At 41.8% G+C, this 66,075-nt stretch overlaps 5 protein-coding genes, 1 long non-coding RNA gene and 22 other non-coding genes across 34 annotated transcripts; 25 read left to right on the forward strand and 3 right to left on the reverse strand.

Moving 5' to 3' along the window:
• Positions 1-1,071: 1,071 nt before the first annotated feature.
• On the forward strand, positions 1,072-11,964 carry mtmr7a (myotubularin related protein 7a). 2 transcript variants are annotated; one of them, XM_037262404.1, is made up of 14 exons: positions 1,072-1,288; positions 1,537-1,659; positions 1,776-1,938; positions 2,765-2,922; positions 3,009-3,137; positions 4,181-4,336; positions 4,594-4,726; positions 7,066-7,175; positions 7,487-7,612; positions 9,522-9,571; positions 9,646-9,846; positions 9,940-10,071; positions 10,319-10,445; positions 10,522-11,964. In XM_037262404.1, the coding sequence occupies exons 1-14, from the start codon at positions 1,265-1,267 to the stop codon at positions 10,846-10,848; spliced, it is 1,959 nt and encodes a 652-aa protein (XP_037118299.1). In that variant the 5' UTR covers positions 1,072-1,264; the 3' UTR covers positions 10,849-11,964. The 2 variants fall into 2 exon arrangements, with proteins under 2 accessions (XP_037118299.1, XP_037118301.1); XM_037262406.1 differs by having other exon boundaries at positions 1,073-1,288; positions 4,202-4,336.
• A 1,432-nt stretch (positions 11,965-13,396) lies between these two features.
• Positions 13,397-22,909, forward strand: cnot7 (CCR4-NOT transcription complex, subunit 7). 5 transcript variants are annotated; one of them, XM_037261563.1, is made up of 8 exons: positions 13,397-13,584; positions 14,061-14,184; positions 14,282-14,475; positions 14,688-14,849; positions 15,749-15,893; positions 15,995-16,105; positions 16,226-17,623; positions 19,772-20,023. In XM_037261563.1, the coding sequence occupies exons 2-7, from the start codon at positions 14,068-14,070 to the stop codon at positions 16,355-16,357; spliced, it is 861 nt and encodes a 286-aa protein (XP_037117458.1). In that variant the 5' UTR covers positions 13,397-13,584; positions 14,061-14,067; the 3' UTR covers positions 16,358-17,623; positions 19,772-20,023. The 5 variants fall into 5 exon arrangements, with proteins under 5 accessions (XP_037117458.1, XP_037117459.1, XP_037117460.1 ...); XM_037261564.1 differs by having other exon boundaries at positions 13,397-13,515; XM_037261565.1 differs by lacking the exons at positions 16,226-17,623; positions 19,772-20,023 and adding an exon at positions 22,805-22,909.
• Positions 19,801-31,913, reverse strand: zdhhc2 (zinc finger DHHC-type palmitoyltransferase 2). 2 transcript variants are annotated; one of them, XM_037261561.1, is made up of 14 exons: positions 31,549-31,913; positions 30,509-30,535; positions 30,073-30,167; positions 28,969-29,089; positions 24,703-24,772; positions 24,553-24,585; positions 23,280-23,400; positions 23,139-23,177; positions 22,848-22,980; positions 22,519-22,645; positions 21,695-21,787; positions 21,054-21,166; positions 20,903-20,967; positions 19,801-20,836 (listed from the first exon to the last, which is right to left on the reverse strand). In XM_037261561.1, the coding sequence occupies exons 1-13, from the start codon at positions 31,673-31,675 to the stop codon at positions 20,927-20,929; spliced, it is 1,140 nt and encodes a 379-aa protein (XP_037117456.1). In that variant the 5' UTR covers positions 31,676-31,913; the 3' UTR covers positions 19,801-20,836; positions 20,903-20,926. The 2 variants fall into 2 exon arrangements, with proteins under 2 accessions (XP_037117456.1, XP_037117457.1); XM_037261562.1 differs by lacking the exon at positions 23,139-23,177 and having other exon boundaries at positions 31,549-31,909.
• Positions 31,914-34,687: 2,774 nt separating this feature from the next.
• eif4ebp3l (eukaryotic translation initiation factor 4E binding protein 3, like) lies at positions 34,688-39,069 on the forward strand. Its single transcript, XM_037261568.1, has 3 exons — positions 34,688-35,092; positions 36,858-37,034; positions 38,488-39,069. Exons 1-3 carry the CDS (start codon positions 34,966-34,968, stop codon positions 38,514-38,516), a joined length of 333 nt encoding a protein of 110 aa, XP_037117463.1. The 5' UTR covers positions 34,688-34,965; the 3' UTR covers positions 38,517-39,069.
• A 786-nt stretch (positions 39,070-39,855) lies between these two features.
• Positions 39,856-40,270, reverse strand: LOC119128794. Its single transcript, XR_005099080.1, has 2 exons — positions 40,183-40,270; positions 39,856-40,148 (listed from the first exon to the last, which is right to left on the reverse strand). It is a non-coding gene; the product is annotated as an uncharacterized LOC119128794 (long non-coding RNA).
• Positions 40,271-45,999: 5,729 nt separating this feature from the next.
• On the forward strand, positions 46,000-53,326 carry LOC119129122 (cysteine-rich and transmembrane domain-containing protein 1-like). The gene is made up of 3 exons (XM_037262182.1): positions 46,000-46,156; positions 50,416-50,718; positions 52,426-53,326. The coding sequence occupies exons 2-3, from the start codon at positions 50,424-50,426 to the stop codon at positions 52,530-52,532; spliced, it is 402 nt and encodes a 133-aa protein (XP_037118077.1). The 5' UTR covers positions 46,000-46,156; positions 50,416-50,423; the 3' UTR covers positions 52,533-53,326.
• A 2,045-nt stretch (positions 53,327-55,371) lies between these two features.
• trnad-guc lies at positions 55,372-55,443 on the reverse strand. Its single transcript has one exon. It is a non-coding gene; the product is annotated as a tRNA-Asp (tRNA).
• Positions 55,444-55,812: 369 nt separating this feature from the next.
• Positions 55,813-55,885, forward strand: trnav-uac. The gene has a single exon. It is a non-coding gene; the product is annotated as a tRNA-Val (tRNA).
• Positions 55,886-56,318: 433 nt separating this feature from the next.
• On the forward strand, positions 56,319-56,396 carry trnav-cac. The gene has a single exon. It is a non-coding gene; the product is annotated as a tRNA-Val (tRNA).
• A 100-nt stretch (positions 56,397-56,496) lies between these two features.
• On the forward strand, positions 56,497-56,569 carry trnav-uac. Its single transcript has one exon. It is a non-coding gene; the product is annotated as a tRNA-Val (tRNA).
• A 2,048-nt stretch (positions 56,570-58,617) lies between these two features.
• Positions 58,618-58,690, forward strand: trnav-aac. Its single transcript has one exon. It is a non-coding gene; the product is annotated as a tRNA-Val (tRNA).
• A 102-nt stretch (positions 58,691-58,792) lies between these two features.
• trnav-aac lies at positions 58,793-58,865 on the forward strand. The gene has a single exon. It is a non-coding gene; the product is annotated as a tRNA-Val (tRNA).
• A 100-nt stretch (positions 58,866-58,965) lies between these two features.
• Positions 58,966-59,038, forward strand: trnav-cac. Its single transcript has one exon. It is a non-coding gene; the product is annotated as a tRNA-Val (tRNA).
• A 102-nt stretch (positions 59,039-59,140) lies between these two features.
• Positions 59,141-59,213, forward strand: trnav-aac. Its single transcript has one exon. It is a non-coding gene; the product is annotated as a tRNA-Val (tRNA).
• A 102-nt stretch (positions 59,214-59,315) lies between these two features.
• On the forward strand, positions 59,316-59,388 carry trnav-aac. Its single transcript has one exon. It is a non-coding gene; the product is annotated as a tRNA-Val (tRNA).
• Positions 59,389-59,665: 277 nt separating this feature from the next.
• Positions 59,666-59,738, forward strand: trnav-cac. The gene has a single exon. It is a non-coding gene; the product is annotated as a tRNA-Val (tRNA).
• A 275-nt stretch (positions 59,739-60,013) lies between these two features.
• On the forward strand, positions 60,014-60,086 carry trnav-cac. The gene has a single exon. It is a non-coding gene; the product is annotated as a tRNA-Val (tRNA).
• A 2,835-nt stretch (positions 60,087-62,921) lies between these two features.
• trnav-aac lies at positions 62,922-62,994 on the forward strand. The gene has a single exon. It is a non-coding gene; the product is annotated as a tRNA-Val (tRNA).
• Positions 62,995-63,271: 277 nt separating this feature from the next.
• On the forward strand, positions 63,272-63,344 carry trnav-uac. The gene has a single exon. It is a non-coding gene; the product is annotated as a tRNA-Val (tRNA).
• Positions 63,345-64,127: 783 nt separating this feature from the next.
• Positions 64,128-64,200, forward strand: trnav-uac. Its single transcript has one exon. It is a non-coding gene; the product is annotated as a tRNA-Val (tRNA).
• Positions 64,201-64,302: 102 nt separating this feature from the next.
• trnav-aac lies at positions 64,303-64,375 on the forward strand. Its single transcript has one exon. It is a non-coding gene; the product is annotated as a tRNA-Val (tRNA).
• Positions 64,376-64,639: 264 nt separating this feature from the next.
• On the forward strand, positions 64,640-64,712 carry trnav-cac. The gene has a single exon. It is a non-coding gene; the product is annotated as a tRNA-Val (tRNA).
• Positions 64,713-64,974: 262 nt separating this feature from the next.
• On the forward strand, positions 64,975-65,047 carry trnav-cac. Its single transcript has one exon. It is a non-coding gene; the product is annotated as a tRNA-Val (tRNA).
• Positions 65,048-65,149: 102 nt separating this feature from the next.
• On the forward strand, positions 65,150-65,222 carry trnav-aac. The gene has a single exon. It is a non-coding gene; the product is annotated as a tRNA-Val (tRNA).
• Positions 65,223-65,324: 102 nt separating this feature from the next.
• trnav-aac lies at positions 65,325-65,397 on the forward strand. Its single transcript has one exon. It is a non-coding gene; the product is annotated as a tRNA-Val (tRNA).
• Positions 65,398-65,499: 102 nt separating this feature from the next.
• Positions 65,500-65,572, forward strand: trnav-aac. The gene has a single exon. It is a non-coding gene; the product is annotated as a tRNA-Val (tRNA).
• Positions 65,573-65,674: 102 nt separating this feature from the next.
• On the forward strand, positions 65,675-65,747 carry trnav-aac. The gene has a single exon. It is a non-coding gene; the product is annotated as a tRNA-Val (tRNA).
• A 102-nt stretch (positions 65,748-65,849) lies between these two features.
• Positions 65,850-65,922, forward strand: trnav-cac. Its single transcript has one exon. It is a non-coding gene; the product is annotated as a tRNA-Val (tRNA).
• Positions 65,923-66,075: the final 153 nt, after the last annotated feature.

Raw genomic sequence — 66,075 nt, forward strand, 5'->3', positions numbered from 1 at the left:
ACAGTATGCGCAGATCGGATGCGCAAGACACGTCAGCTATATAAAGAGCGAGAGTTCAGTTCTCTACCTATTAGTTTCAATTCACAGTTTAATTAGCAGTTTCAATCAGCAAATGACAAAATGCGTATTACAGGTAATGTTTTATTTCACAACACTTTGCCTTGTTCCTTTCTTCTCTGCTGTTCACTTCAAACACGCTCCATACGAACACAATGCTCTCGTATCAGACGCTTGCTCGATCACCTGCTCGTTTGCTGTCACAATGTACCCTACACAAATCCGAAACATTTCTTCGCTATCGAGTTTGCTAGCGCATGCGCAGTGATACTGACCGGCAGAATAACATCCGGTTGTTCCCAAAGATGATCTTTTTTCTGAAATAATTTTACGTTTACGGACTTAAGTAAGAGTCAAAATTTGGGTGCGTATTATACATGGGTACAGGCTTTTTTCCATCATCGACATGCCATTTGTAGGGTGCGTATTATGCACGGGGGCGCGTTTTGCATGGAAAAACACGGTAGCTTTAATTAGTACATGTTTTAGAGGACTCAAATAGAAAATAAATGTATTTAAAAGTAAACATCAACCATCTTTGTTCAGAGACTAAAATGTGCACCCCCACCAGGGACAACAATAGTAAGACGCCACACAATTTTTATATTTTAGGTTAAATAAATAAATAAATAAATAAATAAATAAATAAATAAATAAATAAATAACTCTGAACGCATGGAGGAAGGAGGATAGAAGTAAAAGTAGATATGCTCAACACTGGGACAGACAAAGGGACAGACTGTAAATGGTTAGTGAAAAAACTTTTTTTTTTCACTATTTTGGATTGTCGATGGGTATTTAGCAAAACCCATTGGCAAGCCTGTTATCATCAGCTCAATATGGCACCAGAAAAATCATGTCTGTGCCATTAATCCAAGCAACAGAAGATTAAACTTGATACAATTCGTTCTATTTTTAAATTGTAGGTCACATTAAGGGCGTAAATGTTTTTGAAATGATTTGCTTGATGTGGTTTGTTACGTCACAAAAGAAACTTGCCGTCATGATGTCAAAGGGGCTTTAGGACCTAGCGGGGCACCGCTACTGAGAGCTTCCAGAGCACATCATAATGGCTATATGTGAACTGTATATGCCTGTGTTTATCTGATTGCAACTGGCGACACGTCCAAAGTCGAACGTCTTTCACAATTGTGTCGCGATTGCTTCAGTGGTGATATTGTGACGGTGGCTCGTTTCATTCCTGTCAATGGAGCACATCCGACTTCCTAAGGTAACCGCAAATCTGATGGAGTCATCATTTCCATCTCACTGACACAGCCGTAAAGCCGTCACTCGGTTCTTAAGGTTTATGCTCAGCAATATACAGTCTCCAGTGAAAGGTGGTAAGAAGCGAGAGCCACGTAGACTGATCGCTGGGGGGCGTTTCAGTGTAACGTGAGTCAATCCACGCTATCAAAGGGGATTGAGAATGACGTCATTCACGATGAATGTTTTAGATTCTGCTCCTGTCTCCACCAGGTGGAGAAGGTCAGGCTGCTAGACAGAGTGTTCACCAAAAAGAGCAGGGTGGGCACCCTCTACCTGACGGCCACCCACACCATCTTTGTGGAGAGGGAAGGGCGAATGTGCAATGAAACCTGGGTAAGTAAATGATGGATGAATGGAATTTTTCAAAGACAAGTCGTGAACATGATTTTTCTGTCCTCTTTACAGTGCAAAACCGAATCTTCATGGGTATTTTTTGTTTGTTTTATTAGGTGCTTCATAGTTTGGTTTTCAGAGTAGAGAAACAAGCGACCACACCGTCTGGATGCCCTCTGCTTATACACTGCAAAAACTTCCAGGTTCTTCATTTTGTCATACCCGAAGAGCGAGAGTGCCATGATGTACACGTGTCACTGCAGCGTCTCTCCCAACCAGGTGAATTGCTTGCTTCAAGCCTGTGCATGTTATTACAAAAGCATGGCATCGCTAATGTAGCCTAAAAAAAATCTTGGTTGGCAAATACGTCCATATTCGTAAATATACGTTCAAACGTACACAATTTTAAGAGTGGCGTCCCTTGGGGACCAGACTTGGTGACCCCTGGCCTGGATTATGTCAATATATTAAAAATAACAAGTGAAATTGTATATTTGCAATTTGTATGCTTTCATTGTGGCTGCATTGCATGATTTTTGTTAGTGCTCCGATCCATCGGCCACTGATTATGATTGACAGATTTCATATAAAACTTAAATTTCGCAAAACCTACCTTCAGCTCTCAAAGTATTAATTCTAAAATATGTCCCAAAGACAACTTCATTCCTCCTTCTCCAGTTTGTGTGCTCACTGTGCTGCATGTCTGTAGCCGCTCCCTTCATCTTAGCATGAACACACAAAATGCTACCACACTTTTGAGTAATAATTTGCGGGTTTATCAGATGAGAAAAACAAACAATTGAGCTCACAATCAGGAAGCGGTTCCCATCGTTCACTTCAAAGAGCCAGCTCAAAAAACTGGGTTTTTCACAACCGGGTGATTGACTGACTGGTGTCTAATCTAGGGAGCGGGGCATGGTGGGAATTTCCCAAACGTCCACGGTCAATTTCCGGGCCGGTCGTCTCACCATCGGCACTCCCTGTTGATAGTTTTTTTGTAAAAAAAAAAAAAAAGAAGCCTTTTCCAGTCTTTGAATCACTGATTTAAGCGTGTAAGATTGTATTTCTCAAGCTGACTTCTCTCAACCTTTATTGTATTTGGTAGAGCGTTATGATGAGCTGTATTGCTTTTCATATAAACCAAATGTTGATGAGAAGGAGAGACGACAGGAGTGGGACTTTTTGGACCTCCGAGCTGAGTACAGCAGAATGGGAATCCCAAACTCCCTTTGGAAACTCTCCTTGGTAAACCGGCACTACAAGGTCAGGGCCCAGAGATCTGTGAATAAGCAATTAATGTTCACACAAATGTGGACCGTGCAATAACGTGGTTACGTTTATTTTTGTAGGTGAGTGACACTTACCCTGCTGAACTCTTCGTACCCGTGTCAACAACTCCGTCAGTCATTGCAGCAAGCTCCAAGTTCAGAAGCAGAGGAAGATTTCCTACTCTTTCATACTATTACAAAGAAAATCATGTAAGTGGATGGCATGGCACGTTTCTTTTTTGCTTTTTGTGTGGTTCCTCATAAAATGGCTTAACTGTCAGAAAACGAATCAAACTTGTTGATACTACTAGTGCAGTGGTTCTTAACCTTGGTTCGATCGAACGCTAGGAGTTCGGTGAGTTGGTCTCAGGGGTTTGGCAGAGCCTCCCCTCCGAACATACCTGATTTATCGTGTAAATTTGTGATGACGCATATCTGAACTGGTCTCGTAAAGGCAACAGCAGAAGTTACACTGATTTGCAGGTATGTTATTTGTTGTGAGTTCATGCATTGTGTTGGTTTTTGTTCTTTGAACAAGGTGATGTAAAAAACATCGATGTCTTGAATTTGAAAAAAATAGTTTTATTTTTCACTAAAGAGGGGTTCGGTGAATGCGCATACGAAACTAGTGAGGTTCGGTACCTCCGACACGGTTAAGAACCACTGTACTAGTGGCTTTACACCATGTACTCTGTCAGTGCAAAAAGCACTTTGTATTGAAACAGCTTCGGTCTGTTTGACTTCAAACAATGTGATGGCTTTTGTATGATTGAGCATTCTTCACATTTATGTCCTCTGGTCAAGTCTGATATCGTGCAAGCCTCCAAGAAAAAAAGGGTTTTGTGTGAAGGATTGCCCAGCATTCTGAGTAAATATGGATAATGTTCTTCACTGGTCCCGCATGACTCTTGAGCTAAAGCATCTTGGCCACATTCAGGCTCATAAGCCTTCATAAATCATTCTATTAGTCCTTAACGCGGCAGTTGAGAGTGCTTTATGAGCGTAAGGTCAACTTCCCAGGGTTGAGGGCCCAGTGTGTGAAGCCTTAAACATACAAAAGACTTAAGTTTGGTTAATCGGTCTGAAGGGAGAACTGTATCATAATAATTCTTGGCTTTGTCTCCTGTGGCTAATAAATGGAGATATGAGAAGATTATTTCTCCTAATTCAAATGCCTTGTATTTGTCCCCGCAAATATCCATGTAAAGTAATAATTGACGGGATGAGTAGTGTGAAAGCATCCACAAATGAAGCTTCCTCTCGCCTCCTCCCAGGCCACCATCTGCCGGAGCAGCCAACCTCTTTCAGGCTTCAATGCGCGTTCCTTCGAGGATGAGCAGATGCTGGAGGCCATACTGAGGTCCAATCCCTGCAGCGACTTCATGTATGTGGTGGATACCAGGCCCAAGGTGAGCCCCATGGATGGAAGGAATGCGCTGCAATAATACAAGCCGTTCAGTATTGTGATGTGTGTTCAGGTGGGCTTTATTTTCAAACAGAATTTGCAGCTGGATATGCCTCAAAGAGAAACACTCGTGGGAATCTCGGCTCTTATCTAGAAACGCTATGATCAGTGTTATGTAACTTGAATTGGTCTACTCTAAAACACCCAAACAAACAAACAAACAGACCGATCTTTCTAACAACCAGCCAAATATCTTTCCAGTTAAATGCGATGGCAAATCGAGCAGCGGGAAAAGGCTATGAAAATGAGGACAACTACTCCCACATTAAATTCCAGTTCGTCGCCATTGAGAACATCCATGTGATGAGGAACAGCCAACAAAAAATGCTAGAAGGTACAATAATCACTAACTCTCACAGAGGCTTTATTGCTGGAATGTTTTGTTGGCAGTGCACTCATCACTGTTTCGGAAATGTTTTCATCACTTGAATGTTTATGGAAAAAAATGTCTGATATTTGGCATCATCTTTGGAAGGCTTGTTATTTTCACATGACTATATAGCACAGTTTGCAAGACCAAGTTGTAACTTTGGCTTTCAGATGCACTCGGCCACTCGGCACTGCGCTGCAATCAGGCCTCAATTGAGCCCACAGGAGAATTTCTGGGTATTGTGCCGGGGTGATCCCAGGAAGACTTTGAATCCATCTGGGTTTTATTTCTGAGTTATTTTGGTTTCCTGGAGTGCACAATCTGCGACCTACCCCCAAAGCAAAACCGAGGGCGTGAGAATGATGCGGTCCCTCGTTTGAATCGTTGTAGCTGCTGTCCACTTATTATAACTCTTTGCCTCCTGGCAGCTCAGAAGAGTCTGAAAATATTGAGGCAAAGCCCCCGCCCCTCCAGAGATTGCTAGCGTGGCCGACGGCATGCTTGAATCCAATTTTAAAGACCCCCCTGATGCATCAGCTTAAATGTTTCATTTAGGTGGTAGCCTCGCTCTCGTACAATAAGTTTTCAAAGTAACCGTGATGAAATTGTTCACCTCACCTTTCCTTGCCCCAAAAAGATAGACAAATCTGTACAATTTGCTGGTGCTAGTGAAAATGGTTGTCCGTTTGGGTCTCTGAAGTGCCTCCCCAGTCATCAAGTATGAACACAACCAAGGAAATGTTGCCTGCTATCTATTTTGAAAAATGTGAGCAGGCCGTTACAACTTCTACTAATTATTGATGTGACCGCCGGGCTGCATGGAAACACTTAAAGCAGAGTTTCTTAAGCTAACAGCATTCTCAGCCTTAGCTTCCGAATCCAGACACACATTTGATTGCGTGTTGTTGGCATGGGAGTGGGGAGGTGTTTTTAGTTTCAACCCTCCCACAAGATTTAAAATATTTATTTATGCAATCGAGAGAGACCTCGTGAAAACTTTTTAGTTTAACCCCTCCCACAAGATTTTAAATATTTAAACTTTTTAAGACACTTTTAAAGTATCCTCAAGTTCTTTTTCTCGCTCACGGGTTTTCAAATAAAAAAAATTATTTGCTTCAGGCCCCAGTTGAAGTTTCCTGTAAAACTGACACAAAGTTGGTTAAACAGTTTATATTATGAACCCCAAAATGTTTACCTAAATGTTTTAAGTATATCAAAAGTCTGCTCATTTGATGTAAGTGTAAGGCGCTAGACCAAGGGTCTCAAACTCAATTTACCTGGGGGTCATTGGAGGTAGATAGAGTCTGGGATGAGGCTGAGCCGCACTGGGTTTTTTATAGGTTCCGATAAAAACTTTTACACCCCTCTTCTCAAAATTAAACCACAACTTTAACATTGTTTTGAACAAGGCTTCTGCCTACTTCTTGCTGCTAGAGACCAGGCAACGCTTCCTCTCGCATAGCTGAGCCACATTTGGCGTGAGGGTGGAAGCAGTTGAGAGCTTGAAGATGCTTATCAGTAAGTCTGGACCTGCACTTGGACTTAAGTTAGAAAAGAGCTTCTCGCACAAGTACTGTGTACTCCCAAAAAGACACATTCAAATCAGCACTGTACACAACTATAAGTATCAAAATCGCGGGCCACATTAACCTTTCATATTAAGGCAAGGGCCACAAACTATTGTTAAAGTTAAAGTCCCAATGATCATCACACACACATCTGGGTGTGGTGAAATTTGTCCTCTGCATCTAACCCATCCCCGTGTGATTTTAATCCATCCCCTGGGGGAGAGGGGAGCAGTGAGCAGCAGCGGTGCCGCGCTCGGGAATCAGTTGGCGATCTAACCCCCCAATTCCAACCCTTAATGCTGAGTGCCAAGCAGGGAGGCAATGGGTCCCATTTTTATAGTCTTTGGTATGACCCGGCCGGGGTTTGAACCCACAACCTTCCAGTCTCAGGGCGGACACTCTACCACTAGGCCACTGAGCTGGTCCATTGTCCCGCGGGCCGCGACTTTGAGACCCCTGCACAACGACTCCTTTTAATATACACGGAGCAGTAACATATACGTCCAGACAGCGTACCAAATGAATATCAAAACAGAAAAATGTAGTACTTTATTACACTAAAATATCATTCAATTCCTTTTTTTCTACAAATTATATATTTTGCAGTAAAGCTCAGCACTGCCTATATTATCTAGTTAAAGGAAATGTGTCTTGAACAAATAGATGTATGTCCTTTCATAAAGTCCAGTATTCTTGATGTTTCCTACCACTAAGACAGCTGTGTTGTGAATACAGTGTGTGAGCTGCGTTCCCCTTCTATGTGCAACTTCCTGGAGGGCCTGGAGAGCTCAGGCTGGCTGAAGCACATCAAAGCTGTTTTGGATGCAGGCATCTTCATCGCCAAGGTCAGTCTTCAAATGAATCCCTGCTGTCTTCTTCACTTCTCCTCAAAATATTAGTTTGTGAGTGTGTAATGTACTTTTGATTAATAATACAATTTTCACAATAATGCTCTACAAACATAATAATATATTTTATCCTCTTTAAAACATAAAACCAACCAAATTGCTGTCAGGTCCATAAATATTGGGACGCTGACACAATTGTCATCTTTCTGGCTCTAATCATCACCACAATGAATTTCAAATGAAACAGACTTTCATCTTTTACTGACCGGTGTCAGAATTACAACAGTTTCTGTGTATGCACGTTGCAGGCCGTCGCAGAAGAGGGTGCCAGTGTTCTGGTTCACTGTTCAGATGGTTGGGACCGTACTGCTCAAGTGTGCTCTGTGGCCAGCGTGCTGTTGGATCCATACTACCGCACCATCAAAGGACTCATGGTACAGAGTGACTCCTCCCTCCCCAACGTGTCCAAACGTTGGGTAAAAATGTGAACCTGTTGTTGTTTATTTTATACTGTAGCTTTATTTAAAAACAGCATGTGGTAGTGATTAGTGAAAAGATCTGCTTCTGTGATGGGCATCAGAATTACCATATTCAGAACCAGAGCAAAGTTTAGTTGTTAGTAGCACATATGTTGATTTAGTCATATATAATAATTGAGAATTTTAGGTAGTGCCTGCATTTTAGTTTGATGCCTACATAAACTATGACTGCCGAAAGGGGGCGCCACACCTTTCTCTATCCAATCGATATTCAGAAAAAAGGTGGCAAACCTCGTTTATTAAATTTGTTTCTGAAGGCGCTACATTGAATAAATATTTGCGAGGCCATGTTACCTTATCAGAGATTGAAACTTTGAGTCGAACACACACAAAGTTGTGTATATGACAATTTATTTGCTATTACTACTAAAACGGGGATAACCAAATCACGCAATATACAGTATCGTTACAACTGACACATTAATTAAACAACCTAGTTAAACAAAAAGGATAGAAGGTGTCAGGAAGTGTCTATGTATGTGCATGTGTGTGTGTGTGTGTGTTTTGGGTAGATGTAAGACATGACTCAAAGCAAAGCTCTGTCTAATATGTAACCCCAATTTGTAATGCAAACCATATGACACTGAGATGATTCACAGTGTACTTGCGTCAGGAGCAAGGTGGCAGTCTGGTCCACGAGACAGGTGAAAGCCAACGTCACAGCTGAGGAAGAAAAATTGCAATGGAGGGTAGCAAAAACTTTGTATGGAACAAAAATGAGTAGGAAAGGAAAGAAAATTGCCACAAGGTTCGGGGGCCAGTCCTCTGATCAAACATTAGGAAGCGGCCTTACACTGAATGTATTTTGCAATCTGCAAAACGCCTAAATGGTTGCACAGCAGCGCCACAGTGATTCGTTTCAGTCCACTGGACTCATATCACGGCCTCAACCAACGTGATTGAGCGAATGGCACCAAACGTTATTTGGTGTTGTGAGAGGGAAAAATAGCTGCACTTTGTACTGGCACAAAAACTATGGCAAAAAAAATGAGCTCAGAAGAGTAAAAATAAAAACAGGTTGCACAGACGAGTTGTAAAACAAAAGGGAAATCGAAGGTCTGGCTCATAACACAGAATTCTACACAAAGTTGTCAATGTTATTGAGTATTTAACAGTCAATTTCGTCATTATTCTGGGTGCAAGAGATATAGGGCGCCGCAGTTCCATGCTTGGTGAGGGATCCTTTCCAAAAAGGGGTTTGTTGACCCGATCCCGATTCTTGGCATTTTGACTTTTTGCCAATGTTCGTGTCAAAATTCTTCATCTGACATTGCTTTTGAAAATTTTACATTGCAATGATAAAAAACGAGCATCAGTCTAGATAAATTAAAGGCTTGCAAATAGAGGTTGAAAAGGCGAATGAAAGGATAGAGTCATGAGAATGCTGCAATAAACAATTGGTTTTCAGACCCAGTTTAAATGAACAGTTTGAGCTGACCTCAAGTATTCGTGGTGTTTGTTCCACACGTGAGGAGCATCGTAACTTAACGCTGCTTCACTATGCTTGGTATAATAGACCTGTCCCAGACGACCAAAGTTTCACAATGGAACTCACAAGAAAACTCCACAATCTGGAAACCAGGGCCACCCTTAGACCTTTTTGTCACAAATTTCCAGGCTACGCAGGGTGGATGTGTCAGAAGTATAGATGGGAAACTGGCAGCACCCTGACAACGTTCAAGAAAGGCGCTTAAAAAATTGATTACGCTATAACACAGACAAGGGTCTGCAAAAGACCTCCGGGGTCATAGTTTGTGGACACCCCTGCTTGAGTCGTCCTAATATGACTTGTCTTTGCAATTAGGTCCTCATCGAGAAAGACTGGGTGTCATTCGGTCACAAGTTTTCTCACAGGTTTGATGATTACTTTCACAGCATGATTCTTTTTATGTTGTAGTGTGGTCTAACACTGCTCAATTTCTATTCAGATGCAACCACTTATTCGGAGACCCGAAAGAAGTGTCTCCTGTTATTGATCAGTTCTTGGAGTGCGTGTGGCAAGTCATGGAGCAGTTTCCCTGCGCCTTCGAGTTCAATGAGCGGTTTCTAATCACCATTCACAGCCACATCTACTCCTGCCAGTATGGCAACTTTATTGGCAACAACCAGAGGGAAAGGATAGAACTCCGGTAAGATTTTTTTTTCTTCTTTTTTACCTGTTTTTAAAAAAATAATACATTTCTCCATGTATTCTTTATTCAATTTAATTTCACATCATTTAGACTTTGTGAGAGGACTCACTCGTTGTGGCATCATCTGTGGTCAAACCGGGCAGACTACACCAACCTCTTGTACAGACCTGACTACCAGACAAAGGGAGTCCTTCAGCCATCTACCGCCCCCTGTTGGTTCAAGTATGTCACACCATTTAGTCAACGTTTCACATAGGAAATAGAAATGATCCATCTCAATCTGAAAACTGTCTTAAAACATAAACGTACACCGGCAAGGTTTGGAACATTTTTGACTATCATACCAGTGTTATGTTTTATGCCACTTTTAAGAACTTGCTGTGAGTAAACGTTATTTCATCCCTTTGGTCAGCTCTAAATAAATGCCAAGTGATGATGATGATAATCATTGTTATTATTATTATCTTAGATTTTGGAGGGGGTTGTACAACCGATTTGACCGAGGGATGCATCCTCGTCAATCTGTAGAGGATTACCTGCGGGCCATTCGAGAGGAAAATGAACAGTTAGAGGAGCTGCTCGTCACGCACAAACAGGTAAAATATTTAAAACAGTCAACATAGTCGTTGTCTTGTAAGTTTTAATACTAAAGAGGTCTTATATGATTAATAGAAAATTTCTAAACTGGAGGAGAAGCAGATGAGCAATCGTAGCCCGAAAGCAGCCACCTTTGATAAAAGCCCCACAGCCTGGGTTTTTGGTAATGATCTCGGCCTGGCAAACACCCCTCAAGACTACACGTCAGGCCTCCTGACCAGCAGCCCCTGTCAGCTGAAGACACCACACAGCGCCCTCCTGACCCTCTCACCCCAAGACTTAAACAAAACATACGACTGCAGCAACGGCAGTGATGTGGAGTCTGGGATAGCGGACCTGAGCTGCCGTTCACCTTTTAGTGAGGAGAGTACCAGAGATCAAGATTCTGACGATGATGCCTAAACAAATGTAGCATGTCGTGGAAGTTCTACAAGCAGTAGCCACAGGACCAATTTGTTTTGCATTTGATGTGGTGGAGGCTCCTTGTTGCCACATAAACTAGTTCAACGCCATTTGCTGTAGTTCACATTTAACTTAGACACAATGAAGAGTTAAATTGCCTCTTGTCTTGGGGCAAATTAAACCATTGTGTAGACAGTTTCAAGTAGTCAAGTGCATCATCTGCCTCACGGGCCAGTTTGTCGGGCCCATTATCCACTCCAAAAAACATTATTACCCCCGAGTGATCTACTTGAACAGTGCAAGTACTGCTCTTTGATAACGGTCTTCCATAGTTTGATGTATCAAAGATTTAGCAGCTAAACACACACAAAAATACACAAACTAACCAAATAAGATAGTCCTAGTCCGTCGCAACAAATGGGAAGCTTGACATCATCAATGGAAGAACATATTGAATTAGGGAGTTTTGTCTGAACAAATAAACATTTGAATAACAGTCCAATGAGAGCAAGATTCCCAAATGATGCAAGGTATACATACTGGTTGTCAGGTGGAAATTTTTGTCTCAACCAGAGCACTTGGTCTTAAGAAATTGACATTCAATGTGGGAGCCGGTAAAAGAAGGCACTGTCCTAAGACAAATGATTATGAATGAATACGGCTACAGTAAGATAATCATGCTGCAGCTACTGTAAACATCAACAAATTTCATTTTTATGACCTGACCACAGTGATGATCGATGGAGCCGTTGGACCATTGACAGCATGTCCCAGAGTTAGTGGGACAGTCCCGAGGTCATACTTGTGTCTGTAAATTAGGTGTTTTACTGTACTGTACAATCCTGCCAGTGAAAAATACAGCTTGCAAATGTATTTTTGTACTTTATTTTTAATTTTGCTGTGCATGCATGTCATCTATTATAAAAAGTGAAAATGTATTTGAACGAGCTGAAATATTTTTGATTATGGATTTATGTATTCATGTGGAATGTGAGCCCATGTTGGTTGTACTGTATTATTACATTCAGAAGTTTTGTTATTTGTTTTTTATGTGAAATTAAATAAGGTATTGCTTTTCCCTGCACTTTCCCAATAAAGTCCCTTTTATTAAATTTACTACGTAATTCTAAATAACAAACTGTGCCATCTACCCTTAAATTGTTTCAAAATGGAAAGACCCTACTGATTTAAAGACTTAATTGGGTGCTGTGACCCAAATACAGAACATTTGAGCGTGACTACTTGAATACACTGTATAACTTCAAATAGAATGCCAATTATAAATTTAGAGAGTTAGTGGTGGAGTAGTTGGAATAGATCAGGGAAATGATGTGAAATGTTTCCTTAAAATACATTATAGATTACAGTACTCACTTATTTAATTGTCAGATTTACAAAATGTAATTTCTGTTTGGGTTAAGCATTCAGTCAAAACATTATTAGCAGTAGACACTTTTATTTTTACAATAATATATGGTAATATGGTTAAAAATGAATGAATGGTAAGCAATTTACTGTCAATAATGGCTAGTGCAGCGGTCTCCAACCTGTGGCTTGGGAGCCACGTGTGGTTCTCTGATTCGTCTGCTGTGGCTCTCTGACTTTGGAAAACGGAGTATTTTATTTCAATGTAAATTACAGTAGTTGGTTGGTTTTCTAAATGCAATTCGACATATGAAGATTATGGTGCTATGTTTTTTAGCTACTGTACATTTGAACCATAAATCCAAGAAAAGAGCTGTTTCCGAAGAAAACAAACGTAAACGATGAACAAACACTGTCTACACAGCCTCACAGGTGATCGCTTGCAATCATGTGTTACGTTGGAGACAACTTACAGCCCTGACGTGCTGAGGTTCAGGAGCAAAAATCACATTAGGTAAACAAAACATTTTTGGGTAGCTGCAGGTGGATAATTTAAGTTTAGCTATAATTTTATGAATAAGAGCAGGATTAAAATTTTATTTATATGCAGTGTTAGCCTCACTTCAGATGTCAAAAGGGTTTTGTGGCTCCCAGTGTTATTTTGTTCCTGTGGGAGAAAATGTCAAATGTTGTTGACCTGTGGTCACGAGTTCTAAAACTATCAAACCAGCAATGGAACACTGATTTTCTAGGAATGGTGCTGAAGCAATAATTTGAAAATGTAAACAATGGCAGGGACTTTGAGAAATTAAGTGTTATGTATTTATATGTATCTGCATCTACCTAATTATTGTGAGAAGTGATTAACATGATCAGCATCTTAACGTAAATGACTATAACGTACAGTAGAAACACTACTAAAAGAAATTTGAGCGAATTTATTAAATCAAAAGTGTGTGTCAAACTGGTAGCCCTTCACATTAATCTGCATGTACCCAAGAAGGGTTTTAATTTTAGTTTTTATGTATGACTAACTTATTTAACTATTTAATGTGTTTGATGGATGAAATACCCATTATCATACATTTCGGTGAAATTACTCTATTTTATTATTTCTTTTCACGACACTGCGGAACAGGGTATTCTTAGTGAGCAGCATACGCACGTGGCGTGATGGTTTACGTCATGACGTCACGTTGGAGGTTAGCTATGATGGCAGCCGCAGGTTGACATCAATTCAATGCTGACTTGTAAGCTATTAAAACAAAAGTTAGAGAGGAAATCCACTGCACAGTAACCAAGGTGAATTTAAAGAGGTTGAGCTAGCACACGCTTGAAACACACACACACAAGCGTGCGTTTTGGGGAAGGGTAAGTTAACGAAGCTTCAGTGAGTCCAAGTGGCACCCGAGTGTGTGCGTGTGTCCTGCTCTAACTTCACTTCTCACGTCAACGCACGCTCTTGCCGATTCCGTGGGACAAGTGTGAACAAGAAATCCTCGTGGAAATGAAATGCACACTGGGAACCAATCTGCCTTGCACGCGTTAGCAGTGTGCTAGCTGCCCGGTAGCCCAAAGTACTGCTTGCGAGCTAATGTTAACAGTCAGCTAACAAAGCGACAGTGGCACCCCACAATGTTTGCTTAACTTGTTAATTGAATTCAGAAAGTCAGCAGGAGTACCCGACGCCCACTGTCAATAGTCAGAGCATTATTTGTTTTTACAGTCATTGCGTATGTTGATACCCATGCCATCATTTGGCTTGGCACCTGCTCTATGTACAACCACTACAAGTCGCTTTTTTATTTTTTTTAACAACTGTTTATTTGTCTGTTTGCATGTTGCAGTGGCACTATGCCCGCAGCTACTGTGGATCACAGCCAAAGAATATGTGAGGTATGGGCCAACAACCTGGAGGAAGAGCTGAAGAGAATTAGACATGTCATTCGAAAATACAACTATATCGCCATGGTGAGTGAGTGACATGTTGAGGTACTATATATCTTGAAACGACTGTACTTTTAGGCATGGCGGTTTCCCATTTTGGTACCAAGTTTGTACTCCACAGGACACCGAGTTTCCGGGCGTAGTAGCCAGACCGATAGGAGAATTCCGAAGCAATGCTGATTATCAGTACCAGTTAATGCGCTGCAATGTGGATTTGCTCAAGATAATCCAGCTGGGCCTCACCTTTATGAACGAACAAGGCGAATATCCTCCGGGGACATCGACGTGGCAGTTCAATTTTAAGTTTAACCTCACGTAAGATGACTCAACTGTCTCTCTAACACTTGTCATGGCATTTCAATACAGTGAAATGCTTGATTGCTTTACACGTGAATTGTATCTTCCATTAGCAAACGGGCAATTAGCTGCACACAGGTAGAACTGTGTGATGTAATGGGATGTCAGCATTCTAAAATTAGAAATCGAATCATCCCTGAAATCTACATGCTTCCCCGTCTCCTATTTAGAGAGGATATGTACGCGCAGGACTCTATCGAGCTCCTGACAACTGCAGGCATTCAGTTTAAGAAGCTCGAGGACGACGGCATCGAGTCGTTGTATTTTGCTGAGCTGATGATGACTTCAGGAGTAGTACTGTGTGACGGAATTAAGTGGCTGTCATTTCACAGGTATCCTCTCACATCTTTTATCCGTTTTCTGTTATTTTGAGTGGGGCAGGCTCTCACAACATTTATTTTTTTGTATTTTTTTAATATATATTATTAACCTTAAAAAAAAATTAGTATTGTGCAGAATAATGGTCCCCGGGATCCGTGTAGAAGGAGTTCTGCGATTAACACCTTTGAAAATGCATTTTGCCACTTGCTTTCGTCTGAAAATGAAATCACATGTACTCAGGCTCAGAAAATAACCAATCACGGCTCAACTTGCGAACGTCACATGAGCCGTGGTTGGTTATTAACTGTTTACTGCTGAAAATGGCTAGATTATAATAATTATGTGACCAGCTATATAGTGTCTTGATATGTATTTTTATACATATCTAGATCTATAAATAACATAAATACATGAATTCTAACTCCAGAATATTTTATCAATTGAATTATACCTTCCCTAAATCAATAGGCAATGCCATCACATCCATTTGAAGAAAATTTAACAACTTGCAATAACCCAACGATAAGGAATAATACAATATTCCTTGTCTTTATTCATAAAACTTTCTTCGCAGTATACAGAAATGATAAAGTCGAGGTTTCTACAAATAAATCAAACTCATTGCAAGATCCACAGATCCTTTGCACTATGAACATTTTTCCTATCACAAAAAAATATATGTATACCTTTTTTTTTTTTTCATGCAACAAAATACGCAAACTCAACATACTCTTAGCTAATTAAATACATGTCTGTGCGATATGCGTATTGCATAGGGCTGGTATTGCAATATCCATATTTCTTTCGATATGTTGTGCAGCCCTCTTCTCGACCATATTCAATTGGTCCAGATGCTTGTGTTGAAGCGACAGCGATTCTGTGCCCTTAATGACGTGCGACTGTGTTACAGTGGCTACGACTTTGGATACCTAATCAAGGTTCTCTCCAACGCCAAACTGCCTGAGGAAGAGATTGATTTTTTTGAGCTTGTTCGCTTGTACTTCCCAGTCATTTATGATGTCAAATACCTCATGAAGAGCTGCAAAATTCTTAAGGTATGAAACATTGTTGAACTCTGTCATCATTAGGATTATTTGGTTTTGTTGCGGGATGTGGCTGGTGGCATGATTGTCAGGTGTCGTATGTATGTATTCAGGGTGGACTGCAGGAAGTAGCTGAGCAGCTGGAGCTCGAGAGGATCGGACCACAGCATCAAGCGGGCTCTGACTCTTTACTTACTGGCATGGCTTTCTTCAAGATGAGAGAGGTAGGTCCCTTAACACACCAACAAGGACCCTTGGACTTTTGTCAAGTCAAATGTTCAATACAGCTCTTGCGTTGTGAAGATTGAGCGAACGTGTAGGTTTCATGTATGTCTTTCCAACAGATGTTCTTTGAGGATCATATTGACGATGCAAAGTACTGTGGCCACTTGTATGGGCTCGGCTCTGGATCAGCCTACGTCCAGAACGGAACAGGGAACGCTTACGAAGAAGAAGCTAACAAGCAGCAGTCTTGACAGCGCACTCGCACCATCCTGCCCAGAGGCCAAGCTTGGACAAGCGGATGATTAGAATGGAGATAAGGGAGGAATTGTTTCCTCCAGCCAGCTGTTTGTCATCGATTCTGCTTGTCGTACACAACCGAAATGATTGCTAACGGTGGAAAGTACCCCAGTTTGCCTCGCACGTGACGCTGCTGCGCCGGTGTGAGATTAATCAAGTACTCCTGCAAAGCAGCGCAGGCATCTGGTTGGTTCCGTACAATTGAACATGCTTGAAAAAAAAATGGGATTTTAGTTTTACTAAAATATTCTGTAGAATTGTTTTTGCACTTTAAAGCTCTAACTTGATTTTATATGGAAAATACGTATGTATCTGACGTCTCTGCTCTTCCTTGCTTTCTCTCCGATCACGTCTGACATTGTGAACACGCAGCGCTCACATAATGTTCGAACGTTTTGCCACACACAGGCTTAAGATTGACTGCATCCTTTTAAACTTTTAAGTTATTGTGCTAGTTATCTAACAAAATGCACAGGTCTACGCTCCACCAATTTACCGTATTGCCTCAAAATGGAAAAGGGAGCTCTTTGTGGGTGTGTATGCACACAGATGGTATAGTTTTGCAATTGTATACTTCCTTTGTTTGCTTTATTGCCATCTAAACTCCCAAATGTGAGAAGTCTGTTATACATCTTAATACATTTCGATATTTATGTATCTGAGAAATGTTTAAGCCTCTATTGGATTTTGTATGCACACAAATGCTGTCCTTTACTGATCGCAATCGTACTGTATGCCCACATGGTGTCACACTGATCTCCAAACCGAAACGTAGGAAAACTCACCTGTAGTTGCTACTTGCAGAGGTTATCTTGCTAGAATACTCTGTTGTGAGTCCATTTTCTTTCGTTTTATTTTAATGAGGGTTACTGTTGTAGTTTTAGTGTTGTAATAAAAGTAAAAAACAAAACACCTTTACTCCGTCTTGTTGCATTAACATGCATCCCTTTTGGTTTTGGTGGAGTTCATGTGTCGTGTTAGCCTTTGAATGTTCTGTTTGTGTTGCTTTCTTGCTCTAACATGCTGCATAGGGGAACTGGATGGTCCAAAAGTTTTTTCAACAAAAGCTGTGTTGAATAGTAAATAAAAATTTGTACATGTTTTCTGGCATGCACTGCATATAAAATGTCTTCACTCCCCTGGTCAATAGTGTTGGCTCGTGAGTGAACGATTCGTTCAAAAGAACTAATCGTTTTTCAGTGAACGAATGACTTCCTAAAGTGATTCGGGGTTAACCCTAACCCTTCGCCTACCCTACTTTGAAACCCTTACCCTAGCTTTAAACCCTACTTTGAAACCCTAACTCTCTTCGCCCCACCCCTTACACTACTGGATTTCACCCCGCCCCCTAGGTAGTGGGCGTGATCCATTGGTTAGCTCTGCCAACTTGGGGGCGGGGCCACCTTATGTATTTCCACATAAATACTTGCATTTGTTTACAATTTTAAAAGCACAGTTGGACGTACGCTCACCCCTGGGATCGAACCAAGTTCTTTCCGAGCAAGAGCCCGTGCTACTAACCAGTCGGCTATTCCGACCGGGCAGTCTCCGGCCGTCTGCACTCTTTTGTACTGGTGATGTGCATTCCAGTTTGAACTGAATCTTTAGAATCGGTTCACTCAAAAGATTTGTTCAAAAGAATCGTTCACCGAATCGTTTGCTACACTTTCTTATTTATTTATTCTTTTTTTTTTTTTACCTCGTGTAGTGTACCTATTGAAGTGTCCATGAGGTGTACCTAATCACAGGCCACCTCATTAGGGAAAAAGCTTAAGTGAAAGTGAAAGGTGCCACACCCGCCCTCACCCCCACCTCCTGATTGGCTGTTTGATCTGTGACGTCATTCGGACACTCCATTAGGTACACCACCATTTTCAGGTGTACCTACTCACTTCAGGCCACTTCATTAGGGAAAAATCATAGTCAAAGCTTAAGTGAAAGTGATAAGTGCCACACCCGCCCTCACCCCCACTTTCTGATTGGCTGTTTGATCTGTGACGTCATTCGGACACTCTATTAGGTACACCGCCATTTTCAGGTGTACTTAATCACAGGCCACTTCATTAGGGAAAATTCATGGTCAAAGCTTAACTGAAACTGAAAAGTGCCACACCCGCCCTCACCCCCACTTTCTGATTGGCTGTTTGATCTGTGACGTCATTCGAACGCTCTATTAGTTAAACCGCCATTTTCAGGTTCGTTCGCGAAGATTCACGAGTGAGTGACAGACAGCGTTGCTGCTATGCCAGCCGACACACGTTATGCCGACATTGTTTTAATTTTGTATTTATTGGATTGTAGTTGATGGTGTTATTATACCTAATGTGTTTGAATAAAAAGTTGGAAAAAAATCCGTTATGCCGACATTTGTTATTTTGGGGGACACCAACTCAAACAACAACGTAAAACACATTGTCATATAAAGCAGTTAACCAAATGTCTGATTTTTAATTGGTGAATATAAAAACAAGGAATAAAACACCAGACAAGTTTTAACATAAATGTTTATTTAAAAAAAAAAATATATTAAAAGTAAATTTCAAAGCAGCAATCCAATGTATAACTGCAGTAGATATATTGGATAACAATATTTAGGCGTATATATGCATACACGTTATTTAAAAACTACTATAAGTGTTATAAAATCAAGATTACCCAAAGAGAAGCATCATCTCCCCGTTGTTGCATAACGGCGCATCCCTTCATGCAATAAAGTTAGCCGTTAGCTTGGAGAAAACATGCATAAAAGAAGCGGTGTTTCAGTGAGTGGTTCTTTCTTTCCTTGGCAAATCGTAAATCTACATTCTGGTTTACATAGTTTATGCCAGGAGACGCAACACTTTCACTGACATTAACTCGTTCGCGAACGGGAAAGTCAGGATTCGTTCCCTCACTGATCCGTTCTCGCGATGAACTGGAAATGCAAATCACTCACTCGCCGGCTCGTTCACTCACAGATCCGTTCAGTTGGTGAACGGGAAATGCAATTCACGACTCGTTCGTGAACGGGAAGTTACGTCATTTTCTTCTTCGTTTTGTTCTACGGCGAGGTGGCACCAGCTTCAATGCGCATTACCAACACCTACTGGTTGAAGTCATATGAACTGAAAAAAGAACAAATCACTTTAGGAAGTGATTCGTTCACTCTCGTTCACTGAAAGAAATCGTTCTTTTGGACGAATCGTTCACTCACGAGCCAACACTACAGTTCAGTGTCATGTTGATTATTTTTTCTGCTTTGCAGTGTACTTGACACAAAATATATAATACAGAGGGTTGTTTATAGATTATTTTGTAAATAAAGGCTCAAAGCTTCTCTAATGAAAATATCACTTTTCACATTTGAATGTCTGAAAATTTGCCCTTAGGTGAGCCACGGAATGGAAACGATGACAAAAAAGCACTGCTTTTTTTAATTGTTGCAAAGATCACAAAAACAGATCATGACCAAACTGTATTTAGACTCACACAGAGAGAATAGAAAAATATACCATGACTGTCACAGTAAGGCATAAAGAAATGCAAGCTTAAATTCTTCTAATTTTAGAGAATAATTTTGAGAGTGAAAGTAATTTCAATAAATTATGTCATAAAAAAATATTTTAGTGCTGTAAACAATTCAGAATGTAAAACTCATGCTCACAGCGATGTTTGGCTTCTAGGTGAAATTTCAGCAAGAGACAAAATGCACTTGTACCCTTTCAACTGAACTTGATTTTTTTCATGCATGCCCAACTACTCAATGCTTCAGAAATTTTTGCACAACTTGCTGTTCTCAACTTGCTGAATTATTTCTTGAATGAGAATTTTAGCTTAAATCATAAGAAATTAATAAAACAGCTAAATACTTCACTCTGTGCAGTGAATCAAAGTTTCACTTTTACAATTGGATATATTTTGCAAAGAAGCCACAATGCTGTACAGTTGTTCTCAATACAATCTGAATAGCCCTTATTTATACTCTAGACATGTTGTTTCCGAGCATATTGTGGTACACTTAACCACAAAAAGATACATTTGTTTTGATATCCTGAGATGAGAGCATTCAAAGGATCTCGTGTCTGCTGCCACCACCACCAAATGAACAGAATTACCTACTTTTGATGCGCAACCATTTGGCAAACCTATTAAGACATACCTTAGGATTCACCACACTATGAAAAACAACACAAGATAAACAACTACATAGCTCTCCCACAGCTCTCTGTGCTTTCTCATGTATATCACAAGGACATACTACGATCATACTATGATCATAGAGATCATTGGAATGCGAATTGAGAATTATCACATGAAAATCCACAACCTTTCAGACAATAACAGGTTCATGCTGCCGACATTCGAGGCATCCTTTCCGTGTTTAAATGTCAGGGAAGTACAGTAGTGATGTCGCCGTCGTTGACACATCTAACTGAAAAGGGCGCAGTACTGACCTATTAAAAAAGAAAAAAATACATCAGTGACATTCATAGATCATGTCTTCATGTATGTAAACTTACATTTCTCAAAAGGAGATCTGGGCTCTATGCTTCATTTTCCACGGTCATCAGTGGATTATTAGTTCCTAAACAACGGTGAGAAACAATCGTCATAATATTGTCAGAAAAATATGATCAACTAAAAAGCACTGTACAGGATCGTACTATATACCATTCTTGTCATCTGCAGCAATGTCACTTTCAGTCCAAGAGGTGGTACTGCTAAGCAGTCGACTTTGACTCTCCCCCATTGGCTTGAAGGGGAAGTGGCGACCTTCTGTTTTACTGGAGGTATAAATACATACAATTTAAAAGCAGCAAAATAAGTCACTTCAAAAAATACATTCACTTGATTTTCTCTTTAAATGCAGAACTTAACAGTAATTATAAATGAGTGATGTTCCCTCACATCAAACACTGAATCTATTATTCTAAATCTCTGATTAGTCGCTGAAGTTTCAAGATCATGATATAAAGATAATAATAATGTGCAAAAAGTATTTTACTTGGGTCTAAAATATAAAAGGTCAGAATTGCAGTTTTTCTTTCATGCTATTTACATCTCGATGTGTTAAACTGGGAGTTGCTACCGTATCTCAGCTATTGACTATGTTTGGGAGGACATTAGGTTTGTTTTTCATTGTTTCAAAAAAGTTCGAATGCAGAACGTTACAACGCTGATGGGGAATTCGATACACTTGGTGGATGCAGATGTGACGTGTTCCTTTAGTCTGCTCACTTTATGGGCAACTTCGCAAATCACTGGCTTGCAGACAAGTTTATGTTGTTATTTGTCAATATTTTTGAATGTACCTCTTCGGTGGTGGGTTGCAGCTTGTGGGCGAAGAAGATTGCTCAGGGTCAATATTCACCAGGCATGTTGGGAACGAACAACCATCTCCTAAACTGTAGAAGGGGAAACACAAAGAAAACACATTCTTTGCAGACAGTATTGGAAAGTCTCAGGTCAAGAGATTTTGTCTAATATATTTGAAGGTGGAGCACTGTGGTTAGTATGTCTGGCTCGTGAGCTAAAAATTCTATGTTTGAATCTTTGTGGTATTTGCATGTGATGAATGGGCATTCCAGTTTTCTTCCACATTTCTAGCCCAAAGTCAGCAACCTGGGATAGGCTCCAACTCATCTGACCAAGATATGAAAAGAAAGAAAGAAAGAAAGAAAGAAAGAAAGAAAGAAAGAAAGAAAGAAAGAAAGAAAGAAAGAAAGAAAGAAAGAAAGAAAGAAAGAAAGAAAGAAAGAAAGAAAGAAAGAAAGAAAGAAAGAAGGAAGGAAGGAAGGAAGGAAGGAAGGAAGGAAGGAAGGAAGGAAGGAAGGAAGGAAGGAAGGAAGGAAGGAAGGAAGGAAGGAAGGAAGGAAGGAAGGAAGGAAGGGTTCATCCCAGAGGTGCCTGATGGAGTTGAGATCATGGCTCTCCAAGTCATCCTTAAACTCATTAATAAAGCAAGCCTTTATGGATCATTCTTTTTGCAGCGAAGCTCGAAGAGAAGGAGGCCTTTTCCAAATTGTTCCCACAAAGTTGAAATGAAATTGCTTATATGTCTTGGTAAGATAAAGATTCAGGGGAACTCAGGTGCCTAGAGCTATACTGTGTGTCAGCTGGGCCCAAAGAGCCTTACCTGGAGAAAATTGGAAAAGGCCAGTATTTGGCTTCATCGCCAAACACTTGCCGGAAGTTCTTACTGGAGCCCAGACTGAATCCGTTCTTGTCGATGCCATGACGAAACACTGGCGCACGAACAGCCTCTGATAGGAGAGCACAGAGATGGTTGTAATGGAGTTCAGTATAACATGGAGTTAAATATAGCAGAGGGGAAAACATAGTGGGAGCCCTGAGGTCCCAGACTTGGGTCACAGTCTTTTATCTGGCTTTAACACGACACAGACTCTTTTTTTTTTTTCTAGATTCAGGATTCAGACAGACAGACACAATACAGAAAATACCTACCAAGAGTGGATCTATTCTTGAAGACAAGCCAGCAGTGGTAGATGAAAAGCGAAGCGAGGCTGACTGAGAACATGGAGGCAGAGAAGAAGAGGAACAGAATGTGGAACTTGGCCTGTGTGTCTGGAAAGCCATTCTGTGGGGGGAAGCAACACAAATACTACATGACAACAGAGCCGATGCTGCATCTGGTCAAGCACGGACTATCTTGGAAGAAGTCATCTACTCTAGTAAGAAGGTGTGAGAGCTAAATAACTTACTACTCAGTTTATGCCAAATGGCTAAAATGATTACCAGGTATTCTTTCAGACGAAAATGGGCTTTACCCCCAGCCTTGTGGAAAAATGCACAGTACATGTTTGTCATCTACCAACAACTAAGTTTTTCCAAATTCCATTTCAGCGAACTGGACATATTTCATGAAGATGCACGTACCATCCAAAACTTAATGAAGTATTGAAGGTCTGTCGCGGTTATAAAAAGGCAGTAAAGTAGAGAATATGCCAAAAACAGCATGAATGACTTGTAGTTGGAGAATCCCACACAATTGTTCACCCTGAGAGAATGAAATAAAACAAGAGTGAGAAAAATAACATTATTATTCTTGCAAATGTGGACAAAATGTGGAATAGTATTCAAATACAGTGGAACCCCGGAAGTCGACTTATTCGGTTTTCGACACAAAATGGCGGGAAATCTTAGCCTCGGTTCTCGGGAAAAGCTTCAAGAACCGACGTTAGTTGCCGTTGTTGGCGTTCCCCTACCTTTTTAGCACCAAGGACCGGATTATTGTCAGACAATATTTTCACAAACTGGCTTTACGGTGTGGCAGATAAATACCGTAATTTTCGGACTATAAGTCGCTCCGGAGTATAAGTCGCACCAGCCATAAAATGCCCAAAAATGTGAAAAAAAACATATATAAGTCGCTCCGGAGTATAAGTCGCATTTTGGGGGCAATTTATTCGACAAAATCCAACACCAAGAACAGACATGAACGAGCAACAACAGGCTAAACGATACGGTATGCTAACGTGACAAACACAAACGAGGAGCTGAGAACGGGCCTGACGTAACATTCAGTTATTTAAAAAAAACTATTCCATAAACAACAATATTATCAAACCATTTGTGTCACTCCAAATCATTAAATCCATCGATCAAATTTCTCGTCCTTTATGTCATCCTGGTGACAGAGGACATGTCCAGAGGATATGGCGCTTGAAAGTGTTCATTACTTTATTTGATTTTTTCTCTCTATTTTTCATGTTTTGAATATGTTCAAGATAAAGATATCAAAGCATGTGAAGTGATCAACTATACTAAAAATAACATGTGAAGTGGTCAACTATACTTGTAAGTAAGTGATGTGTTAATGATCAAGTAAAACTTTGTGAAAAAAAACATATAAGTCGCTCCTGAGTATAAGTCGCCCCCCCACCCAAACTATGAAAAAAACCGCGACTTATAGTCCGAAAATTACGGTACAACAATATAAAATGATACGACCGGCATAAGAACAGTGGTATTGCGGTGCAGAAGGATAGGAGATGCAGGAGGTGTGTCGCAAAAGACTTTACTGAACATACTCGTAAAATGTAAAAATACTTGTTTTCTGAAACCAAACCAGTAACTAGATCGTATTTTGTTCAGGCATTTTCTGTCATTTTGAAATAATGTCCTGACTATGCCACATCAAGGTACATACCAGGGACAGTGGTGATCCATCTTTAGAATACATCTGAAACACAGCACAGTCAAATGTCAGTGTTATTGGACCCTATCCTGTCAGTCGGAACATCATCAGTTCGTCTTTTTTTTTCAGCACATGAGCAGAGATGGAGAGAGAAAGACATACTTATCACAAACTGAACAATGGTGACATCGATCAGGCTTCAGCAGCTGGCAGCGGTCACAGAAACGGATTGCTGAGGAAACAGACAATTTACTCAAACCACCATCAGCAGTGCCTTGCAAGCACTTGAGCAGATGATTAATTAAATGAAGGCATATAGCGGGTAAATTTGTCTCAATATTGCTGCTTCTTGGCAGATGGATTTTCTTAGTCTGCGACTCTGCGTCTGTCTGACTTCCTGTTCCGCTCCACTCTGTGCGCAGGGCTACAGCGCTGAAGGCCCCAAGTTTACGATTCAGTCAAACGGCTGGCATCAGTGGCATGATTGTTTTTCTTTCAGTGGCCAATATAGGGCAAATAAGATTGAGCCTATGAACTCTGCCAAGCGACAAGTGTCAAAGCAAGCAAGTGATCAGGAAACATTATTCTGAGCAATTCTGTGAATTAACTACACCCGCTAGATCAGGGGTGGGCAAACTACGGCCCGCGGGCCACATCCGGCCCACGGGACCGTTTAATCCGGCCCGCCAACCCTGAATTAATTGTATTATTAAACTTTTTTTTTTTTGTCATTTTGCCTGCAATGACTGCGTTTCCCCAGTAGATGGGGAACCGCTCGCCTGCGCATTTACTACCGGAAGCCGTGTCAGAAAGCTCGGTGCACACTCACAAGTGCGTGTACGTACGTACTCAGTAGTACGGACATGGCGCACTCGCGCTCTCTTTGTATCAGTCCCGAATTTAGAGCGTGGGCTGTGACGACAGCATTCTTGTAATTCGCTCGCTGAGCTTTCAGATACAGTTTTACGCTAAAGCCACCCACAAACCTTCCCCTGGAATCCTTCCATTAAAATGAGTGGCCCAAAGAAAAGAAGTGAGTGCCGAATGTTAAAAGAGTGGCCAATTTGGCTCGACGTACGCGACGTGACGTTCAGCCACATCAACCCGTCACAGATCGAGGTAAACGGATCTCTCCTAAGAATTGCCACAACTAATTTTACTCCAGACTATGATGCACTAGCAAAAAAGGGAGACCAACAACACTGTTCCCACTGAAAATGAAGGGGAGGCTCCCAAGTTTGTTGTAAAAAATGCATTTTGAATATGATTTGTACACATAGCAGGGATTGAAACTAGCGACCATTCTCATTTTCAAACAATGCAGGATGCTCAAGGACATTGATGCACCACCTTTTTGCGACTAATCTTAACCTGTAAAGTTCTTAAGGCTTACTTTAAGGAAGTGTTTCCCGTTTCCTCACCTCTGTTACCAGGTGTTTGTGAGTTAAAACTGCTCTGATTTTCAGATACCCCTCACCGTGTTGCCGTTTTGATTACTTTATTTGGATGTATGCTTTCACCGATTCTTCAAGATGATATATTTGGTCAGAATGTTTGCTGTTTGATGTGATCTCATAAGATAAACATTTTTCATTAATCTGACCTGCAGGCACTGAAGTGATGGAGACTGTTATTCATAATAATAGTGTCGTATTTTATGAGAATCACTGATAGCAGTTTTTTAGTGATTTTTTTTTTTAAATGCTGTTAATAAATGCATTTGTTTTCAAAAAACTTGTTTGGAATATCCATGCTTTACTACCTACTAAAGGCCAAAATCTTTTATGCAATGACCTTTACAGGTCGCTTATATTACCGTATTTTCCGCCCTAAAAGGCGCACCTAAAAACCTAAAATTTTCTCAAAAGCCGACAGTGCGCCTTATAGGCCAGTGCGCCTTATATATGGATCAACTGATGAATTTGTTGATCCATACTGGTTGTACACAGTGCTCTGCCAAAATGTTTCAGTACGTTTTAGTACGACTAGTAAATTACAAGGTCGCATCGCTTCCCAGCATTACGGCAACTGTAGTCAGGGGGCGTCACCGAATAGCTGTTGTACCCGCGAGGCTATTTCATGTCAAAATAGGCTGCTCTGTTAATGTTTCGAGTAAATCTACGGATCGATATGGAAGGGAAACATAGGTAAGTAGTACTAATGCGTTAGATCGAACTTTAGTCAGTTCCGATCATTTTATAGGAGATCGTTTGAGAAACGCGATTGTTTACACTTCGCTGAGGCTCATGGGAGATTGCGAGCTGAGGCTCGTGAGACTTTGCGGATGGCTAATGCTATTGCGATAGCTGCTATACGTACCAGGCTATTTCATGTCAAAATAGGCTGCTCTGTTAATGTTTCGAGTAAATCTACGGATCGATATGGAAGGGAAACATAGGTAAGTAGTACCAATGCGTTAGATCGAACTTTAGTCAGTTCTGATCATTTTATAGGAGATCGTTTGAGAAACGCGATTGTTTACAGAGGGCTCGTTGGTTATTGGCTAGTGGATGCATACCGCAACCCTAGTCAACCTCAGTTTGATGCAGTATAGCTTCTATTTTATGCGCCTTATAATCCGGTGCGCCTTATATATGGACAAAGTTTTAAAATGGGCCGTTCATTGAAGGTGCGCCTTATAACCCGGTGCGCCTTTTAGGGCGGAAAATACGGTACTTCACACAAACACTACGTCCATCTGCTCCTGGTTCGGCCCTCCGGTCCAAATTTAGAACCCAGTTCGGCCCGCGAGTCAAAAAGTTTGCCCACCCCTGCGCTAGATACTTGAATACTAGATAGAAACTGGTTTGTGTTATCTTAGCAATAAATTGCATTGTAGTTGGAGGAAGAATTGGAATTAACAGTGTTATGTGATTTTTTTTCATATTCCACAAACACAATATTAATCAAAATGATGTGTTTAGACCAGGGGTGGGCAAACGTTTTGACTTGCGGGCCGAACTGGGTTCTAAATTTGGACCGGAGGGCCGAACCAGGAGCAGATGGATGTAGTGTTTGTGTGAAGTAATATAAACGACCTGTAAAGGTCATTGCATAAAAGGTTTTGGCCTTTAGTAGGTAGTAAAGCATGGATATTCAAAAAAAGTTTTTTGAAAACAAATGCATTTATTAACAGCATTAAAAAAAAAAGAAAAATCACTAAAAAACTGCTATCAGTGATTCTCATAAAATACGACACTGTTATTATGAATAACAGTCTCCATCACTTCAGTGCCTGCAGGTCAGGTTAATGAAAGATGTTTATTTTATGAGATCACATCAAACGGCAAACATTCTGACCAAATATATCATCTTGAAGAATCGGTGAAAGCATACATCCAAATAAAGTAATCAAAACGGCAACACGGTGAGGGGTATCTGAAAATCAGAGCAGAGTTTTAACTCACAAACACCTGGTAACAGAGGTGAGGAAACGGGAAACACTTCCTTAAAGTAAGCCTTAAGAACTTTACAGGTTAAGATTAGTCGCAAACAGGTGGTGCATCAATGTCCTTGAGCATCCTGCATTGTTTGAAAATGAGAATGGTCACTAGTTTCAATCCCTGCTATTTGTACAAATCATATTCATAATGCATTTTCTTACAACAAACTTGAGAGCCTCCCCTTCATTTTCAGTGGGAACAGTGTTGTTGGTCTCCCTTTTTTGCTAGTGCGTCATAGTCTGGAGTAAAATTTGTTTGGGGCAATTCTTAGGAGAGATCCGAGGTGTTGGTCCGTTTACCTCGATCTGTGACGGGTTGACGTTGATGTGGCTGAACGTCATGTCGCGTACGTCGAGCCAAATTGGCCACTCTTTTTTAAACACTTGCCACTCAGTGTCCACCTTGCTTTTCCTTGGGCGACTCATTTTAATGGAAGGATTCCAGGGGAAGGTTTGTGGGTGGCTTTAGCGTAAAACTGTATCTGAAAGCTCAGCGCGCGAATTACAAGAATGCTGTCGTTACAGCCCACGCTCTAAATTTGGCACTGATACAAATAGAGCGCGAGTGCGCCATGTCCGTACTACTGAGTACGTACACGCACTTGTGAGTGTGCACCGAGCTTTCTGACACGGCTTCCGGTAGTAAATGCGCAGGCGAGCGGTTCCCCATCTACTGGGGAAACGCAGTCATTGCAAGCAAAATGACCAAAATCTTTTTTTAATAATACAATTTATTCAGGGTTGGCGGGCCGGATTTAACGGTCCCGTGGGCCGGATGTGGCCCGCGGGCCGTAGTTTGCCCATACCTGGTTTAGACTAACAACATATTTTGGGCTTGACTTCCCCTTTAAATGGCTCATCTAATTATATCTCTGAAATTAAATGATAAATAAATGCTAATCAGTATTTTCTTCAGTTTGTCGTGTTTAAAAAAAAATACTTCGGCTCAGATGACAATATGAACAGCCAACTGCACTTTGACCTACCTCCAGAGTTAGTACGTGTGTAGATAGGCAGCTCCTTAGCTATTCTCCTCAGGATCTCCTGCTGTGACTCACCCCGGTCTTCACGGTGCAGCAGCTCCTTGTCCGAGTAGGACAGGCAGAACTTTGTAGAACAGGACACAAAGGAAATACAAATCAAAGTTGTCTTGACAATGCTTGCTGATTCCTCCCCATATATTTGTCAATGCTATTAGAAGCATTTTGTTACCTAGCAGGACTGAATGAAACAACATGTAGCTGAAACCCAAAAGATTTTTTTTCATCAAATTATTGAGTACTCCATTTTTTTTGGTGCCCCTCTAGGCAAATGCGTGGAGAGTTGAAATATTTCTAAAGAAACTATTAATGTTGATCCAAACAACTCTCAGACTTCAACTTTAACTGGTTCTCAAACCTTTTGCACCAAGCAGCAGATCAATAATTACATGTTTAAGCATAACGCTTGAACAAAAAACGATCAATCACTAAATTGGAAATAAAGTCATCTCATGAAGGAATTAAGTGCCCAAGTCCCAATTAAGTGCAATTTGCCTTTTTTCTTCAAATGCCCCCTGCAGTGTCTACATCACAGGTGTCAAACCCAAGGCCCGGGGGCCAGATATGGCCCACCACATCATTTTATGTGGCCCGCGAAGACAAATTGTGCATCAAATTCATGTGTCAATGCTAGAATTGCAAACTGTCTTCACTTTTAATATTATCTTTTTATTTTAAATATATGACCAGTTTTTACTCGTCTGATTTGAAAACGAGTTATTTGTCAGTTTGTTTTGTAGCTTTTACTGTATATAATATGAGGGGCTCATACATTTATTTGGGTTGACAGTCATAATGGCCCTCCGAAAGAACCTATGACTCCAATGCGGCCCACGAAAAAAATGAGTTTGACACCCCTGGTCTTATTGCATGCATGCAGAGCTGCATTGAATTGGTTAAGCTAAGAGCATACCCTTTGGCACTTCTGCAGTGTGTATCTTAGGCCAAAATGCAGCAGTTAATCACACAGTGAGCCCGCCATCTACCTCTGGACTTCCCACAATGCCTCAACTCACAGGGTCAATAAAGATGTGTCGTCGTCGCACTCACCTCCCTCAGAGGGTTCATGGGCTTGGTGAAGATAGTTTGCCAGTAAGCCCAAATAAACATGATGAAGATGACATGGTACACTGTTAAATAGAGCACTGAAAAGCAGGGAGAAATACATGTGATGGTTATCTGTCAATATAATGGTTGCATGTAATGCAAATATTACAGGAGTATAATTGTATATCTAGCAACTGATTATGTTTGGAAGGCTTCTTTTCTTATAAAGAATCATCTTAATGTGCCTAGCAAAGCTGTAGAAAACCTCCACCAAGGTGGCATAGCATTAACCAAGTTAGTGTGGTGTGGAAAAGTATGTCAGGGCCCAGATGAGAGACTGGAAGAATTGTTTTGATAAGAGCTGCACAGACTCCCAGACTCAACATCTGATCTTATTGGTTCAATAATTCTTCTTGATTTTATTTTATGAAACACTTACCTTTCTCCCACGTGTCTTCAATGGAAACTGTAAAATGAAAGAAGCAAATCTATGTTAAGTTATATGCATGTTATCCAAAGTTATCAACTCATATTAAACAAAAGGTCACTGCTTTCACTGACAATGTGTGCTCATACTCTTATTATCATAAAGTTGACATTTTCATCAATCGCTACATCTTGCAAATAGATTGTCTGAGTGTTGAACGGCAGATGTTGGTTGCTTTAAAAAAAATTGGGTCAACCACAGATTGCTTGAGGTGAATTATATAAACCCGACAATGGGATTAACTGAGCTGCTGAGCGAATGTCATCTGACGCTAGTTCCACACAACTGTGTCTGTGTCTGTTTGCGGAGCACATGCTAACCGCTGTCCCATCTTCTTGTTCTCAATTCGTCACAGTTTCGCCACTTGTTCCGCTGGATGAAAAAGACACTTTTTATTGGACCGCTATACCCCGTGTATAAATAATGTCACCCTGAACTTGAAACAAGTCATCTTCAAACTCAAATTCATTCCAGGACACCCGCTCACTTAGTCCGGGTTCAGGGTCTGAGAGGATTTGCTAAGACTTAGTCCCTCAGTTTTACAGTTCTCAAAGGCAGATTTGCAACTGTGTGTCTGCACACTAACAGTTCATGCACATAGGAGGAAGAGTGCAAACAAGACAGGCCTCACTGCATTTTTGTCAACACAGAACTGTTCTATACTTGTTGGATTTCATTTGATTAAGATGGGCGTTAACATGACAGTAAGTCTTTAAACAAGGGAAGTAGTGAGGTTTTTGAAGACACTGTATTTTGATAACAAAAAACATGCCTGTACAGTAAACAACTACAGAATGTCAAGATGTTTACATTTCCAAATGGTGACTAAACTGTCAAGACCAAGTGAGTTGAGACACTTGTCATGTTGGACACATTTAAAAAAATAAAAAACTCCTTCAATGATCAAATTCAGGCACACGCACTCTCACAGATTCACACACGAACCCAGATGTACAAATGTACACCCAGCGCCCAGACATGTGTTTTCTTACCCAAACAAAGCTGCACGACGAAGGCGTAGTACGACCAAGCCACTATGAGTGCGATGAAAAAGACCGGGATCCAGTAGAAAACTCTCTTGCAGCCCCGTTTGACATTACGTGAACCTGACGGTGCCATAGTCTAGGAGCGGATCATATCCAATGTGGGAATTCACGTGAGTGCGTGTGTGCGTGTTTACTCGCCTATGAGCAAGAGTGTCCGTCTCGGTGTCTCCCGGAGAACTGTCAATGCATCGTCTCTCTTCAGATACGATCAACCTCACTCATCTCAATCCCAAAATCCCCACACCATGTAATGCTGCAGCATGCTCAGCCTCAGACACACTACACACTACAAGACATCAGTAGCTCCGCCCCCACCAGCCATCTCCCCCACCCCCTCCCTTGCGGGTTGCCATGACGGCTGCAGGATGCTGCAAGCCTGGCAACTTTATTTTCACTTGAACCAGATGGGTTCAGTGAGTTCATGCATGAATGCTGAAACGTGACACAGGAGGCAGCCAAGGTGAGACACGCACATACGTATCATGTGACTTTGTAATTTTATAAAGGGGGTACGTTGTACTAAATATTACTACAAAGGCAACGGGGTTTTTGGGTGGACGTGTGTGGCTTGTAAGGCATATTTACAAGAAAATCGCCACCATGAGGTTGAAATATGTAGTGCATGGCTTGTTTGGCCATTCATTCACCACAGTGACATATTGTGCAGCTGTTTTCTAAAATCTTTATTGGGCCAAGGCACATATTTTACATCACACTACCCACACAAAAAAAGGCACAAAAAGTCTATACTGTATAGCGTATACTGAAATAATGACGCTCTCATTTCAATCAAATAAAAAACTTGCTCAATGTGAAATCTAGGCCTGTTTTGTTCCCCTCTTTATGCCGGGGAATGTGCATGTGGAAGTAAATAACCCATCGTCCATAAATCAAGCACTGCAGCCATAAAAAACATACAAATGAACAGTTTTATTTTCTCCACTTTCAACATAGGCCAACACAAAGTTTTTTTTAGTCACGCATGCACAAGGCCACCGTGTGGCATTATGGGAAAATGTTATGTTTGTAGCATTTATAGCTAAAAGTACGTTCGAACGTAGCCTGTCAAAATATTTTGACTCCAAATTGGCAGCTCCATGTTTCCATACCTACTAGGTGTGTCAGAGAGAATTGTATAATTTAGGACAAGGTTGGAATTTTAAGACCTGCCTCCTTGACTGTGCAGCTGCCAATGGAGCATTAAAATTGAGTGGTAAATACATTTTAATGTACTCGCGAGTGCCTTCAAACATATACGCAAATAGGTTCAAACGTACTCGTAAACATGTTAAAGTATTCTTCCAAATACGTTCGAACGTATCTGCAACAAACGTAGATTTCTTTTCCCAAGATGCCATGTTGTGACTTGCGCATTGAGGAGTAAAAATCCTATTTTGTTTTAGGCATATGGCCTACATTATACCAAGGCACATTCATGCACTATAGCACAGTGGTTGGGAATCATTATCTGGTAGACTGTAATTGGTTTATATTATTTTAACTACTGTATTGTCTTTTATCATTTGTGTACATCATGTTATTCCAGTTGTGGGTTTTGTGTTGTATAAATACAGTTGCGTTTTAGCAAAATTATTCCTTAAATTCTAATTAAGGAAGGCATTTCATTTGGTTAACTTTTACGTAATAAAAAGTTACTCCACCTGGGGATTAATGCGTACCAGCAAAACCATCACCAAGGATAAAACCGTAAACTCCAACCAGTCCACCATCCCATCGCAGTATTTAACCGTGGCCAATCCGAATCCGTCACGTATTGTAAAATAACCCAAGTGCAGCCATAGCAATGTAGTTGCACTTCATCCTATACATCTGTAATTTCCTTGGGAAACCTATGATTAAGTCCTAGATTTATGGATCCATGACGCGCTACTCCACCTTCTCTCGAAATATCTTAATGTGACTTTGCTGTTGAATCATCATCATCGGTTTAAAGTCCGCTTTCCAGGAGCCGCTGGGTTGGACTGGATTCTCAATATGGCTTTCTTCCACCGGGGACGGTCCATGGCCATCTCGTGGTTGAGAGTGCCTATACTGAGAAAATTTTTGGAGCAAAACCTTTTACAGCCGGATGCCCTTCCTGACACCAACCCAAGGGGAAATTGATTTTCTGTAGGGGTTGACTCCCTTAGCCCATTCCTCTCCCGAGGAGCCCACTGGGCAGTGGTACTATTTAACCCATAGTTGGGGGCTGGTTCGTGGCCACCAGGGCGTGTCCACACACCGGTGGGCCTGCGTGCCGCACGTCTAGGGGCCAAACCTCCTCCGAGTCCCTTGTCGTTTAGCCTGGGTCCGTGTTGTACCCAGTTACCATGTGTCGCCGCGTGGAGGCACTACATAGGGCTTGCTGTTAGAGAGGCTATGTACTGGCAGGGAGAGACTTACGCACTTGGCTCTCCCGTTCGCATACTGCTAGCCAGCGGTGAGGGTTGACAGTGAGAAGTGACATGCACTGGGCACTCCACCAACACTCCACCAACACACTAGACGCATCATAACAACCCGACTTGGTCTTATGAAGTCAGACACACCGCAGAATATGAAGACGAAACAAGATATACTGCACACGCATTGCTGAGCCCCATCCACGATGAAAGTTCCTGTCAAAAAAATAACATCGGCTTTAACGGTAACTCTGTTTAAACGTTATTGACGGTGGGCGGTGGAATTCAGCGCCCATCACATCAATTGCACATGTCACACATTAACCGAGTCTGTCAGCGGTTCTGTACATACAAACCAGAGGTGTGTATTCGTTTGAGATGCCAGTGATAAACTCTTTTTCATGACAAAAACATCACATGTAATCAACAGTAATATATCTTATGTACTCTTTTGCATTCCATACCGTACTTATCATCCTGTAAACTGTAACGATGTTGAGTATTCGAAACTTTTGCCATTATTTTTTAACACACTAGTATCTGCATTAACAAATGTGACAATAATGCGTACGAGTCGACGAAACCTGGCAAATCTAGAGGGTGCGCTTGTTTCCAATCATGTCTTTGCCGCTTTCTTTTTGCGCAGGCGCCCGCCCCAGCGGGCTGTCTCTGTAGCCAAAACGATCGTGTTCTTCTTTGCGTGCTGCACGTGCCTCTGCACAAAAACATCACGAGCGACTGCTTGAAATCCAGCACATGGTCGAAGTTGGCAGCTGTATCCTCTTTCAGCAGACACGACACGACCTCTGAGCTCGGTTGCGAACCTATAACGCGGATGCGCTTTCCAGCGTGAACGTCTCAAAGACCTTGGGAAGACTGACAGTGAGCATTGTGAATTTTGACGGCCTTTCAAACGAACGCCATAAAACTCCGCTGACTGCTCCAAGCAAAATAAGTGAGCATGTCGACTAATCAAGTGAAGAGCTGCCCCATTCCCACTAGGGTTCTCACCCTGAAAGACTGGTCTCAACTTCCCGACTGCTACAGCCAGACGCCCGGGGGGACTCTCTTCTCCACTACGCCCGGTGGTAAGAAATGTTGAAAGGCAGACTTCTGTAAGATTACAATGTTGGAAATTACGTGACTTCTCTAAAATACATTAACGCAATGGAATGTGCGCTTAATAGACACACGCAGACGCAGCGGTTCTCGCGAGATCTTTCAAGTGCGTTAAGGCTTCTCAAATGATGAAATTTAAAGCCCACGTGCGTCTAACTTTTTTTTTTTATTATTCTGTTATGATTAGCTACTAGGAAGGATGTGTGAAATATCTCACAACGTCCGGGTCGAGTTAGCATAGCGTCTAATGTTGTTTCAAATCTGCATACGAGTAGCTATAAATAAAATGTTCATAGTAACGAGAAAAACAAACTACACTAGTACGGTGTTGAGCACTGACTTTGAACTTTAACGCCTTAATGGCCAAATAGTGTGCTCGGTATCCAGTGCTCTAATGTGTTTTCAAGGCTTTCTCTTCATATTATAAATGTTCCAGATTAATACTTAAAAAAAAAAAGTCCTAACTTTGGATACGTGATTTAATTTGTAAAGAAAAGCACGCTCAGAGTGCAGTTATTGCATAACATGTTTTTACCCCCAAGTGGACAGACTCATCAGATGAACACAATAGGTCAAATTCCAAAAAAAAAGTAGCAGATCACTACTAGTCTGTCATGGAAAACGCAACACGGCAGTTTATGGCTCGGTGTGTTGGAAGTTGGCCCAAGTCCAGTTCTTGACAGACTGTAAACATCAATGATTTTTTTTGAGAGAGACATTGAGAAGTACATACTTGGTGAGGTTATTTTCTCCTCAGAAGAAATGCTACAACTGAGACTGCTACATGTGGCTTTAATCTCGAAGAGAGTTTAAAGAGTTTAAAAGGGAATGTCATGTACTCTCTCTCATTTCCTAGAAGTCATTGCATGAACAGAACACCCTTAACCCCTCCCCTCTGCACTCCCATACTCATACGTGCAAACGCGCACTTGTGCTTGTCCTTCAATAACAATGTTGTTGTTTTTCATTTGTTTTCTCATTCCAGTAGAGAATTTGGAGCTTTTTTTTCTCTCTTTTCAGTAGAGAATTTGGATCCATTTGAGCCTACCGAATCCACGGCCTAAAGTGAATTTTTTTGGTCATTGCTGCAGAAACAATGAGAAGCAGTTTAGCAGTACAGTGGTACCTCTACTTACAAACTTAATTTGTTTGGCGATCGGGTTTGTAAATTGAAGCAACACTTTCTATAGGAATCGATGTAAAGGCAAATAATGTGTGCCAGACTAGCCCAAAAGTCACACTTTTGGCCCTATTGCTCTGTGTAAAACACACAGAAAACCAAAACAACAGTTTTATTGTTGCTTTTTAAAACCTTTCTAACAAAAAATAAATGTCACTTTATTCTTGACCTCCTAACTTTGCTTAGGGAGGGGGGAACCTGTTCTAATTTTCTTGCTGAAAAACAAATACCCCCGAGAAGACACAAAAAGTCAGACTAATAAATTATTGTGTGCTTCCACGTACCCGTCATTACTTTTTTAAATGAATATATCAAAATCTGCCATTTGACCGGTAGACTTTTTATATCCACTGTATACAAATCACTGTTCCCATTTAGACGTATGGAAAATGCCAAGTCTTAAATTAACCCAGCAGGCACGTTTCTGCAATGTGGGGTGAGGGTGCAGGAGTAAGGGGAGTATGCTGGAGGCACCTGATCTCCATTGTAAGCAGACATGCGTTTGCTAACCCTACAAATTTTTCATCTCAAAATGAATCAATCTCTCAACACAGGCACCCGCATCATCTATGACAGGAAGTTTCTCTTGGATTGCCGAAACTCCCCTCTTGCACGCACACCACCATGCTGTCTCCCCCAGATCCCGGGGGTGACGTGCCCTGCTACTCACCCTTTAAGCAAACTGCAGGATGTCAAAGAAGAGGCTGAAGAGGAAGAAAAGGACGTTGCAGGTAATTCCTGTGCTTCAAATATATTTTTGCAATTGCAAAAATTTTGGCGGAGAATAATATTGTGAAATGGCAATCACCCTTCTAGTCTAATCTGTTCTGATTTTGTGGTGATAAGATAAAATGATGTTATGAAGTGCCGCACTCTACTCTTCCAACTAATATAGTTTTGTAAGAAGTGTGTTAATCATGTGGAAATTGAGTTCAAGTAGTGAGTTGTGGTTACAATTCTGCGAAAAGAGTTCTGGGCACTCCGTGTATGTTACAAAATGACAGTGAGTGTGCATAGAGTTTTGCTAACGTGAGCGTTTTAGCAATTTCACATTAATTAGATATGTGAAAATGAATCCAGAACCAGACGATGATCAAATTAATAGCAACTATTTTATTAATTGAGGAATCTTTAAGAGCCATTTTTAACTGAAAATTTCCAAATTCTCTAATGTTAGCCTCTCATTTTTTGTAGCCATTCTTGATTACAGACTGATTAGCTTTTGTCTTTAGCCAAAAGAAGATAGTTGAAAACTTTGGAAAGCAACAACTGCACCAGTAACACAATCAGTTTTAGAAAAGTTGTAAGTGCAACATTCATCTCTGTCATGTGATATTGTTTAATTGTTGTTTATTATTTTTTTTTTTTTTAATCGCTCACCATTATCAAATAAACAGCAAATGGATGGGGGTGTAAATCACAATACAATTTTATTCAAAGAATTATCAAATAATCAATTCTAAAACGATAGTGATAGTGACAGCCCTACTATGAATTACTTTAGAAATTGTACTGAAAGAATTAGTTTAACCAGTCAGAAAAAAAAATCAAAACGTCAGGAGTTTCTTCGCTTTGGTTTATCTGCATGATTCACAACCTGCTTTTTGTACAAATTGTGACTATGTAGAGCAGTATATGAACTCTGAATGAAATAATTTGTTTTTTTTCTTTTTCTTTCTCTAAGAGTGTGAAAGTCAGTAAGGATTTACTGTCATTGCAGGTCAGCTGGAAAAATTCACCCTGGCCAATTTTTCTGTCCTTCTACAAACTATAAATAATAAGACACACCCTCTCCACCCCCCCAAAAAAATAAAACAATGATGTGTGTATGTTTGTGGCACAGTGATCTTGAAGTCAAAAGTAAAAATTCAAATTTGCTGTCTCTTTTGAAAGTTAAGCTTATAGTTGATGGTCACCCGAGTGGGTGCTAAGGTAGCAGGTAGCAAGCGAGAGCTACGACATGTCTGCAGCCTTGCTAACTTGGCACAATTTTACAAGCAATATTTACTGACATATCTAGCAACTATTGAGAGACAAGACAAGCTAACAACAGTGGTCCTAATGTTAGGAACATTATTTCCTGAAGAATTAAGAGAACAGGGCCAATTTCTTTCCTGTTTAATACTGTACACAAACCTGCAGTTTGATAAAGTCTCTTTTCTCTCTGTCGCTCCTTTTGAGCAGATGACAACCAGTTTGAGATGGACATCTGAGCTCCAGTTTTACCTCCTGTGGAGAGTCATCTATCAAAACACCTCCATGGTCAGTACTGACCGAAAAGCGTTTGCCTATAAGCTTATTACCTTTGTTTTCTTTTCCTTTTTATAAGAAATGCTCTTCTGTGGAACTAAAAACAATGGAAGCTACAAAAATAGGGTGGTGTTTCTTCTGTTGTTTTTCGTGTTTTTTTTAAACCCTATCATGTGTTGGGTTACTTGCTCACTTGAGCGATTGCAGGATTTAAAAGGAAAAACAAATATTTTTTAAAATCTTTTGTATATATTACAATGTACTATGCATTTTGTTTTTTTAAGTTGGCAAATTCAAGATTACAATATAATTCACATTTCATTGGATGTAAAGCCAGCCTTTTCACTGCAGACTTTTTTTTTGTAGTAAATTTCCCCTACCACATTATGTGAGGCACTATTTGCCACCAAGTGTCTACTTTTGTTTAGGAGGTCAGGGCCTACTGAAAATCTCCTATTTTCGCGGGAGGGAGGGATTAAATTTGAATAATTCCAAATAAAGGCTGTGAAAAATGTCTGTGTTTTTTTGTGTACTTTTGATACATCCAATGTATATCATGTTTTAGTTGTAGTAGATGTGGTTATACTAAGTTTACAACTTTATTGTTTGTCAATTTGTAGTACATTTCCATAATGATTCAAACACATTGTGTGCTGTAAGAATGTCTCACTGTTAGCATTTTGCTTGGATGATTAAGATGAAAATGAACTTGTGCAATGGCAAATCATGCAGCTGTATAATCCTTATGTACATGCTGAGCAAGGTCAAGTTTCACATAACTGTCATATGTATGCAGCTTGTTTTCTTCACTGGTGATGTCAGCCCCTCAACCCTGATCTAAACAGATACGGTCAACAGACTAAAGGGGCCAAAAGCTGTGTTGCTCATGAGACACTTCATTAGGTACACCTGCATAATGCAACAAGAGTTTCAGCGGTGGCGCTAATTTGTTGTTTGGCCATTTATGAGCTATGGGAGGTGGGGAGAAATAATTACTGTTTCTTCAAGCTTATATAAAGTAGAAAGACAACTGTGTTGATGTTCCAGGCCTCCCAAACGGTATCAGCTGGTTGACATGTAAACAAACCACTGTGCCTGAAAGTGTAGATTAGAGAGCCACATCCTGCTCAGATATTCTGGTTTCATGATAGTTCATCCATTACTCAAAACTGTTGTGCACTGTGGTGTTTTAACCCACAAAAGTAAACTTTACCTGACAGCAAATACTGGAACTTGTTTTAAATGCTGCATGACAAGATTGGATTCATTACATTCAGCCTGTGGTTTGTGCACACTTAGATGTTTTTTTGTAAAGCATGCCTGTTGACCTACTTGTGCTGTTTGGACAAGAACTGGGCTGCACGTGAGTACAACATCAGGTGCCCACTAACTTAGAGCCTATGGCGGAAAAAATAACTCAATTCCTCATCGTTCGTGTGGAAAATAACACTGACATGCTCATGTATTTTGGGTTTGGGGGAGTGTTTGGTCATTACATCACTGTAAACGTCACTGGAGACATAATCTAACCTTTCCTCTTGAGTTTAAGAATTAAATTTCTCCATTGCCCTTTTCCACAGTCGAAATATCCCCCTCTTTCCATGCCCCCCCCCTCCCCCTTTCGCTCACGCTCCAATTTCGGTGTGGGCAAGCTGCTTAGACTGGGGCTGGTCGACAAGGCTCTATTTTAGTCAAACTGCTGCTGTTCAAGGTGGTGGAGGAGCATTGCTCGGGTGACAATGTAAACAAGACACTCAAATTCACGGCCTGCTTGCTCAGTCACATCTATCTCTGAGTGGACTCGGAGCGGCGCACTTTCCACTAGTGTACAACAGTATTACAAACAGTAACCCTTTGCACATAAGAATACAGTACAATGGAAGAGGTGTCGTGTGTGTGTGTGTGTGTATATATAGAGAGAGAGAGAGAGAGAGAGAGAGAGAGAGAGAGAGAGAGAGAGAGAGAGAGAGAGAGAGAGAGAGAGAGAGAGAGAGAGAGAGAGAGAGAGAGAGAGAGAGAGAGAGAGAGAGAGACGTAAACAAAACGTTTTTTTTTTTTAAATAATTTTGCTTTTTAGCCGTTTGTCAGGGAACAGCAATAGCGGCAAAAGTTGTCCATTAGATAAGCTAAATTTACTTTGCCAAGGTTAATCCTGAACTTTTTTTTTTTTTTTTTTCTGCGTAGTATATACTGTATGTATAGAATGCACGTCAGTTGTTTAGGTAGCGGTACATGTACAAAATGATGAAACTACAGTATGCTTGTGTATAAATATTTTTTCTTCATTTTCCTTCTTACGTAGTCGCAACTTGATTCTGTAAAGCAGCGATTGTCAACCAGTGGTCTATGGCTGTCTAGCGGTCTGTGGCGGTATTGCAGGTGGTCTGCAAAATTGGAAATAGAAAATAATTGTAACCAGGGCCGGTTCTAGGAATGCACATAAGAGGGGGCAGTCAGAAATGTGAAGGGGGCATGTTTTTTTTTTTTTTTTTTTTTTTTTTGTTACACATTTTTATCACAGTTTGTGTTTTCATCACGGCAGTTGTTAGCTATGTGCCCAGATCTCAACCTGGAGAAGTGGATTGCACTCTGTCAGGCCTCTACACTAAGACCTGTCCAGCTTAGGTGTCCCACCTGAAGACTAAAGCTTCTGCTGGTATAGCTCTTAGGGTCACTGAGGCAAGCAAACCCCCTGACCACAATAAGGTGGCAATCCCTCAGGGGGGGAACTGAAAAATAAATGAAATAAATAAATGAAAAGTAAAATAAAAATACCATTCATCCAGATTTCAACAACCAAGCAATAACTATTTTCAACAACATAACATTCATCTTAACTGGATGGCCTAATTCTCAAAATCATTTCAAGCTAAAGGAAAGACTTGTCTCTATCATCAATATTTACAAAACTCAAACTAATTTATAAAAACAGAAACATTTATAATTTTTTATTTATTAGCTAATAACTCAAAATAGTTAGGGAACTGATTTGTACAACACAACAGTTACAGAACAGAACATAATTTAACATTTAACACATTTTTCTTCTTCTTTTTTTTAATGTATTTTTTTTATTAGCAACTTAATAACTAAAATCTCCTCCTTTCTCATTATTTTTTCTCCCCACTCCACTCGACAACAAAATAGGGAACTAATTTGTACAACATAACAGTTACAGAGCAGAACATATAACACATAACTTTTCTTTTTTTTAATGTATTTTTTATTAGCAACTTAATCACTAAAATCTCCTCCTTTCTCACTATTTTCTTTCCCCACTCCACTCTACAACACCAGTCTCCTATTTCCTTGTGCAAAAATTCTCACAAATTCCTCCATATCCAAGTTACTCGTTATGGACCTCTCATGGGCTAAGATGACCAAATTTATCTTTCGCCTGTGTAACATGGTGCGACGATAAGGGGTTAGGACCCGTGACAATGTGGACAAGGAACGCTCACACGATGCTGAAGACACACCAATTACCAGGGCTGTTACATAAAATTTATGCAACTCAGGAAAAGCTTCCTTGTACTCCTGTAGGTGTTTACAGACAGTGGATAAGTCTGTTTCATTTGGACATTTCTTGAGCAACATCTGTTTTGCCACAAGAATTTCATTTTTTAGATCATCTGCCACAGTGCCAGCCAGCGCAGACAGAGGATGCAACCCGGTTGAATCTAGAAATGTGCTGGATTTGGGTGCAAGACTAGATATGGCTCTCATCAGCTCAACGTTCTTCTGAGAAAATCTATTCTCCATTTCTGAAATGGCCCTGTCAAGGATGTTGAGCAGAGATCTTTTCAGAGACTGAGAGGGGGAAATGGTTGGATCGTCCGAGTCTGTATGGCCCACAGTTGAGAGCACAACGCTTTGACCAAGACATTTGCTCATTGTCCTCCTTCTCTTTGGAGGCGGTGCATCATCCCCAGCAGCTGCCTGAGATGATTCTCCCCAATCCTCATCTTCACTGAGGCTTTTTAAGGACTCCAATGCTGCACCAACAACCTCAGAAGCACTGCACAAATCCACAGACTGAGACTGTAGAATTGCATTTGCTGGTTTCAAGACACCAAGCACCAGCACTAGAAACTTTCCAGTCTCAAAGAAGTGATGCCTCGAAATTTGACACAGCAGGCCCGATGCCTCGGTGCACAGGTCAACAGCAGCACTATCATCCTCTGTCATCTCAGATAGGATACTGACAATATGGTCTTGATTGTCAACAATGCACCTTGTCACCTCATAGTGGCTTGTCCATCGGATTTCAAGCAGCCTTTTAAGGTTAGGTGCATTATATTCCTGAGACACATAGTGGTGCTGAAAAAACTTGTACAATGAACTAGAGAGGTTAAAAAATCTCTTTGCACATGGTTCACTCTGTATGGCATGCACAACCACTAAGTGCAGTTGATGGCTGTAGCAGTGGATGTATGGGATATGCCTAGCAATCTTGTTTTGCAGCAGAGCTTGTCCACCACCTCTTATCCCACTCATCACAGAAGCTCCATCATAACACTGGCTAAGTATGTTGTCAGCACTGTAGCCAGCATCAGAAAGGTGTGTCAGTATTTCAGACGTGATGTACTCTGCATCAAGTTGATGCAAGTCAATCAACCCAATAAGATGCTCCTCTGGCATGGAATTGCTGACAAATCTAATCATCACAGACACATTTTCCACATTGCACCTGTCCCTGGTCCCATCACTTTTGAGGCAAAACCCTGTAGAATCAGCATTTTCATATTTTCTCCTGACCTCTGCAAGCACCATGTCTGCCAGTGTTTGGATCATTTCATTTTGGATATCCTTAGATGTGTATTTTGCATTCTTTGGGATACCCTTAGCAATGCTTGCTAGCTTCTCATCCTTCTCTAATGTATACTCCATGAGTTTCAGAAAAAGCCCTGAAGCAACATCATCACCACCTGCATCATGTCTCAAAGTTTCTGCAGTCCCACGGAGCCCTAACTCATTCACACAGAGAAACTTAATAGCACTGCCCACACTCTTGACATAATAATGATTTTTTTCAAGTTGGGTTTTACCAACCAACAGAGAGTCAACAGTACCCCCTGTAGCCTCTCTGCTTTTGTGCTGAGTCCAGGTGGTGGAAGAGTGCACATGGTCGTGGCTGGACACACGCCTCTGTAGCCCCTTGTCTCGTTCGAGTGCTGCTTTCCAATTGTTAAAACCAGTAAGAGTAAAAACAAAATTCCTCTCATTAGCAGAGCTACCATATTTCCGACAGGGGAAACAGAAGCATGCGTCCCGCACAACAGAGTACTCCAGCCATGGTCGTGAGCGGTACCAGGCAGGATTGAATGACCTGAATGTTGCACCAAATGCACGCTTTGGGTAGCTATCCAGTATTGGCTGGGATGGTGCATTGACATTTAAGTCACTAGGTAGCTGAGCAAGGGGCTTTAAGGCAGCACATGTTGAGGGAGGAGGAACAGGCAAAGCAGTGCTTGCTGATGGTACAGGTGCATTTATGCTAGCTACTGCCTCTGATGCACTAGTACTAGCAGCAGCATTACTGCTACTGCTTTCAGTACATGCAAGAGGAGCAACACTTGTTTTAAATGCTCTGAAAAAAGGATGCATCTCGTAGCATTAACTCTCTCTTTGTGAGCAGCTGAATGGTGGAGTGCAAAGTGACGTTTTGAGAAAAACATCTTCTTTATTTATCTACTGAATTCTTTTTTAAAAATTATTTCCCTGAGCAGTTTGAAACAAAACTGTGCAGAGGGGCGGGGCTACACGTAGGGGTCCGCCAGACACCGCTCATTTGTCCTCAGTCTGTTAGATGCAGTGTACAGATGTGCTTGTGACTTGAGAAACGCTCCCAGTGGGTAAAAAAACAGCAGACTATTTCCCATTTGACTGCACAAATATATATATATGAATGTTATATTAACTATTATTTGAGTTGTTGTTAATCATTAGTTATATCACGGGTCGCTACGACGAGTTTAGTGGCGTTTTTACTGCCTCTTCCAACTCCTACCGCGCTGACTGTAACTTGACACTCTCTGGCTGAGTCTTGGCTCATTTGCATACTCACAGTGATTGGATGTTTACGGAGGGGCGCGGACTCCTGACAGCAGGCTGTGTGAGGGAGGACACACACTGCACCGACATGAGAGAAGAGAGGGGGCGGATTAACTTGTGTTTCTATCAGCGGATTTTTCACTTCTAAAAGTTTGATTCGAGGGGGCAGGACATCTGTTTGAGGGGGCGTTGCCCCCTCTTGCCCCAGCGTAGAGCCGGCCCTGATTGTAACATTTATAAAAATAAAATTGGTTCATTATTTCGACTTGATTTATTTTCCAGCTAATTTTATGAATCATTTACCTATCCAAATGATGTCAAATATAGCTGAGATTCCCAAAATAGACATACAGATGCAAAGCCTGTATCGGTCTATCCTCCTTCAGTGCAAAATAAAATAATAATCGGTGAAAACAGTGGTCCCCAAGTTGCTTCTTGGTTATAATGGTGGTTCCTTGAACAAAACTAATTGAAAATCCCTGCTGTAAAGCAATATAAAATCTTACAAAATACTTTTCACCCGTTAATGATTAACATTAATTGCTGACCTATCTTTTTTGTGGACCTGTCAGATGACCAAGAGTCACAATTTCCACAAGGAAGAGGGTGGGGGAGTAACTGGACGTCACAGTTACAGTCTCAGTTCTAAACATATGTACACGGCTGCCTCGTTGAGCGGTGAGTTATACGTCAACATTGCCGCCTTATTGGATGTGGTTTGATTGACAAACTGTCTCAAATGCACAGTATATTGACCGCTTTACAGGTAGATGGGTCACTAACTTCCACTGGTCGGAGCAGTTCCCTATAAATAAATGAAAATTATTTTGATTTATTTGCATAATACCATTAATTCCCACAGGGAAATAAAGAACAATGAAAAGGTTTGTCCTATTATACACTATTATACATTTTACTTGTCTCACACAATTTAGATTTCAAAAAGTAAAAGAGCTGGAAAGGGACATAAACAATTATTAATTAATTGTGTATTTGATAAACAGACACCATTTTCTTATTTTTAATCTGATGATTATAAATCAGATTTACTTTGAAATCATATAGGTCAAACCAAACCAGTGTATGTTTTCATTTGTTCCCATTTTACATGCCTACTATGATGATAAATATTTCAACAAATGTTTATACGTAATGTTTTCCAAATGCATTAATGCATAGGCGTGTGTTTGTGTGTCTGTGAAAGGGTGAATGAGAGGCATTAATTCCGTGCACTTTTTTATAAAGGTAATTAATGAAGTTCAATCGATTGACTTGAATGCGGAGCTGACACATCCAATATGGCGGATATCCGGAAGTAACGCAGCAGCCAAACCGGTCGAAAGCTATATCTATTTTTTATGGTCGGAGCAGCCAATCACGTGCTACGTTTCCCACAAATAACGTTTTCCCCCCTTCAATGACGTCACCTCCCGGTAGACGCACTCGACTCTCTGGCAGAAACGCTTGTTCACTGCGGTGGAAAAGCAAACGTAAGGAAGACGAATTGCCCTCAACAGAAACCAATCTAATTTAGGCACTGCCCTGCAAGGTAAGGCTTGCTTAAATTCTCTTGGCTTTTAGTGTTTTTTTTTTTTTTTTTTGTAAGCCGAGTCATCATGAAGTTCTCAGTGTTTACTGAGCGGGTTGGGTTTGGCCTACAGGTGCACTTAGATTGTTATCGCAACCTCTTGGTAATTTAGGATTACTGGAGTTATATTACTAAAAACATCGTGTTCAGAGGTAAACACCTGTAAATCATATGTTGAAAAAAATGTGAACAATGGAACCATTGTAATGATACAGCTTGATTTAAATATGCACCCAAGAGGTGAATAACCTTTGCATTTGTTATTGCAACAAATATATTTACTATAGTACAAATGTTACGCTTATCATTTTGTTCAACAAAAGTGTATTGTTTGAAACTATTTACATGGAGCTTACCCATCAGATGCGTAGGACCATAGAAAGGAGCAAAGGCTCCCAAATCAGTGGCTGTAACAGTTTTTACCTTTTATAAATGTCAATGTGACATCTTGATACTTGGGTCAAAGGACTGCAAAACATTAACTTTTTTTGTGATTTAGACAGTACGTTACATAACAATCATCATGATAGTCACACAATGATTGCACCCTTACAAGAGGGGAAAAACAAATGGACACATGATAATACAGCAGTTATTATTATTATTATTACTATATCAACCCTACAACATCGATCATTATAAGATGAAATGTTTTTAATCATATAGAGCTCATTGTGTTGTCATGGATGTACATCTGCTTGCCCTTCAGGTGAAACAAAGCAAATCATTTGGCCATGCTCTCCTGCTCCCGGAGCAGTGTTACCACTGTTACGGAGGTTTGCCATCTGTCAGCAGTACCGAGAACATTTTGAGTTAAAAGGTCAAATATTTTTAACAGAAGCACAAATCAAGGAACTAAAATCAGGGAAGTTTTAATTGTTACAGAAATCGTATAGCACGACTCGATTGTTATCGCAAGATTCCTTACTTATTCAGGTTTCCATTACAATAATCATCAACACGAGTCCACATGTGTATGAACCATTGACAAATGTTAAAGCAGTTTTTCTTCCTGTAGAGGAGAAAGTGAATATGCCTACTGAGATTGACCTGAAAGCAGTCATTGGTGTTAGCTTAAGTGTGTACAGTGTACATATAGTGAGTGACAGAGGAGTCTTTCATTTTCCGTTGCTGTGGTTGTTCTGCTTGAGCAAATCCAGCCAAGAAGGCTTGAACAAGAGTCGTGATGTTCCAGGAGTCATTAGCAATTTGTTTTGTAGCTTGGCAAATACTGATTCTGTTGGGAGTTCTGGAAACACAGCTTCCCATTCACAAAATCCACAATGAAGCAAATAACCTTAGGACATTTCTTGGAATGTATAAAAGTGGTTATGCACGTCTAGCTCGACATAGTACGTCACGTCAGGTGTCTATGCACAGCTCAAACTGCGTGACCATGCAAAAAAATCAGTCCACATCTGTTTTGCATTTTTCTCTTTGCCATGGTGAATGTCATTAGCCTCTCACAGCACCCTGTGACATAAGTGCCTCCATTTGTGAAGTCGGTGTGAACAGCTAAACTGCTGAGTTGTGATTGATCATTGATCACTGGATCACAAGACATTCCTGCACTGCGAAATCGTTTTCTGGTGTGTACAACATCCTGTGCATAATTCACGAGATTACAACAGGCATGAAATGGGATTATGGATCCATGAAAACCACACATGCTCCCGTGGGAGAGCGAGTTGCATCACTTTAGTGGCTTCAGTAGAGGAGCCCCAAGGAATTATTTACCAAGTGTGGCTCTAGAGGGCAAATTACAGCACAACAACACTTGAATATATCTGTTCAAGTCCAATGAGATCCAGTCCAGCGAAGTTTTGTTTGCCATCCACAAACAGTTGTTGATAACAAATCTTGGACATGAAATGGAAATGAGGAGTCATTTAAACTTGACTCCTTGGGGGGAAAAAAAAGAACTCAGTTGCTAGGCTTCTGTCGGCATTGACCAGTGACTGCTCAACTCTTGCATGCGCCATGGGATCCACTGCAACTGACATCATCAAAGCATGACTCAGTGGGGGTGAATGACGTAATCGTGCAACAACTAATCAATATTTTAATTTGTTGCCAATACTTTTAAACATCAATTTTTTTTTATTGATTATATTTATTGATTCATTGTTGCAGCCCTTAAAGCAGGGGTCTCAAACTCCAGTCCTCGGGGGCCGCATTCCTACATGTTTTCCAAGTTTCCCTCGTTAAACACACCTGATTCAAATGATCAGTTCATCCTCACGTTCTGCAGGGGCCTGATAATTGAATCAGGTGTGTTTAACGAGGAAACTTGGAAAACATGTCGGAATACGGCCCCCGAGGACTGGAGTTTGAGACCCCTGCCTTAAAGGGTACCTTAAAATGAAAGTTTGGATTCCACTCTTTAATTATGAAAAAAGTATGGTTCTACCTTATCCCGGTCTTCAGTAATCGCCATTTCTACATACAGTCAGTGATTTGAGTGACACTAAAATATCTCGGAAGAAAATTTGCTTTTTGTGAAGATATTTTTTCTGCACAATGGTGACTTTGACACTAATATTTGTTGACTTTTGTGACATCTCAAACATCTCAACAATCCTTCCCTTTTGTAAAACATTTTGTAAAGCATTAAAAACAAATTCAATTTGTTTTTTTACTGGCTAAATAAAATTAAGAATATAACGATTCTATTATAACAATTATATTGACCTCCTGGTTCAAATATTGAAGATTTTAAAGAATGGATAGAAAGCCTACAGCAATTTGTCTACTTTTCAAATGTAGTTGTAGCAGATGCGTTTAATCCACTGGTTAAAGGAGACTTTGAATTTCTCCTTTTTCCATCTATAACCGCTTCAAACAACAAGGCATATGGAGGGATAGTTGTTATGTTTGTATATTGCCAATGTTTATAAATTCAATGTTCAGTATGCAATAATCCAAGAATCCCAATCCCTGGAGTATCACTTCCCACAATATATTTATAAACATGAAAGATAATATAGAGCGGCCCTTTATTATTACAAAAGTACTAAAAAATGCCTGCCAAAAGAAATGTAAATTATGTAGACAGTAGATGAAGTATGAAACTATAGAAACTGGAGTAAGGTCTAAAAAATATAAAAATAAATTTACAAAAACTGTGAGGGTATGCAAGAGAGAATATTTTTGGAGAAAAATAAAAACAATTTAAAAGGTGCAGTATGGTATGCTGAATGATATTGTGAGAAATGGTTCCAAAAAACACCAACAATTACCCAGAACACTTAATTGAAAATGACAAGTCTATAGATCATATGGAGGATGTATTACATGGTTTTAAACGCATTTTTCATAAATGCGTAACCAGAATTACCAGTGAAAGTTAAGACAACAGAGAAAGGAGACGTAATAAAGAAAAAAAATCTCATTCAATTTTTATAGGAGCAATTGATAAAAAAGAAATCATGCGAGACAGTAATAAAATGTAAAAACAAAACCTTGACAGACCTTGAATGATCGTATTGACATGACAACAGTGATGAAGGTTATTGAAGGAACTGCAAAACGACTAACCACATTTTCAGCTTGTCTTTTCAATCAGGTATATTTACAAATAAACTGAAGATAGCAACACTGATACCACTGGTTAAAATTGGAGACAGACAACACTTCACAAACGACAAGCCTGTTTTACCCCACCCCCCCCTCCCCCCAACCCCTCCTTGCACTGTGTGGATCCGACATAGCACATTTACAGAAGCATGACTATGAATAATCTTATCAATCAAAGTAATTTCATTTCCAACGTATTTCATCAATAGTCATGATATAAACATGTCTCCTGTGTGCATCAAGTCGATATCTACAAGGTGTGCTGACATGTTCAGCACCAACCCCAACTCAGATTAGCTGTTTGTATTTGGGACTTCCAAACCACTATCAGGCCAACTCTTCCTCTTCCACATGAATGTTGCTAACATGATGAGGGCAGTTTTTGGCATTATTTATTTATATTTTGTTTTTTTAACAAATGGTCGATAGAGGTACTGGACAGGTTGCCGAATGTACGAAGCAACAACACTGAAGACTCACGTTCTTGCACTTGCTTGCCGACACACGCGCACAACCGAAATAAAAACATTTTATTTTGATGTCATTAAAGACATCGAGGGCTGTTCAAAGAGACCGACCCAGATGTTGCTTGCGGGTAATACTATTCCGGTCTGATAGTTTATATTTTGTGGGGTTTTTTTCAGGCTGAGAGATGAATCCAGACCAGCCACCCCCATACCCAGGCCCATCAGCTCCAGTTTATCCTGCCCAAGGCCAACTTCCTCATGACTATCCGCCTCAGGGTTATCCTGCCCAGGGGTACCCCGTAAACATGCAGCAGCCTAATGCAAATTACCCCAGCTACCCTCCCGGCCCAGTGGGAGCTGGAGGCCCCTATCCAGGGCAGGGACAGCCACCTTATCAAGGTTATCCTGGACAACCACAATACGGCTGGCAGGGTGGGCCTCCACCCGGACCCATGTATGGAGAACCTCCTAAAAACACAGGTGGGTGCTAAATTGAGGACCATCAACATGATCAGGAGGATTAAGTAGAAACAAACAATGCCATGTTAATGTTCTTTGTTGAGAGGCCCATTTGCACACTGTGGTAAAGGTCAGATTTGTTTGGGCCTATATGTAATGGTACCTTCCCATCCAGGTCTTGTTCACTCATGCAAGCCAAGTAAAGGTGCTGTGTCTTCCAAAGTAAAGATTATGCAAATGAGATTTATATAAAATAAAAACATCTTTTTTTTCCTGTGGAAGTGTTTGCAAATGTTATTTCTTCTTATTAATAAAAATCTTGGAGAAGTTTGGGCCTATGTAAATTACCCAAATTATAACATCAAAAATTCTAAATGCAGAACAGCTAGCCTACAGACACGTTAGAAATTTGACATTTGAATTGCTTGTTGGGACTTTGGAGTGCCTGGCTACCCATCACGTTTGAATCGTTCATCAGTGCCAATTTTCTATCATTTGTCCCCTTCAAGCAAGTTTATCATGCGCACTGTTAAAAAAATGAGCAATGACTCAGTTAGCAAACGGGATGTGTGTAATTATTATTTTTGTGTATTAGGTTCTACAGTAAACTTCACCCCTTATTGAAAATGACTTCAATTAAAAACTCCCGTTGACTGCTAACATTCGTACTGATTATGTTTCTGAAACGAAGTACTGTATGTCTTGTATTGTCTTGTATGTGCATACAATGTGTGTAATTCCTGTAGTGTGTTTAGCTTTACAATGAACTCCAACAGTGTTGTCAATACACAATTTAAAGCATGTTCAGGGAAGTGTGTTCATCACTAAATTTCTATTAATTGTCCAGTCCGAGTCACAGAGAATCGTTGATCCTTTATCAGTATGACTGTTATACTGCCCCCGGTGGTCAACGCACACCAGAAGGAGCAGCACAATGAATGGGATCTTCTTGGGATATTCTTAAAATTGTATATATTTATGTCATTGGTCTATTATTTATTTCTACACAGCACCAAATAATAGAACAGTGTTGTCACAATACCAACATTTGGACTTGGGTACTATATCTGCATATACAGTAGTATCTGATTACAAAGAGTTAAACAATACTATGGCAAAAACTTACCATTCATATTAATGGTTGAAGATCATTATACTTGTACAAGTGTTTTGTGTTATGAGCAAATTAAAGTCTTATCTCAAGACATCACTGTACAATGCTGAATACTGAAGTTTGTCAAAGGCCAACTACTATCTCAAGTTATGACTTTGGCCAATGCTTGAGCCAGAGTATTACACAACTTGTGGCTCAATGTGCTGAAGATGTTCCTTATGACTTATCACTTATTAAAGCACCTGACTAACTCTTCAATCAGAGCTCAAAGTTCATAATAAGTCGTATTGTCACTAGCTGTTTATCAAAACCTGCCTGACTGTTGCCCTTCACCCACACGAATGATTAATCCTTAACACGGGGATGCAGACATCTTGTCTCACTTGTCTTTGTTTCACACCACAGTGTAACCTAATGCTACCTGAAAGCTTGCAAATGATCTGACTGGTTAGAGCCCAGAGTATCGCTGGTGTTACTTAACTATTAAGTTTGCCTTTATGGTGGAGACATTCCCGCCTATCATGCTTTATTTCTGACAATTCTCTTTGATTTGATCCGCTTTTTTATAATGAAGGAAATTAGAATAATATCCTCTCTCCCTCTTTTCAACCCAGTGTACATGGTGGAGGACAGAAGAAGAGACGACTCTTCCTCAGAGACGTGCCTGACAGCCTGCTGGACAGCCCTATGTTGCTGTTGTCTCTGGGACATGCTGACATAATGGTTCCCAGCACCTTCATTACACTCCCCCCTGCTCCCTACGTATTTCTGTGTGCCTCAAAACACTAGCATCCCTTCTTCCCAGTTGGCCTTAAATCTTGTGTCCCCTCTTCATTTTGCCTTCATTTCTTTGAACACCGTGCTTATAATGCAAACTTTTTTTCCCCCCAGTGAATGTCAATGTGAAGTCCTTAGCACCAACTGACTAAGCGACCGACTATTATCAGGGGCGGCCTTTGGAGCAGCTTGTAATTGAGCTTCATTATCTGTCCTGAGCATACATTTAGATAAAAAAAAAAGTCCTTACAGAAAAAGAACTCTTGGTTTTTGATTGTTGTGCGTAAAGATGACAGCAATGTCAGAACATTCTGAATAAGACAGACCTACAAGAACGTGGAAGCAACATCACATGCATGCTAGGCTAGTTAGTTGTTGATGTCTCACAGTGGCAGAAGCTTCTCTTAAATATATTTACTCTTTGCTGGAGAAGCATTATAAGCACACATCAAATACTACAACAGCCCTGTGCTCTGCCTTTGCTGTGTTGGTTGTGACATACTGAAAGAACATTGACAAGCATGCATGTACATTTTAATCTGTATTTACACTGAAACACTAACTTCCACTTGAAAGTGTTTTTAAAGGTCTGAGCTTGCAGGCTCTGAAAAGTCAAAACACTGTCTTTTGCAGATAAGAATGGCATAGGGTAAATTGCACTTGATCACTGTCGTTTTGAAATTGTCCCACACTACCCCGTGTTACGGGAAAGAATGCACAGAGCAACTATAACAGACACACAGCATATGTTGCGACCAGGCTCATCTCCAATGAGGGTCTCAAGCACTTTATGATGTTCACCTCTGTATGTGTGTTGCCACTCCCGTCTGCTGTCTTGGGCTCTCCGCGAGCTCCCTTTTTTGCTTTCTTAGCGACATTCTTTTATCTTGGTCTCCCGTTGTCGCACAGATCTGTAAACCGCTGTTTACAAGTGAGCTAAAGAATGCGCTCTAAGGAGCTGACAATTGGAATGATCTTTTTTTCCCTCTGAATTTCACATCGTTTTGAAATTAAATGAGAAATACAATGCATTTTGAGGATGACGGTGATTTACGTTGCATTACTTTTACCTGATTAACTTTAAATAATCACACTTTTTCCATCACAATTAATGTCTTTTTGTTTTTAAAATATGTTAGGGTTTAACTGAAAATGAGAAACCATGCTGTGATCAATAAATAAATGCCTGTTTGCTTCAAATGAAAATCTTTGATTAAAATAATGTATTCCTATCAAGTGAAATACTTTGTTTTTATTTGGGTGGGTGGCATCAGTGTGCATATACTGGAGAACAAAGATCACTATTCTCTCACTGTCAAGACTGGCCTCGATTCACTTATTTATGGTTGCAGTGTCCCGGAATGGACAGTCATCAGATGAGTATGCCTTATAGTATATTGCCATGATGGAGAGATGTTATAGTTCTGCCGAACGTGAAAAATCATTAATGTCTTTTTCTTATTTACCTTCAGGATCGATCACAATCTATCCATTTTCTGTACCGCTTGTCCTTGTGGGTCGCCGGCGTGTTGAAGCCTATCCCAGCTGACTTTGGCCAAGAGGCACCTGAAATGGTTTCCAGCTAATCATACAAACAATCAGTCACATCTGCAGGAGTTTAAAGTCTTCAATGAACCTAGTATGCATGTTTTTGGAATGTGGGAGGAAATAGAGAAAGTCCACAGGGAGAACATGACAATTCCTCATAGGAGGGTCAGAACTGTGCTTTGAATCCATGCATGACCTCTGAACTATGAGGCAGATATGCTAACGAGTTCACGGCGTTTCTAGCACATTGCAATAAACACACTAAGTCCACTGTTGCAGTATTATGTCAGAAGTTTGTTTCGGTTGAGCTATAACATCATCCGATTTAAAACAATGTATACTTTAAAATATAAAAAATAAAAACCCTAAATTATTTACTGTGTGTTTAATACACGTACTAGATGACAAAAAAGCAGCCTCCTGCGCACGGAGTTCGACTTAAACGTTTGAATAATCTTTAAATTTCAGCGAAGGCGCTGTCACAATAATGCGTCCGGCACGTTGCGTTTGCGCGGTTGGATTAGATGACAAAAAATCAGCCTCCTGCGCACCGAGTTACACTCAAATGTTGAAATATTTTCTAAGTTTCAGCGATGGCGCTGTCACAAAAATGTTTTTTTTTTTTTTTAACGCTTACTGAAACCCTAATCTCAACTCTCGGTTGTGCCCTCTGCTGGGGGACACGTAATACTGCACCCATCCCGTTTATTTCCATGTTGGAGGTCGTCCTTTGACCACAATTTTGGAACCCACTGGCCCGAATAAAACACAAAAAAAGAGAGATCTATAATAAAAAATAAGGCACTTGGAATCCGTGTGTGGAGTCAAACGTTTAAGGCCACCCCACGTTGAGCTGTACCTCGAACTGTGCTCTGCACCAGGACTACTTGGACTACTCGAGTACCACAGTCGGACTGAGAGTAAATTGAACTATTCTCGCTATGCGATTACATTTAAAGTCATTGCAGGGGTGGAAATTTCTGCCGGGTGGCATGATTGATGCGTCTGATCCCATGCAATGTATGTGTACTGTCTTCATTGTTGAAACTATGTTGGCAACATGCCAGAAGAACAAAGTATTGTTAAGAATGCCGTTACCAATGGGAGGAAACATTGGGCTGAAAAATGACTTTGGGACACCAGATGCATGTACCACCCCACCCCATATACACCCACGCGCGCGCGGACGCTCGCACAAACGCATACGCGCCTATAGCTATTACCAAAAAGTATGTCTCCCCGTCGGGGAATCGAACCCCGGTCTTCCGCGTGACAGGCGGAGATACTGTCCACTATACTAACGAGGAATACGTGGATTAAGTAAGGTCTTCTGTGAGTGCCGAGTAGAAGTGGCAGCTACCCAGCAGTTAAAGGTACACAATGACCTGTCATACCAAAGAGTTCTCCAGTGTAGTTATCACATTGTGACACAGTGAAAACGGCCCGACGTCAGAGCGTAATGCCACTTTTTCCAAGATGGCCCCCAGACCAAATCCCGGGCAGTTTCCAAAGTGTAGTGGTTTCACGTTCGGTTCACGCGCGAAAGGTCTCCGGTTCGAAACCGGGTGGAAACGGGCCGGTTGTACATTTTAGTCAGCCCATTTGAAAAATTCGTCTCCGGCGCCAGTCCGTGATGCCACTTTTTGGAAGACGGCTCTCGTGAAGCTATTAAGCTAGTTTCCATAGTGTAGTGGTTATCACGTTTGCCTTACATGCTAAAGGTCCTCGGCTTGAAACCGGGTGGAAACAAGCAATGAGAACTTTTTTTTCAGCCCATTTGAAAAATCCATCTACGGCGCTAGTCCGTGATGCCACTTTTTGGAAGACGGCTCCCATAGCAGTCAGGCGAGGTTCCATAGTGTAGTGGATATGACGTTTACCTCACACGCGAAAGGTACCGGGTGGAAACAAACTACATGAATCTCTTTGTCAGCCCATATTGTGCCTTTGTGTCAGCCCATTTGAAAAGTTCGCCTCCAACGCCAGTCCGTGATGCCGGTTTTTGAAAGGCGACTATCAGGTAGTTTTCCATCGTGTAGTAGTTATCACGTTCGCCCCACACGCGAAAGGTACCGGGTGGAAACAAACTACATGAATCTCTTTGTCAGCCCATTTGAAAAATTCGTCTCCGGGGCCAGTCCGTGATGCAACGTTTTGCAAGACGGCTCTCATGCAGCAGTGAGGTATCTTTCTATCGTGTAGTGGTTATCACGTTCGCCTCACACGCGAACGGTCCCCGGTTCGAAACCGGGTGGAACCAAGTCCCATTGCTATTTTCGTCAGCCCCTTTGAAAAATTAGTCTGGCGCCAGTCCGTGATGGAACTTTTTGCAAGACGCCTCCCGCATCACAGTCAGACAAGTTTCCATAGTGTAGTGGTTATCACGTTCGCCTTACATGCGAAAGGTCCCCAGTTCGAAACCGGGTGGAAACAAGCCGCATTAATCTTTTTGTCAGCCCCTTTGAAAAATTCATCTCCAGCGCCAGTCCGTGATGGGACTTTTTGCAAGACGGCTCCCGCTATACAGTCAGATAAGTTTCCATAGTGTAGTGGTTATCACATTCGCCTCACACATGAAAGATCCCCGTTTCGGAACTGGGTGGAAACAAGCAGTATGAACATTTTTGTCAGCCCATTTGAAAAATCCGTCGCTGGCGCCAGTCCGTGATGAAACTTTTTGGAAGACGGCTCCCATTGATTAGACAGGCAAGTTTCCATAGTGTAGTGCAGCGATGGCCAACCCGCGGCTCGCGAGCCGCATGCGGCTCTTTGGCTAGTTTCATGCGGCTCTTTTACGTTCATATCAACATTTGTGTTTATTTTTCGTGCGTATTTGCTTCGCTTGAGTTCAATATGGTATTTTGGTCAAACGCGCATGCGCGTGAGGTGAAATCCCGAAAAGGAGGAGGGACAAACAGAGCGATTGGTTTTGCTGGCTTTTTAATGAATGGCGACTGTGACTACGGGGGCCCATTAGGTCCAGAAAAGCTGACAAGACGCTTGCCAAAATGGCAAGGAAAAAATGCACAGCTAAACGAATATATGACGATGAACACAGGACGTTTTTAACAGAGTTAAAGTTGTTTTTTGTTGAACGCTATGGCAAGCCATTCTGCCTGATATGTCGGACGTCATTGGCGCATTTAAAAGCTTCAAATGGTCAGCGCCACTTCAGCTCACTTCATGCCAATATCGATAAGGACTTTGCAAAAGGGACTGAATTTCGCAAGCACAAGTTTGGAGACTTTGAAAAGTCAGGCAGAAAAATAGGTACAGTTTTTCAAAACAATTACGAAGCACGCAGAGACTGTCACACTTGCATTGTTTCAACTGGCTTGGAACATTGCACGGGCTAAAAAGCCATACAATGAAGTGGACTTCGTTAAAATATGCCTCAGTGACGTTATTGAAATCTTGTCTCCTGAAAATGACGAACTCAAACGAATGGTCTGTCTCGCCACACATAGTAAGTGAAAAAACTTATGTTTTTGTTTGTGGAATTTGTTGAACTGAGAGTTTGTCTGTGTGAGACAATGCACACAATGTTCATTGTTGAAAATGTGGTCTTTGGTCTGTGGTTTTAGTACTGTAGGAGTCAATTTGTCATTATCATGTTGGTGCGTGACATAATAATGTCACACAATAAATTTGGCTGAGCAGAGGGGTGTGTGTGTGTGCGCGTGCGCGTTTGTGTGCGTGTGTGTGTGTGTGGGGGGTGTTAATGTGTGCTCATGTGTATGTGGCTCTTTGCGATGACACAGTAGAAAATGTGGCTCTGTTAGCCACCCCTGGTGTAGTGGTTATCACGTTCGCCTAACACGCGAAAGGTCCCCGGTTCGAAACCAGGTGGAAACAAACTGTATAAATCACTTTGTCAGCCCCTTTGAAAAATTCTTCTCCGGGGCTAGTCCGTGATGCAACTTTTTGCAAGACGGCTCCCATTGCTTAGACGGGCAAGTTTCCATAGTGTAGTGGTTATCACGTTCGCCTACCATGCGAAAGATCCCCTGTTCGATTACTGTTTTTGTCAGCCCCTTTGAACAATTCCTCTGGCGCCAGTCCGTGATGCGACTTTTTGCAAGATGGCTCCCGCTGCACAGTCAGACAAGTTTCCATAGTGTAGTGGTTATCATGTTCCCCTCACGCGCGAAAGGTCACCGGGTGGAAACAAGCAGTATGAAGTTTTTTGTCAACCCATTTGAAAAATTCGGCTCTGGCTTCATTCCGTGATGTAACTTTTTGCAAGACCGCTCCCGTTGATTAGACAGGCAAGTTTCCATAGTGGTTATCACGTTCGCCTCACATGCGAAAGGTCCCCGGTTCGAAACCGGGTGGAAAAAAGCTGTATAAATCATTTTGTCAGCCCCTTTGAAAAATTCTTCTCCGGGGCCAGTCCCTGATACCCCTTTGAAAAATTCTTCTCCGGGGCCAGTCCGTGATGCGACTTTTTGCAAGATGGCTCTTGTGGGGCAGCCAGGCAAGGTTCCATAGTGTAGTGGTTATCACGTTCGCCTAACACGCGAAAGGTCCCCGGTTCGAAACCGGGTGGAAACGAACTGTATAAATCATTTTGTCCGCCCCTTTGAAAAATTCTTCTCCGGGGCCATTCCATGATGCAACTTTTTGGAAGACGGCTCCCATTGATTACACAGGCAAGTTTCCATAGTGTAGTGGTTATCACATTCGCCTAACACGCGAAAGGTCCCCGGTTCGAAACCGGGTGGAAACAAACTGTATAACTCATTTTGTCAACCCATTTGGAAAATTCGGCTGGCTTCAGTCCGTGATGAAACTTTTTGCAAGACGGCTCCCATTGATTAGACAGGCAAGTTTCCATAGTGTAGTGGTTATCACGTTCGCCTCACACGCGAAAGGTCTCTGGTTCGAAACCGGGTGGAAACAAACTGTATAAATCATTTTGTCAGCCCCTTTGAAAAATTATTCTCCGGGGCCAGTCCCTGATAAAACTTTTTGCAAGAAGGCTCACATTGATTGCACAGGCAAGTTTCCATAGTGTAGTGGTTATCACGTTCGCCTAACACGCGAAAAGTCCCCGGTTCGAAACCGGGTGGAAACAAACTGTATAAATCATTTTGTCAGCCCCTTTGAAAAATTCTTCTCCGGGGCCAGTCCGTGATGCAACTTTTTGCAAGACGGCTCCCATTGATTAGACAGGCAAGTTTCCATAGTGTAGTGGTTATCACGTTCGCCTAACACGCGAAAGGTCCCCAGTTCGAAACCGGGTGGAAACAAGCCGCATTAATCTGTTTGTCAGCCCCTTTGAAAAATTCTTCTCCGGGGCCAGACCGTGATGCAACTTTTTGCAAGACGGCTCCCATTGATTAGACAGGCAAGTTTCCGTAGTGTAGTGGTTGTCACGTTCGCCCAACACGTGAAAGGTCCCCGGTTCGGAACTGGGTGGAAACAAGCAGTATGAACTTTTTTGTAAGCCCATTTGAAAAATCCGTCGCTGGCGCCAGTCCGTGATGAAACTTTTTGCAAGACGGCTCCTATTGCTTAGACAGGCAAGTTTCCATAGTGTAGTGGTTATCACGTTCGCCTCACACGCGAAAGGTCCCCGGTTCGAAACCGGGTGTAAACAAGCTGCATTAATCTTCTTGTCAGCCCCTTTGAAAAATTAGTCTCCGGCGCCAGTCCGTGATGAGACTTTTTCAAGACGGCTCCTGCAACACAGTCAGATAAGTTTCCCTAGTGTAGTGGTTATCACATTCGCCTCACACATGAAAGGTCCCCGGTTCGGAACTGGGTGGAAACAAGCAGTAGGAACTTTTTTGTCAGCCCATTTGAAAAATTCGTCGCTGGCGCCAGTCCGTGATGAAACTTTTTGCAAGACTGCTCGTTTGATTAGACTGGCAAGTTTCCATAGTGTAGTGGTTATCACGTTCGCCTCACACGCGAAAAGTCCCCGGTTCGAAACCGGGTGGATACAAACTGTATGAACCATTTTGTCAGCCCCTTTGAATTGGGATTGTTGTAATCTTGAGGCGTGCCTTGCGGAGATCAAGCAATGGATGTCTCTCAACTTCCTTCGTCTTAACCCAGATAAAACTGAGATGTTGATAATTGGTTCAACTCGTTATCAACACTCATTTCAGGAAACCACTATAAGTGTAGAGAACCGTACTATGACTCAGAGCGATACTGTAACTAATCTCGGGGTAATATTTGACCAAACGCTCTCCTTTCAAAAGCACATTAAGAATATAACCAGAATTGCGTTTTTTCACCTTCGTAATATTGCAAAGATTCGTCCGGTCCTCTCGACCGGTGATGCGGAAACTATTATACATGCATTCGTCACGTTGCGCCTGGACTACTGTAATGTATTATTCTCTGGTCTTCCTAAGTCCCGCATCAAAAGTCTGCAGTTAGTACAAAATGCTGCTGCAAGGCTGCTCTCACGGAAAAGAAAATTTGATCACATTACCCCAATATTAGCCAACTTACATTGGCTCCCGGTCCATTTAAGATGTGACTTCAAGGTTCTTCTATTAACCTATAAATCACTGCATGGCTTAGCGCCTTCATATCTCGTCGACCTAGTTGTTCCTTATGTTCCGTCTCGTAACCTACGTTCGCAAAACAAAGTCAAAGTCAAAGTCAAAGTCAAAGTCAGCTTTATTGTCAATCCCTTCATATGTCAAGACACACAAAGAAACCGAAATTCCGTTTCCACCATCCCACGGTGACGAGACATACAAGTAGGCGACACAAAACAAAAACAAGAATGCCCAAACCATAAATAACAAATAATAAATAAAATAAAATAAAATGAGCGATGAATAAATAACAGACCCATTAAATATGAGGGGCAAAACCGAGCCAGTGTGCATACAGCAAGAACAGGACGCTACGCTGAAAGGGGGAGCGAGTTCAGGATCCTAACAGCCTGGAGTACGAAGCTGTTGGAAAGTCTGGTAGTGCGGGAGCGCAGGCTCCTGTACCGCCTCCCAGAGGGCAGAAGTTCAAACAAAGAGTGAGCGGGGTGACTCACATCACTCACAATCTTGGTCGCCTTGCGAGTGAGATGGGAGGTGTAAATGTCCTTCAAGGAGGGGAGAGAAGCACCAATAGTCTTGCTAGCCGTTTTCACAATGCGCTGCAGGGCCTTCAAGTCTTGGTCAGTGCAGCTGCCACCCCAGACAGCAATACAGCTGGAGAGGACGCTCTCAATGGTGCCGCGGTAAAAAGTAGTCATGACGGCCGGAGGAGACCCCGCTCGCCTGAGTTTCCGAAGGAAGTACAGGCGGCGCTGGGCCTTCTTCGCCAGCGACGTGGTGTTGGTGGACCAGGAGAGATCCTCACTGATGTGCACCCCCAGGAACCTGGCGCTGCTCACTCTCTCCACCACAGCACCGTCGATGGTCAGCGGCAGGTGTTGGGCGTGACCCTTCCGGAAGTCAACGACAATCTCCTTGGTCTTGTCGACGTTCAGCAGGAGGTTGTTGTCCCTGCACCACGCGGTCAGAAGGTCAACCTCCAGCCTGTATTGAGTCTCGTCTCCCTTGGTGATGAGACCCACCAGAGTCGTGTCGTCAGCAAACTTCACTATGCGGTTGCCGCTGCAGGTGGCAGCGCAGTCATGCGTCAGAAGGGTGAAGAGCAGCGGACTGAGCACGCAGCCTTGGGGGGCCCCTGTGCTCAGCGTGATGCTGGCGGAGATCTTGTCGCCAACACGTAGTCTTTTAGCGACACCGAGGGCCAAGAAAATGTCTGCAGGGTCTAGAGCATTTTCTATTCGGGCTCCAGAGCTTTGGAATGCCCTACCAATGGATATTAGAACTGCTACCTCAGTAGAAACATTTAAGACACGTTTAAAGACACATTTCTATGATATGGCCTTTAATTAACCTTCAGTGGCCGATTCGGCTGGAGTTTGTTTTCTCTCCCTCTCCCCCCACCCCTCCCCGGCTGGGGAGGTGGTTAGGTGGCACCCAAGCTGACAGCGGCTATCTGGATTCTCGTGGACCAATTCAGGATGGGGGAACTGCAGCTCAACCTCCTCGAAGACACTGCCAGGACAATTGAGGGCTCCTCCGGCAGCTCTTCGCTTTGACTTGGACATCCACTTTTTCATTGATTTTCATGTTATGTATTATTTGTGTCCTCTCTGCATCCATTGCAGCCTGGTGATCCTGAAAGGGGGATCCTTCCATCTGTGGTCCCTTCTCAAGGTTTCTCATTTTTCCCTGGCAGGGTTTTTTTGTGTTTTTCCTTGCCCTTTTGGGAGCTTAAGATCAGGGGATGCTTTGAGAATAATTGTCAATTTTTGTCTATGTGAAGCCCTTTGAGACTGCTTGTGATTTAGGGCTATACAAATAAACTTGACTTGACTTGACTTTGAAAAATTCTTCTCCGGGGCCAGTCCGTGATGCGACTTTTTGCAAGACGGCTCCCGCTTCACAGTCAGATAAGTTTCCATTGTGTAGTGGTTATCACATTCGCCTCATACACGAAAGGTCGTCGGTTCGAAACTGGGTGGAAACAAGCAGTATGAACTTTTTTGTCAGCCCATTTGAAAAATTCGTCGCTGGCGCCAGTCCGTGATGAAACTTTTTGCAAGATGGCTCCCATTGATGAGACAGGCAGCGTTCCGTAGTGTAGTGGTTATCAAGTTCGCCTCACACGCGAAAGGTCACCGGTTCGGAACCGGGTGGAAACAAGCTGGAGGAGTCTTTTTGACAGCCCCTTTGAAAAATTCATCTCCGGGGCCAGTCCGTGATGAAACTTTTTGCAAGACGGGTCTCTTGTGGCAGTCAGGCAAGTTTCCATAGTGTAGTGGTTATCACGTTCGCCTAACACGCGAAAGGTCCCCGGTTCAAAACCGGGTGGAAACAAGCCGCATTAATCTTTTTGTCAGGCCCTTTGAAAAATTAGTCTCCGGCGCAAGTCCGTGATGCCACTTTTTGCAAGACGGCTCCCGTATAATAGTCAGGCGATTTTCCATAGTGTAGTGGTTATCGCGTTCGCCTCACACGCGAAAGGTCTTCAGTTCGAAACCAGATGGAACCAAGTCGTGCGAGCTCTTTTGTCAGCCCATTTGACAAATTCGTCTCCGGGGCCAGTCCGTGATGCCACTTTTTGCAAGAAGTCTCCCACATCACAGTCAGACAAGTTTCCATAGTGTAGTGGTTATCACATTCGCCTTACACGCGAAAGGACCCCGGTTCAAAACCGGGTGGAAACAAGCAGCATGAACTTTTTGTCAGCCCATTTGAAAAATTCGGCTGGCGCCAGTCCGTGATGAAACTTTTTGCAAGACGGCTCCCGTTGATTACACAAAGAAGTTTCAATAGTGTAGTGGTTATCACGTTCGCCCAACATGCGAAAGGTCCCTGGTTCGAAAGTGGGTGGAAACAAACTGTATGAATCTTTTTGTCAGCCCCTTTGAAAAATTCTTCTCCGGGGCCAGTCCGTGATGCAACTTTTTGCGAGACGGCTCCCGCTGCACAGTCAGACAAGTTTCCATAGTGTAGTGGTTATCATGTTCCCCTCACGCGCGAAAGGTCACCGGGTGGAAACAAGCAGTATGAAGTTTTTTGTCAACCCATTTGAAAAATTCGTCTCTGGCTTCAGTCCGTGATGAAACTTTTTGCAAGACGGCTCCCATTGTTTAGACAGGCAAGTTTCCATAGTGGTTATCACGTTCGCCTCACATGCGAAAGGTCCCCGGTTCGAAACCGGGTGGAAACAAGCCGCATTACTCTTTTTGTCAGGCCCTTTGAAAAATTAGTCTCCGGCGCAAGTCCGTGATGCCACTTTTTGCAAGACGGCTCCCGTATAATAGTCAGGCGATTTTCCATAGTGTAGTGGTTATCGCGTTCGCCTCACACGCGAAAGGTCTTCAGTTCGAAACCAGATGGAACCAAGTCGTGCGAGCTCTTTTGTCAGCCCATTTGACAAATTCGTCTCCGGGGCCAGTCCGTGATGCCACTTTTTGCAAGAAGTCTCCCACATCACAGTCAGACAAGTTTCCATAGTGTAGTGGTTATCACATTCGCCTTACACGCGAAAGGTCCCCGTTTTGAAACCGGGTGGAAACAAATTGTATAAATCATTTTGTCAGCCCCTTTGAAAAATTCTTCTCCGGGGCCAGTCCGTGATGCAACTTTTTGCAAGACGGCTCCCATTGATTACACAGGCAAGTTTCCATAGTGTAGTGGTTATCACATTCGCCTAACACGCAAAAGGTCCCCGGTTCGAAACCGGGTGGAAACAAACTCTATAAATCATTTTGTCAGCCCCTTTGAAAAATTCATCTCCGGGGCCAGTCCGTGATGCAACTTTTTGCAAGACGGCTCCCATTGATTAGACAGGCAAGTTTCCATAGTGTAGTGGTTATCACGTTCGCCTAACACGCGAAAGGTCTACGGGTGGAAACAAGCAGGATGAAGTTTTTCGTCAACCCATTTGAAAAATTCGTCTGGCTTCAGTCCGTGATGAAACTTTTTGCAAGATGGCTCCCATTGATTAAACAGGCAAGTTTCCATAGTGTAGTGGTTATCACGTTCGCCTCACACGCGAAAGGTCCCCGGTTCGAAACCGGGTGGAAACAGACCGCATTACTGTTTTTGTCAGCCCCTTTGAACAATTCCTCTGGCGCCAGTCCGTGATGCGACTTTTTGCAAGACGGCTCCCGCTGCACAGTCAGACAAGTTTCCATAATGTAGTGGTTATCATGTTCCCCTCACGCGCGAAAGGTCACCGGGTGGAAACAAGCAGTATGAAGCTTTTCGTCAACCCATTTGAAAAATTTCTCTGGATTCAGTCCGTGATGAAACTTTTTGCAAGACGGCTCCCATTGGTTAGACAGGCAAGTTTCCATAGTGTAGTGGTTATCATGTTCGCTTCACACGCGAAAGGTCCCCGGTTCGAAACCGGGTGGAAACAAACTGTATAAATCATTTTGTCAGCCCCTTTGAAAAATTCTTCTCCGGGGCCAGTCCGTGATGCAACTTTTTGCAAGACGGCTCCCATTGATTGCACAGGCAAGTTTCCATAGTGTAGTGGTTATCACGTTCGCCTAACACGCGAAAGGTCCCCGGTTCGAAACCGGGTGGAAACAAACTGTATAAGTCATTTTGTCAGCCCCTTTGAAAAATTCTTCTCCGGGGCCAGTCCGTGATGCGACTTTTTGCAAGATGGCTCTTGTGGGGCAGCCAGGCAAGTTTCCATAGTGTAGTGGTTATCACGTTCGCCTAACACGCGAAAGGTCCCCGGTTCGAAACCGGGTGGAAATAAACTGTATAAATCATTTTGTCAGCCCATTTGAAAAATTCTTCTCCGGGGCCAGTCCGTGATGCAACTTTTTACAAAACGGCTCCTGTACCACCGTCAGGCAAGTTTCCATAGTGTAGTGGTTATCACGTTCGCCTAACACGCGAAAGGTCTCTGGTTCGAAACCAGGTGGAAACAAACTGTATAAAGCATTTTGTCAGCCCCTTTGAAAAATTCTTCTCCGGGGCCAGTCCGTGATGCAACTTTTTGCAAGACGGCTCCCATTGATTAGACAGGCAAGTTTCCATAGTGTAGTGGTTATCACGTTCGCCTAACACGCGAAAGGTCCCTGGTTCGAAACCGGGTGGAAACAAGCAGTATGAAGCTTTTCGTCAACCCATTTGAAAAATTTCTCTCTGGATTCAGTCCGTGATGAAACTTTTTGCAAGACGGCTCCCATTGGTTAGACAGTCAAGTTTCCATAGTGTAGTGGTTATCATGTTCGCCTCACACGCGAAAGGTCCCCGGTTCGAAACCGGGTGGAAACAAACTGTATAAATCATTTTGTCAGCCCCTTTGAAAAATTCGTCTCTGGCTTCAGTCCGTGATGAAGCTTTTTGCAAGACGGCTCCCATTGTTTAGACAGGCAAGTTTCCATAGTGGTTATCACGTTCGCCTCACATGCGAAAGGTCCCCGGTTC

This window comes from Syngnathus acus, chromosome 10 (assembly GCF_901709675.1).
Source record: "Syngnathus acus chromosome 10, fSynAcu1.2, whole genome shotgun sequence".
In the NCBI taxonomy this organism is placed as follows: domain Eukaryota; kingdom Metazoa; phylum Chordata; class Actinopteri; order Syngnathiformes; family Syngnathidae; genus Syngnathus; species Syngnathus acus.

Coding starts and splice junctions, on each gene's coding strand:
- zdhhc2 (XM_037261561.1), bottom strand. CDS start 31,675: ATGGCACCGTCAGGTTCACGTAATGTCAAACGGGGCTGCAAGAGAGTT. Junction 24,773..28,968: donor CACACGTACTAACTCTGGAG/GTAGGTCAAAGT, acceptor CTGTTTCCTCAG/CAATCCGTTTCTGTGACCGC. Junction 24,586..24,702: donor CATTGTTCAGTTTGTGATAA/GTATGTCTTTCT, acceptor GCTGTGTTTCAG/ATGTATTCTAAAGATGGATC.
- cnot7 (XM_037261563.1), top strand. CDS start 14,068: ATGCCCGCAGCTACTGTGGATCACAGCCAAAGAATATGTGAGGTATGG. Junction 14,185..14,281: donor AATACAACTATATCGCCATG/GTGAGTGAGTGA, acceptor TGTACTCCACAG/GACACCGAGTTTCCGGGCGT. Junction 14,850..15,748: donor AAGTGGCTGTCATTTCACAG/GTATCCTCTCAC, acceptor ACTGTGTTACAG/TGGCTACGACTTTGGATACC.
- mtmr7a (XM_037262404.1), top strand. CDS start 1,265: ATGGAGCACATCCGACTTCCTAAG. Junction 1,660..1,775: donor GAATGTGCAATGAAACCTGG/GTAAGTAAATGA, acceptor TTGTTTTATTAG/GTGCTTCATAGTTTGGTTTT. Junction 7,176..7,486: donor CAGGCATCTTCATCGCCAAG/GTCAGTCTTCAA, acceptor TGCACGTTGCAG/GCCGTCGCAGAAGAGGGTGC.
- eif4ebp3l (XM_037261568.1), top strand. CDS start 34,966: ATGTCGACTAATCAAGTGAAGAGCTGCCCCATTCCCACTAGGGTTCTC. Junction 35,093..36,857: donor CTTCTCCACTACGCCCGGTG/GTAAGAAATGTT, acceptor CTCTCAACACAG/GCACCCGCATCATCTATGAC. Junction 37,035..38,487: donor GGAAGAAAAGGACGTTGCAG/GTAATTCCTGTG, acceptor CCTTTTGAGCAG/ATGACAACCAGTTTGAGATG.
- LOC119129122 (XM_037262182.1), top strand. CDS start 50,424: ATGAATCCAGACCAGCCACCCCCATACCCAGGCCCATCAGCTCCAGTT. Junction 50,719..52,425: donor AGAACCTCCTAAAAACACAG/GTGGGTGCTAAA, acceptor TTTTCAACCCAG/TGTACATGGTGGAGGACAGA.